Consider the following 72089-nt stretch of genomic DNA (forward strand, 5'->3'; position numbering starts at 1 on the left):
TAGAGTTGGAGGAGGGGAGAGGGAGGGAAGAGGACAGACAGAGAGTGAGAAGTGGCGAGAGAGAGGGAGTGACAAGGGAGAGATGGAGAGAGAGTGTGTATGCTTGGGGGTGAGATAATGACACAAAGAAGGAGAGATGGAGAGAAGGAGAGAGAGATGCATATAGTAATAGAGTTGGAGGTTGAAGAGAAAGAGATAGACAGAGAGAGGTGGGAGAGAAAGGGAGGGAGAGGAAGAAGAGAGAGAGGATGTGAGAGAGTGGAGAGAGGTAGGGAAATATATATGGAGATGGATGGGAAGAGAGATGGAGGTAAGAAGAAAGACACAGAGAGAGAAGGGTGGAGAGACAGAGAGGGGGAGTGATAAGGAAGATGGAGAGAGAGGGAGAAAGGAAAGCAGGAGGGAAGAGAGATATAATCGGGGGAGAGGGACAAAAGGGGAAGAGAGAGAGAGAGAGAGAGAGAGAGAGAGAGAGAGAGAGAGAGAGAAGGGAGTGATAGATAGATATAGTGACCTAGATTTAAACAAGAATGCAACAAATTACAGATAAACCATAAAATACAGTTGCAACAAAAATAACACTTCATTTCATTAATATCAAATACTGAAATATGCTTACAAACAGTATGGAAATAAGACTAGCTTGGGCGATGGTAGCTTATCTCTGAGAAGAGATGTGGTGGATACATGCCTATGAACTGAGTTACAATGAGGCTCAAGGGCCTTTTTATTATTGAACAATAAGAGAAAAACCTAAACATAAAAAACCCTAACCCGAGAAGATGTAACACCAAGAGTTTATGGGTCTCGTTGGGGTTAGTTGGGTAGCCAACTTCCCAGGGTCGTAACTTGGTCATATTATATCCGTTTAACGCGTATGATATCTCATTGGAAAGATATCTCAGAGGGCTAAAAATTTTGATGTCATTTCCAATGAAATCACTTGAGACATTTTTCCAAAAAAATGTCTTTTAGGGCCTCAAAACGGCTCCAGAAGTTCAGGACCCGAAAAACTGCCAATAATAGTAAATTGTGCTACAATTAAGGAAACTGAAAAACTCAAAGAGAAAGTGGTGGGATCCAAGTGGGATAGGCGGGTGGCCACCAACATCCACCCGGATCATTCCTCCCCCATTAGGAAGCAATGGTCCCCATTACATTGAGTGCCTCCATGAGATGGGGAAACTTCTACTGAACTTGGTCACTGGGTGCACCTCCGCCTCTTATCTCCATCGCTGACCCAACTATTGAATCGAATTCTGGATCTGCTTTATATTAGCAGCGGCCTCTTTGAATATCTTGGCGGTCTTTTTGACTCTCTCTATGCTCGATGCTACTATCAACTTATGAAACATGGCTATAACTGCTTCCTTTGCTCTAGGGCTACTGGTCTTTGCTCCCACCCGCACTTGACTGGCGACGCTTAGGCTGCTAGAGATATAACTGGAGCTTGCTTTAACCGGGAAAGTGGAAGTTGCACGATATCTAATCGTAGCTGGCATGTTAACTGGCAATGCTTAAGCTGTAATAAAGTAACCTGGGGTTTGTGTCCTGGCTAAGCTGCTGATGCGGTTGGAGAGAGACCTGTTGATGGCTTGTTCTCTTGCAGGCTTTCTGAACAATGAATTGATTTAGATGAAATGGCACTTTGACTATATCGATGACCCATATCTCATTGAGTGGGATAAACGGACCATACTTAGAAGTTGTCTTGACAGATTTACGCCTTTATAACTGGCTGGATTCTGTCTTGCTAGCTTGCTGGGTTGGGTCAAATGCTTGCTAAGTAAAGTACTAGTCTTTTTTGCTGGTATGGTTGGACGGGGTAGCAACGCCATCTTTCATTAGGGAATTTACCATATATCCTCACCCTTCTAAGGCAGGAAACAGAAGGGTAGTTCTTTAAGGTTATCCCACACTTCAGGTTATCCCAAACGCCACCCAACCAACCGGAAAAAGGGGTGCGCAGATTAAGGTTATCCCAAAAGTGATTGACCATTATCCCTAACTTGGCTGGATTTCAATGTCCCGAACGGCTTATCAGGGTGTCAACGCTCACTATTCATATAGTGATGGCATTCGCGTGCGTTCTATGGCCGCTTAAGCTCCCTTAAAGTAGCTGCGATTGGTCATTTGTAACGGAGTCGCTCTAAAGACCTAAGAAAGGCGAGGACAGACTCTAAAAATGACCAATTCAAAGCCCAGATTCATGCAGATCCGCAGACTAACCATAATATTTAAGGCAAAGGCAACAGAGGAAGCAGCAACATAGTGAGAAGACGTACCATTTGAACTGAAGCCTGTTGCCCGAGCAGATGACCTGAAACTAGTCAATCTATTTATATAAAACTACCTTTGTACGAGTTTTCGATCACCCCGGTTGAAGCACCGCCCGTAGCAGGGGGAACAGAGATGTACATACTACTGAGCTTTTTCCAATTTTTTGACTATTCCTAGCAAAGAGTATAGCCTGCACGTGGACATAGGCCTAGATGGCATAGGCATAGACAGCAACAGAGTCAATAGGGGCAAGGACAGTTTCACCCGCGGGAGTAAATACATCTAAGAAAGCAGCACAGACACTGGAAGGAGAGCCCACATACCTTAATGTCCCAGCTTCTCCACCACCGGCATCTCGCCTAGGATCCCTTCCATTTCGAAAGCTCTCACCTCGCCTGGCGTACGCACTTCTATATACATAAGTAGAGGTACTACCTGCAAAAGCATTAGTCACAGTTTCTCTTCTTGTTCCAGGGCCAGGTGAACCGGCGCAAATTTATGGACCAATGACAGAGTCGGTTGATGATGTCAATGATTTCGTTTACCTCGTAGCAGAGGAACCAGCACCACCCATAGCAAAGGCATAAGCACCCGTTTAAGCACCGAGCAGATAGAGATGGAGATTGAGTTCCACCCGTAGAAGCAAAGGCAAAGGTAGCAGAAGCAGAGATAGCAGCATAACAACCAACAATTTCAGTAGCAACAGAGAAAGCAGCACAACCGGCAGAGGCAGTTGTTTCATCCGTTGACCCTAGCACTAGAGGAAAAAGTGGGGAAATAAAAAAGGATAGCCAGACTTAATTAATAATCGTTCAAGTATTAATTAATCAAAAGGAAAGATAACCGAGTTGTGAGGCCTTCAGTAATGTTGGGAAGCATGGTCAAGGGCGATCCACATTGAACACTCGGTGCAAGCCAAGGAATGGGGAAATGATGTGTTCCAAATCATTGTTTCCCACAGCCTTGGTAATGGTGTAAGGACCATATTGGAGTGGTCTGAGCTTCCGATGGGCTCTTGTAAGCCATTCTTTTTGCAAATGAAACCAGAATTTGTTGCCCACCTCAAACTTCTGTGGCACCCGATGTTTATCATGTCGTTGCTTGTACTTGGCATTTTCCACAATGGAGTGGTAATATATCAACCATTGGGTAGAGGCGCTCCGGGAGTCAGATCGAATAGATGCTTGACCTGACAGTGCAACAGTACCCCTGTGGGTGAGGAGATGCCCCCGTATTCTTTCGTGACTGTATCCACCTGCTTCTGTTACGTGGAGGAACCTTCCCGGGTGCCATGGATGTGGCTATGATCTTCCCCTTACTTTGAGAGCGAACCAAAAAGAAAATAAATTTCCTAGTAAGGGAGATGATCTTGTTGCGTTTCTTAGTAGAGATGAAAGAGGTGGCGATACGTGGGGCTACTTCCAATATCCTGTCCAACATATTACCCAAAGAAATAATCACAAAGCGAGGTCTAGACTCATATACATCATGTCGCTTCCATAAGTATAATTGTCCTAATAGTACATCACAAATGTTGAGAGGCGAAACATCACACAATACCTCATCTGTTAAGGGCTTGATGCTATAGGGGAGGCGACAGTGATGACTGACTCAGAGATCTTGTCCTTGGTGAAGTAAACCAATGTTGTATGGCTTCGAGTGTGGTATGGTTAGTAGGCCCAACCGCTTCACGACCTTTGTTGAAATGAGGTTCTTTTGGTTGCCACTGTCGACAATGAATTGCAATGGTGAACCCTTCACCCACATTTGTGAGTGGAAAAGGTGCTCCCCCTCCTCCAGATCTTCAGGCTCATTCTTTTGGATCTTGGTGGTGGAAATAGTGGTGTTGGGCTTCGCATTGCTTCCCTTGGTCATTCTTCTTGTTAGGTTTTGGCTTATCGTCGGAACATGCATCTGATTCTGAAGCCTTCAACTCAGCCACAAGTGACTGCTTGGCCCGACACTCACTTGTGTTGTGAGTGGGGCTCTTATGGAACTCACAACACTTTCTTATGTCCTTCTTTGACTTCACGGTGGTGTTCCTTTCTTGCAACTTCGACGGGTTTTCTTGGGTCACCCTACCTTGGATTTTTCATTTTTTCTTTGGTTTCACAGATCCAAAGTCTCATTTCTTTTGCTTAAACTTATGCTTGATCTTGACAACGTATCAGTATGTCGTGCCAAGCGAGGAGATGTTCAGGAACTCCATCTCATCCTAGATGTACCTGTGTAGGTAGTTGCGGTATTTGAGTACCAATTGTAGCTCAGAATCCTTGATACCCAACTTTATGCTAAGGGTATGAAAAATAATGGTAAACTCTAGCACATCTTGGTCCCTTCCCTACCGCAACATGGTCTACTTTATGTATTTATCCTCATAGGTTTCAACTAGGTAGTACTGCTCCTTGATGGCATCCTGAAATGAATTCCAAGTGGGTGCGACTGAAAAAAATGAGGCTGCACTTTCATCCTTCTGCTCGCAGTATGTTTCCCACTACTCCTTGATGTGGGGGCCAGCTTTGAGAAGTGCAAAAGTGATCTTTTCCCGGTTCGAAAAATCATGAACAAAAAAATATCCTTGTGGAAAATTTAACCATTTATCTACAGCATTTGCATCTATCTGACCCTCAAATATGGGAATGTCAAAGTTAACTTGTACCTTAAAGGGTGTGGCGCTTCCAAAGTAGCTGTTGGAAGTAAATGCGTCGCCCCTAGGTAGCCATTGAAGGATCTGGGCAAAGTTGTCCATCATCACGTTCCTTTGTTGCTCGAGGACTTCTTCGAGCAAGATTTTGATAGGATCTCCTTCCCCCTCTTCTTTCTTTTCATCCACCATAGGAGGTCGTTGGGATTTGCGAGGCTGGTATTGCAAAGGTTCGACTAGTTCAAGCCCTAACTCCTTATATCCTGACCTTGTTGCGGACATGCAAAGAAAAATAGAGAAAGAGTAGACCGATCTGATACCACTAAACCAGATTTAAATAGGAACGCAACAAATTACATATATAACCATAAATACAGAGATGCAACAGAAATAACACTTCATTCCATTAATATCAAATACTGAAATATGCTTACAAACATAATGGAAATAAGATTGGCTCGGGCGATGGTAGCTTATCTTTGAGAAGAAATGTGGCGGTTACATGCCTCTAAACTGAGTTACAATGAGGCTCAAGGGCCTTTTTATTATTGAACAATAAGAGAAAACCCTAAACAGCCAAAACCCTAATTCGAGGAGATGTAATACCAAGAGTTTATGGGTTCCGTTGGGGTTAGTTGGGCAACCAAATTCTCGGGGTTGTAACTTGGTCATATTATCTTTGTTTGACGCGTATGATACTTCGTTGGAAAGATATCTCTGAGGAATACTACTGATGTGATTTCCATGGAAATTGCTAGAAGCATTTTTCCAAAAAAAACATCGTTTAGGGCCTCAAAACGGCTCCGAATGTTTAGGACTTGAAAAACTACCAAAAATAGTAAATTGTGATACAATTAAGGAAACTAGAAAACTAAAAGAGATAATGATGGGGATCCAAGTGGGATAGGAAAGTGGCCACCAACATCCACCTGGATCATAGATTGTAGAAAGAAAGTGTATGTTTTGGGGGTGACATAGAGAGACAGAGGGAGATAGAGATATAGATGGAAGGTGAAGAGAAGGAAGAAGAGAGAGATGGAGACAGGGAGGGAGGGATAGACAGATAGATAGATATGAAGTGAGAGAGCGTGTGAGTTTGGGGGGGTGAGAGAGAGAGAGACAAAGAGGGAGAGATGGAGGGAGATATAGATATAGATGGAGGGGGGAGAGAGGGAAGAAGATTTCTTGCACAAGATGCATTTATTTTAGTGTAGATGGTGATATCTAATCTTATTTGATTGCTTGCACTAGATGCATTGGATTTAGTGTAGATGTCTATTTCTAATGATATTTGATTACTTGCACTAGATGCATTAATTTCAATGTAGATGATTTATAATCCTATTTGAATTCTTGCACTAAATGCATTGATTTCACTATAGATGGTGATTTCTAATCCTATTTGATTGCTTGCACTAGATGAATTAATTTCAATGTAGATGTTGATTTTTAATTATAGTTGATTTCTTACACCAGATGCACTGATTTCAATGTAGATGATTTCTAATCCTATTTGATTCTTGCAATAAATGCATTGATAGTGTAGATAGTGATTTCTAATCCTATTTGATTGCTTTCATTAGATGCATTGCTTTTAGTGTAGATGTTGGTGTTGAAAAGTGTGCAACAAGAAATGTTAAATTTAGAAAGTGCTAAAAATAGAACTCCTAAAATAGCACTTCTAAAAATAGTAGTTTGGCCAATGAGCATTTTTGGCCACCTTGGGTGAGAGGTGAAACTGCTAAAAATAACATCTTCTGAAAATAGCATTTTTGGGTCCCTTCCTATTTATAGCAATCATTGTTCTATCTATAGGAAGTAAATTCGAATTTGGTCTTACCAGTTGATCCAGGTGGATGTTGGTGGCCACCCACCTATCCCATTTGGACCCCCACAACTGTCTCTTTCATTTTTTCTGTTTCCTTAATTATAACACAGTTTACTATTTTTAGCAGTTTTTCGGGTCCTAAACTTCCGGAGCCGTTTTGAAGCCCTAAATGACGGTTTTTGGGAAATGCACCGCCAAAGATTTTTTTGTTTAAAAATCGTCTTTTCCGTCGTATTCCTCGGAGAGATCTTTCCAACGGGCTATCATGCGCGTCAAACGGAGATAGTACGACCAATTCGCGACCCCGGGAAGTTGATGTACAAACTTACCCAAAAACGGGGCCCACAATTTGACGTTTCATCTTCTAGGGTTAGGTTTTGGAATGTGAAGGGTTTTCCATTGTTTCTCAACAACAAATAGGCCCTCGAGCCTCATTGTAACACAGTTTTTGGAAAACAATTCAGAGGCATGTAGCCGACACATCTCTTCTCAGAGATAAGCTACCATCGTCGTAGCTGGGTTATTTCCATTTCTATTTGTAAGCATATTTCAATATTTTACAGTAATGAAATGAAGTATTATTTCCACTGCATATTTGTCTTTATGGTTATCTCTGTATTTTATTGCGTTCCTATTTAAATCTGGATCAGTGGTATCAGAGCGGTCTGCTTTTTCTCTGTTTTTCTTTGCATGTCCCCAATGAGGTCGGGATATAAGGAGTTAGGTCTGGAACTGGTCGAACCTTTGCAAGACCGGCCTCGCAAATCTCGACGACCTCCCATGGCAGATGAGAAGAAAAACGAGGGGGCAGGAGATCCTATCAAAATCTTGCTCGAAGAAGCCCTCGAGCGACAAAGGAACGCGATGATGGACAACTTTGCCCAAATCCTTCAGCGGCTACCTAGAGGCGACGCATCGGCTTCCAAAAGCTACTCTGGAAATGCCACACCGTTTAAGGTACAAGTTAATTTTGAAATCCCCATCTTCGAGGGTCAAATAGATGCAGATGCCGTAGATAAATGGTTAAATCTGCTCGATGGGTATTTTTCTGTTCATGAATTTTCAAGTTGGGAAAATATTGTTTTCGCTCTTCTCAAAGAAGCCCCCCACGTCAAGGACTGGTGGGAAACCTACTGCGAACAGAAGGATGAAAGTAAAAGCTCACTGTTTTCAGTCGCACCCACTTGGAATGACTTCTGGGATGCCATCAAGGAGCAGTACTACCCTGTCAAAAGCTATGAGGACAAATACATCAAGTGGACCACACTGCGGCAGGGACGAGACCAAGATGTGCCAGAGTTCACAAATATTTTTCTTAGCCTTCGCACACAGTTGGGTATCAAAGATTCTGAGCTGCATCTGGTACTCAAATACCGCGGCTGCCTACACAGATACATCCAAGAAGAGATGGAGTTCTTGAACATCTCCTCACTCAGCATAGCATACCGATATGCTGTCAAAATCGAGCAAAAGTTAAACAGAAGAAGCGAGACTTTGGATCTGCAAATCTAAAGCCCAAAGGACAAAGCCAAGGCGGGGTGACCCAAGACAACCCGTCGAAGCCGCAAGAACAGAAGAACACCACAAAGCCAAAGAAGGACACAGGAAAGTGGTGTGAGTTCCACAAGAGTCCCACTCATAACACAAGTGAGTGTCAGACCAAGCAGTCGCTGGTGGCCGAGTTGAAGGCTTCTGAATCAGATGCATGTTCTGACTCTGAGTCAGAACCCGACAAGGGGAATGACAAAGGGAAGCAGATCATTGATGCGGATCCCAGCGCCATTGTTGCTACTGCCAAGATCCAGAAAAATGAGCTCGAAGATCCAGAGGAGGGGGAACGTCTTTTCCACTCACAGATGTAGGTGAAGGGTTCGTCGCTACAATTCATTGTCGACAGTGGCAGCCAAAAGAACATCATTTCAGCAGAGGTCGTGAAGCGATTGGGCCTACCAACTACACCACACCCATAGCCGTACAGTATCAGTTGGCTTCACGAAGGACGAGATCTCAAAGTTCACCAGCAGTGCCGCCTTCCCTACAGCATCAAGCCCTTCACGGACGAGGTATTGTGTGATGTTACACCTCTGGATGTTTGTGATGTACTATTAGGCCAGCCATAGTTGTGGAGGCGACATGTTGTGTATGAGTCAAGGCCTCGTGCTGTCATCATTTCTTTGGATAATTCATTATACAGGATACCGGAGGTAGCCCCACCTACCGCCACCTCTTTGATCACTGCTAAGAAAGGCAGCAAGCTCATCTCACAGACTAGGAAATTTATTTTCTGTCTGGTTCGCTCCCAAAGTAAGGGGAAGATCGTTGCTACATCCATGACCCCCGCGAAGGGTTCCTCCACACAGCAGCAGCAACAGAGGGATACAGTCGTGACAGAACATAGGAACAACTTCTCCTTACTCGGAGGGGTACCACACAAATTTCAGGTGGGCGACAAAGTTTGGTTACATTTGCAGAGGGAGCGCCTTACTAGAACCCATCAAAAACTCAGACCACTTCGACATGGTCCTTACACCAGTAACAAGGCTACGGGAAACAATGCTTTGAAGCATAGCATTCCTCCATTCCTTCGCTTGCACCGAGTGTTCAATGTGGACCATCGTCGACCATGCTCCCCACCATTTCTGGACACATCAGAGATTGCAGAATAGCTCACCAGAGACCCAGCTCAGCAGAAGCTTCCTCATCTCAGGGAGGAACTCAACGCAATGGGGACCATTGCTTCCTAAGGGGGGAGGAATGATCCAGGTGGATGTTGGTGGCCACCCACCTATCCCATTTGGACCCCCACAACTGTCTCTTTCAGTTTTTCTGTTTCCTTAATTATAACACAGTTTACTATTTTTAGCAGTTTTTCGGGTCCTAAACTTACGGAGCCGTTTTGAGGCCCTAAACGATGTTTTTTGGGAAATGCACCGCAACGCTTTTTCTGTTTAAAAATCGTCTTTTCCGTCATATTCCTCGAAGAGATCTTTCCAATAGGCTATCATGCGTGTCAAACAGAGATAGTACGACCAATTCGTGACCCCAGGAAGTTGATGTACCAATTTACCCAAAAACGGGGCCCACAATTTGACGTTTCATCTTCTAGGGTTAGGTTTTGGAATGTGAAGGGTTTTCCATTGTTTCTCAACAATAAATATGCCCTCGAGCCTCATTGTAACACAGTTTTTGGAGAACAGTTCAGAGGCATGTAGCCGACACATCTCTTCTCATAGATAAGCTACCATCGCCCTAGTTGGGTTATTTCCATTTCTATTTGTAAGCATATTTTAATATTTTACAGTAATGAAATGAAGTATTATTTCCGCTGCATATTTGTCTTTATGGTTATCTCTGTATTTTATTGCATTCCTATTTAAATCCGGATCACCAGTAGTTTGGAATATTAATTAATTAATTAATTCTACATGAGTTAATTAGTTAAGGAAAAGCAAACTTGAAGTCTTTGTGATAACATGCAATTATTTCTCCACTAATTGGGGAATGTGTCCTTGATTTGCTCCATTGATTGAGGAATTAAGGATGAGTTCTATATTGAGCGGATCAGTTGACTTAGTTTAACTTAGTCAAGTTCAGTTAGATTAATTTAACAAGTTGGTAAATTTATGAGATATAGTTTGTTGATGCTTGCATGCATGTGACAACTATTATTTTCAGATAACTATGTATTCACTCTTGGATAACTGATGCATGTTAGTTCTGTCAGAGACCCAATTGAGATCAGATGTGGGACAGTGTACTATCACTTGGATGAATATATTTCCTATAAAGGAAGCTCATCCATGATGAGGATTTATCTCCTTTAAGTTTGTGTAGTTAGATAAGAGGTTAGTGAGTGTGTGAAGAGGCCAATTCACATAGGTGGCAGCACTGGACCTCAAGGAAACTGCATAAGGATATAGGAGGCTTGGAGGGCATAGGAGAAGGTCTGTGAGAAGCCTTTGACTGTCTATGAGCAGCAGAGGGATTGTACTGAGAGATGGATAGCTTCCGAGCTAAGGCTTTGTGTAACTTGTATGATAATACAGAGATGGGATTTTAGGCTGGTGCTTTCCCCCAATTATATCTTCTGTGTTATGTGTGATTGATTCCTTCTTATCAGTTATATGTGTTCTTATTGATGTTGCTCATGGTTGATTAAGCTTTCGCTAAATTCTTTGTAGAAGTAGATCAAGTGTTTTGCTTTAGTACATTGCATTACCAGGTTGATCTACACGTGGGAAATTTCTACATGGTATCAGAGCTAGCTGATTTGTAGAAAAAGTTCTACATGGTATCAAATCTAGCTGATTTGTAGGAAAAATTCTATAAAATTTGGAAAGTGTGCCAGAAGAAATGCTAAATTTAGGAAGTGCTAAAAATAGAACTGCCAAAAATAACACTTCCAAAAATAGCAGTTTGGCCAATGAACATTTTGGTCACCTTGGGTGAGAGGTGAAATTGCTAAAAATAGCATCTTCTAAAAATAGCACTTCTGGGCCCCTTCATATTTATAGCAGTCCGTGGTCTATCTATATGAAGTAAATTCGAATTTTGTCTTACCAGCAGTTTGGAATATTAATTAATTAATTCTCCATGAGTTAATTAGTTAAGGAAAAGCAAACTTGAAGTATTTGTGAGAACATGCAATTATTTCTCCACTGATTAGGGAATGTGTCCTTGATTTGCTCCACTGATTGAGGAATTAAGGATGAGTTCTATATTGAGAGGATCAGTTGACTTAGTTTAACTTAGTCAAGTTCAGTTAGATTAATTTAACAAGTTGTTAAATTAATGAGATACAGTTTGTTGATGCTTGCATGCATGTGACAACTATTATTTTCAGATAACTGTGTATTCACTCATATATAACTAATGCATGTCAGTTCTGTTAGAGACCCAGTTGAGATAAGATGAGGGACAGTGTACTATCAGTTCGATGAATATTTTTCCTGTAAAGGAAGCTCATCCATGATGAGGATTTATCTCCTTCAGGTTTGTGCAGTTAGATTAGAGGTTAGTGAGTGTGTGAAGAGGCCAATTCACACAAGTGGCAACACTGGACCCCAAGGAAAATTGCACAAGGAAATAGGAGACTTGGAGGGTAGAGGAGAAGGCTTGTGAGAAGCCTTTGACTATCTATAAGAAGCATAGGGATTGCAGAGAGAGCATGATAGCTTGTGAGCTAATTCTTTTTGTAATACAGACTATATTTCCACTTGTATGATAATATAGAGATGGGGTTTTAGGCAGGTGCATTCCCCGAGTAAATTCTTTTGTGTTATGTGTGATTGATTCCTTATTATCAGTTATATGTGTTCTTATTGATGTTGCTCATGGTTGATTAAGCTTTTGCTAAATTGTTTATAGAAGTAGATCAACTATTTTTCTTTAGTACATTGCATTACCAGGTGATCTACGGGTGAGAAATTTCTACATGGTATTAGAGCTAGTTGATTTGTAGAAAAAATTATACATGGTATCAGGGCTAGCTGATTTGTAGAAAAATTCTACAAAATTCTACATGGTATTAGAGCACAGGTGATCAAGGAAGAACAATATACTAGAGGAGATTTCAAAGTTTTGAGTTTTGTGCCGAGAGTTTGCAGAGAAGATCTAAAAATTTCTATACAAAATTTTCAGAAAAAAAAAAAAAAAAAAATAATAATAATAATAATAATAAATAGCAGATTGGATTCCTTGCGGAAAAATACCCAAAATCAAAAATAAAATCGGCTGAATCGGAGTTCAGATGAGGGAGATATCGTTGATTTAAAATCAGCTCTTTTTCTAAACAATTTCGTGACAACGAGAAAGTGGAAATAGATTGGTGTGCTAGCTAAGAACCTGTATTCACTTGAGGTACAAGATGCATGCAAAGTCTTGAGGAGCAAGGCAAGGTTATATGCTTGGTGGTTGAGAGGGAGAGTAAATTACCTCTCAACATGCAGTGCCAGAAGAAGTCTCATATGATTGTGGAGGAGCCACGATTGGTGAAGCAGCTTCAGGAGGTTGTGGAGAAGCCACAATTAGAGAAGCTGAGAGGAGATCAGGTAGAGACATCTACTCATGCAGAGACCTCTAGTAGGGGGAAACTTCGAGCCAGGTGGGCAGAGGGATCACATGCATCCATACCTCCAGGTAAGAGGTGGGGCGATGTGGAGTGATTGTCCCAAGGAGGAAGGGCAGGATCCTTGAGGTACCCAACCTCTTAGATGACACCTTACTACGAGAGCCCCGATGTGGAGTAGCAGGAACTGACTAATTAGGTAGAGACAGGTGCAGATGGAGCGGTAGAGAGAGCTACAGTGTAGGGAATCCCAAGACAGTGCAGAGCATGCAGGCTGCAGCAATGCGAGAGGCACAAGTGTGTTGCATAGTGCAGGGTAGCACAGAGAAGGGTGCAATGGTGCGAGATGCATGGAGATGTTGTCGTAACGCAGAGTTCAGAGATGGAGCACTTGTCAGCAGCTGGTAGAGCTTTAGCATCAGAGTATGTTTCTAGCCCAACAGAGAGGTTAGTTGGGAGTTTTTTTGTTCTGAGTGTTGCTGGAGCAACCACACTTGGCAGATGTGTTGCATGCAGAACATTCCAGAGTTACAGGATCGGGTTTGAGAGGAAGCCTTTCTTGTTGAGAGGGAGTGTTGAAAAGTGTGCAACAAGAAATGCTAAATTTAGAAAGTGCTAAAAATAGAACTACTAAAAATGGCACTTCTAAAAATAGCAGTTTGGCCAATGAGCATTTTGGCCGCCTTGGGTGAGAGGTGAAACTGCTAAAAATAGCATTTATGGGTCCCTCCCTATTTATAGCAGTCCCTCGTCTATCTATAGGAAGTAAATTCGAGTTTTGTCTTACCAGCACTTTGGAATATTAAATAATTAATTCTCCATGAGTTAATTAGTTAAGGAAAATCAAACTTGAAGTCTTTGTGAGAACATGCAATTATTTGTCCATTGATTGGGGAATGTGTCCTTGATTTGCTCCACTAATTGAGAAATTAAGGATGAGTTCTATATTGAGAGGATCAGTTGAATTAGTTTAGCTTAGTCAAGTTCAGTTAGATTAATTTAACAAGTTGTTAAATTAATGAGATATAGTTTGTTGATGCTTGCATGCATGTGACAACTATTATTTTCAGATAATTATGTATTCACTCATAGATAACTGATGCATGTCAGTTCCATCAGAGACCCAGTTGAGATCAGATGAGGGACAGTGTACTTATCAGTTGGATGAATATTTTTCCTATAAAGGAAGCTCATCCATGATGAGGATTTATCTCCTTCATGTTTGTGCAGTTAGATCAGAACTTAGTGAGTGTGTGAAGAGGCCAATTCACACAGGTGGCAGCACTGGTCCCCAAGGAAAACTACACAAGGAAATAGGAGGCTTGGAGGGCAGAGAAGAAGGTTTGTGAGAAGCCTTTGGCTGTCTAGGAGCAGCAGAGGGATTGTAGAGAGCGCAAGATAGCTTGTGAGCTGATTCTTTTTGTAATATGGACTATATTTCCACTTGTATGATAATACAGAGATGGGGTTTTAGGCAAGTGCTTTCCCCAAGTAAATTCTTCTATGTTATGTGTGATTGATTCCTTCTTATAAGTTATATGTGTTCTTATTGATGTTGCTCATGATTGATTAAGCTTCCGCTAAATTGTTTGTAGAAGTAGATCAAGTGTTTTGCTTTAGTACATTGCATTACCAAGTGATATACAAGTGAGAAATTTCTACATGGTATTAGAGCTAGCTGATTTGTAGAAAAAGTTCTACATGGTATCAGATCTAGCTGATTTGTAGAAAAATTCTACAAAATTCTACATGTTATCAGAGCTAGCTGATTTGTAGAAAAATTCTACAAAATTCTACATGGTATCAAATATATCTGATTTCAATGTAGATGATTTCTAATCCTATTTGAATGCTTGCGCTAAATGCATTGATTTCAATGTAGATAGTGATTTATAATCCTATTTGATTGCTTGCATTAGATGCATTGATTTTAGTGTAGATGTTGGTTTCTAATCCCATTTGCTTACTTTATCTAGATGCATTTATTTAAGTGTAGATGTCGATTTCTAATCCTATTTGATTATTTGCATTAGATGCCTTGATTTCAGTGTAGATGTTGTTTTCTAATCTTATTTGATTGCTTGCATTAGATGCATTGCTTTTGTTGTAGATGTTGATTTCTGATTTAATGTAATTGGATGTATGATGGTACATTAATTTTAAAGTGATTGGATTAGCAGTGTGCATTGATTCCAGTTTAAGCACAAAAAATTATTGATAATGTAAATTGATTTTTGTGTTATAGTAATTCAACATATTAATATTAGAGAGCAAGAGAGACAATGTATGATGTTTACTACAGGGCCTGGAGTACACCATAAAAAATTTTCTGCTTGGCTAAGAGCTCGTCTTCCTCAAACATAAGGAAACAAGTTAACAACCCAAGGCCCAAAGGCATCTGGCAAGAGTGAAAGCCTGCCCCCTTATGAACCACTAGTGGGTTATTCTAGGTGGCGTGGTTTTTCTTGAATAATGGTGATGAGAAAGCATGCATTCATGGTTAGCAGCTAGAGATGGTTGTCCTCACTGTTGGTTTGACAACTGAGTTATGATAGGTTTTCCCACTTGTGACAAAATGATGTTTACTATAACAACTTGAGCTAAATATTTAAATGGTTTACAATTTCAATTGTCTTTTTCATATAATCGATATGAAAAGATGACAAAACTAATAAGGGTGACAATAAGAATGTTACAAGAAAATAGTTTGAGATTGATCACTATGTAGACTATTTGTAATTGACTACATTCTTATTATTCACATTTTCTATCATTCAACACTATTACATTGTCACTTTGCATTCAAAATTTTTATTTCATATTTTTTCATCATTAAATTTATTAACAATATTTATCATTTCAACAAACTAAGGTAACTAAGAAAATTTAAATTTAAAATGACGAGATAAATCTCTAACATATTTAGCATATCTAAAATGATTATTTTTATATTAAATATATTTAAATATTATTGATAAAATTAATCATATCTTCGATAGATTTTCCTTGGCCACACACGACTGGAACCAACCTAGATCCATCTTAACTTCGGATCTATCAAGGACCGAGAGAGATCAAATCTCTCAAGGTGCAAACCTTTCCTCAAGTTTATTTAAAATAAAAAATAAATATTTATTATTATTATTATTATTATTTTATTAAATTTATAATAATGTAATTTTGTCTATGAGTCTTGGACAAACTCTTATGAGGTGTGTTGTTAAAGCACTCCTAGATGTTAAAGTTGCTAGTTCAATTCCATGCTCTATTTAGGTGTTATTCTTGGACATAACTATAATGTAGGGTCACCAATGTTGAACTTAAAAAAAACATAAGAAATAAAACTTTAATTGATTGTCTCATCCCAACGATATCAAAAGAATTATGAATGTTCAAGGTGATTTTTTTTTAATTAGAAAAAAATATTTTTGAATTAAAAATTAAAAATGTTGATATATATAGTTTACTGCGGATAGTTCAATTCACAAGTGTTGTGAAAAAGAAGTATTATGTATCAAGAGATTTTTGGTTTAAATTACAACTCTGTGTGATACAAAAGTACGAAATCTCTTATACAATATAAGAAATGAATAGGACTAGGTGCTTTGTTAAGATACTTCATGGTGAAAAAATCACTAGTTTGAAATTCCATGGGCAAAAATCCAGTCATACTAAAGGTTGGTGTGACCTAGACTAGGTGTGATTTTGACGACTTAGATGCCCCTAAGTTATGGTTTTTCAAGTCACAAGTTAGACGTGCAAATGATGCAGGAGCATTTAGAACTAGTCAGCAATGTGATGGTATGATCACATGTTGTGACTAACAAAGCGTTGGAAGACAAGAGATTAGTTAATTTTATTAATTTAAATGTATGAGAGTGTTTTAATTTGTTGTCAAATATGAGAAAAGGGTATAGTGGCTGATTGATCCTCCCTGTGTGGAGATTAGACCAAGTAGTTAGATTATTTGGTTTGAATAGGATATGAGGGATTTGAAAGCTTAAATTAGCATTTGGTTGAGAAAAGAGTGGAGTAAAGAGATTCTTTAGGAGAGTGAGAGATTTCTGGATCTGAACTAAGTTTGGTTCATGAATCCATTCTTGTATAAAGTATGATCTTTTTGCATAATTAGAGAGGTTAGTTAGAAGTTAGTCGTGAGTTAGATTCAGATGGAAAGATAGGATGAATGAGCGAGAGGGGGACTGAAACATTTGAGTGTGATTGTTTCCTTGTAAATATTATAATACTAAATAGTGTGGATTGTGTATATTATGGGTGAGAATTTGTATATGTATGGGTTTTAATAACCTGATGGTGCATTAACTGTGAAAATGAGAAATAGTGCAGAATCCTGTGTTGAAAGAAACATGAATGTCTGATGGGGTTTCCTTTATCGAATCCGTATTTAAATTGTTTAATAAACCCCGTGTAAAGGCATGTAGAGATTAGGAATTCATGTTGAATTGACGGAAGGACCAGCAGAAGCAAACATAGTTAAGTTTGGCTTAAAACTCAGAGTTCTATTGTTTTGTGTGATTGCATTTAATCTTTCTTTGCGTGTATTAACAACTATGGGGTTTGAAAGTGTCTGGATTCCTTAATCAGGTTGAAGTGCCACACTCGTTGTTAACCATTGATTCATAATCAACGCATTGCGCCCAGTCAAACAGCGGGGGTTGGCTTGTTATTAACCCTTGTGTTAATCTCAAGTTCGGACCTGAACTGTTATAAATTGAGGTTTATAATCCTATTGGCTCTGTGAAGTGGTAATGTTGTGTCAATGGGGCTTCATTAGGGGAGAAATACCATACCACGTGGGTTCATATTGGGGGACATTTATTAAGGTAAAAATGACATAATATATTGGGGGATATATAGGGGGTAGGGGGTTTTTATATTAGAAGGTATAAAAAATGGAGGCCAAAGTTAATGAAAAAATATAAAGGGGTATAAAAAACGTTAATGAAAAAAATGGATACTTACAATATCTAGTGAAAGTAGGGGTATTTAAATTGGGAAGGTGTATTGGGTTCGTATTGGTAGGGGGTTAAATACTTTGATTTTTAGAGGTATTTTCCAATATGTAGTCAAATTAAGGATATTGTTTAATATGCCATGAACGCACGTGATACATCAAAGGTTCATTGCTTTAAGCCCCCATGCATTTCGCAGGCCTTTGTGCAATACCATAATGACCGTCAGATCACTGTTGAACGCTGACCGTTGGATGGATCTCGCATCGCATTGATTGTAAGTGAAGGGACCCTGACCTGGCGGAATTGTGAAATGCGACTTGCAATATGAAGCGTGCCGATAGATATCGCATCGCAATGTTAACAAGTAAAGAAATTATGCTTGATGATTTTGCGATATGTGATGAGTCGAGAATGTGATGAAGTGTCAACCGTCGGATTGACAATGGCGATCAACGATGGAGATTTAAGTCCATTGCAATATCAGTGATCGCGCAAACATGTATTTGTCATCGTATTCCTTTCACATGTGATATGCGATAAAGATTGGGCCTGAAGCGGACCCAATAAGTTTATAGATGTGATTTGGATTTCCTTTGAAATCCGGTCTTCACATCCATCAGTGGGTTGTGGTGTATTTCTTTTGTTTGCCTGTCTGCGGGGGTGTAAAGGTGAAGACCGCCTATAGAGAGTGCTTTCGGTGTAAGTGTGGGCATAATTCACTGGCCACATGCAAAGGTTAGTAAAATTGCAATTTTGCTGCATCATTTTTGGTATCAGAGCTAGACTAACGTTCTGTGGAAATTGGTTGAGAAATTGAATTTTAATCTCAGCATATGTATAATTTGCACTGAAGTGAATACGATATAGATGGAGATCAGAGCACAAATGACACTGAGATCAGAATGGGGAAACAACGAATCTTCTGATGAAGGTATGGTAAGAATATTTATTTTGATGATTTTGCGAGATTTGTTTTGAATGTCTGAAGAACAACAAGGGATTGAAATTTCAAAGGAGAAGATGTTTTCCTTTGAGGAAAATGAAATTTCCATCTAAGTTGATTGAATGATTGGTTTGATTAAAAGGAAAATTGCATTAGAAGGTTTGCAATTTAAAGTTAAATAGAAGAGTGGTTTGTTATGACACTGAAGTCATTTAAATGATTTGAAGAATTTTGTGAAAACTGAGAATGATTAAGGATTTCTTAAAGTATTGTTGAAGATAATGATATCGATAGATGAAGGAACAGTTAGACTAAAGGTTGGATTCAATAGATCTTAAAAGAGAGCCATTACAAGGAATGAATTTTGGAATTTGTAGAAGCAAGACAGGATTTGCTTACAAACAGGTTATTAGAAGGAATTTGTAGTGTATGTCATGAATTGGTAAATATAATTGAAATTCAGATCTAATCTTAATTGATCTTGACAACTGAATAGTCCATTATGAAAAGTAATATGAAAAATAGTTGCTAACTGTATGAAGGCTTTTGAATGGAAAAGTTTAAATGAAATAGTGAACAGATGAATCATTTGGCAAAGATTTAACTGATGGAATGCGAATTATTTTTAAGACATCTTTGAAGAAAAATTTTAGGTTTAAAAAGGTACTTTGATGTATCTTGAGATAATATTGTGCAAGTCAATGGAAGCAGTGGAATTGCTGAAAGGTGGAATGAGTTGCATCAGCATCATAGCATATGAGCTATGTTAAAGAAGATAGGGTAGGAAGTACTCATAGATGAATGAAAGGTGATAATACCCAACAGTAAATGAAATTATTGAATGAAAGAAGGAAGTGAGGAATTGAAGATGCAGAGCCTAGAGCAAGGAGTGTTCAAGAGAAGCTGAGAACAACTTCCAAGTGTGGTTGGATAGAACTTGATGAGGCAGCTCCACAATTGTGATTGTGGGTAGAGTTGTCTTAAAGATAACAATTCCAACAAGAGGAGTGTTGGGTAAAATTGTTAGTCAGTCGATGGTTTGAGGAAAGAACCAATAGATGCCAAAAGGTTGAACTTAAAAAAGTTTGGTGAGGCATCAAGGAGACTTGTTACAGATGAAATAAAGGGCTAGTTGCAGCTCACCAGTGAACAAGAAAAGGTCACCGGAGGAAGAAATGGAATTGACTATTGATAATCATAATAGGGGTACATAAGAAAGTCACAGATAGAGATAAAAGAGTGGCAAAGTAGTTGGACTCAAAAGTATGAGTAAGGAAGAAATTGACATAAAGGTAGCTAAGATAAACACAGAACTCAGTCATTTGAAGAAGCTGGTACTGAAAAGGATCAGAGAAGAATGGAAACAAGGATTTTATGTGGGAAAGAGAGTTAAGTGGCCTGTCAGAGAATTGTTTGCTGAGAAATTAATACTCCGAATAGTTGAGGATGAAGGAGTAGAATACATTTGTGAATCAGAGAAAGGATCTCTCCTTGGGGAAGGAGACAGTGATGAAGAATTGATCTATGCAGATCAAGAATGTGAGGAAGGTGCTGATAGCATCTTCACAGACAAAAGAGTCTCATATTTTTGGGATTAATTATTTACGTGAATGTAAAATTATAGGTATGCCACCTAATAAATGTGAACCTGTACATGAAAAGGTGAAAGAGGTAGAGGCAAGAAAACCACAAAAGGAGATGTATAAATACTTTCAAGACTTCAATTGGTGGAGAAAATTAAAAGGTATGAGTAAATGGTTGTGTCTTATCTTAGTGAAAACTTATTGGATCATGTTAGAAGGAATTTTAACATGGATAGAAGACTAATGTGAAATGGAAAAAGGAAAGGAAATAAATGCATTGCAGATTTGTGAAGTGAAGAGAAGAAAATCTGACACATAGAACTTAGCTGAAGAAGTTAAGTCAAGGAAAACCTTGAAGGATCAAAGTCTTATCATAGAAGAGGAGGAGACATTGTTGTCTTATTTGAATAAACTGAGTGCTGGAGAAAATTGTGTAAGGAAGAAAGGAATTCTACAAACCTATGATGAATTTGCCAAGCATAGCCAAGAAGCTATAGTCCAAGAAGTATTCTTTAATGAGAAAGAAATCAGAGATGTTGAGGAAGAATTTCTCAATAACGTAGTGAACTATCAGAATAGTTCATAGAAGCATGAAGATCTGATCACTGAGGCTTCAAATGAAGAGTCTTGTATTTTTGAAACTGACATGTTTTGTATGTTTTTAGGTTTGACAGGTGTCGATGAACAACAATTGGATAGTGTGCTTATGCATGTTGATGAAGAAGTGAGATTATTGGAAGAGATGGTTGAAACAAAAAGATATTTTGAGCATGTATTTAACAATTTTGAGAATGATGGTATTGACAGGGAAATTGCCATGATTAAGGAAGCTGAAGATAAGCAAATGAAAGTTTGTGATGATAACCAGAATGAAGTATATTCAGTAGAGAATCAAAATGAAAGCATTATGGAAATTGTGAAGGAATATATGATGATGTTGACAGATACAGAAGTTCAAGAATTCTATGATTTTAAAGTGGATTATTTTTATGAATCCGTAAACCATGAAGAAGCTTTAGAAAACCAGAATTTTGTTTCTATTGTAGGTGAAGATGAAACAACATCATTTTGTTGCAATGGTATAAGTATAGAAGATGAAAGGATACTTCATAATGATGTGCTCCGAGAAATTATAGCTATTGAATTGTTGAATGATAGTCTTGTGTCAGAACAAGAAACACTGTGTAACGCAGAGGAAAGTATTGAAATGAAAATTGATGACAGTTTCATAACTTTTGTAGAAGGACAATATAAAGATTTGATGGAAGAATTACCTGTGAAGATTGAAAACCATAGTTATTTTGAATCTAACAATTGTGATGGAAATTATGTTTTATACAGGAAGGAGGAGTCATATGCAAATGGCATGCTTATTGAATATGAAGGAAATTGTATTTTTCTAGAAAAGTTATTAAGTGAACCTGATAAGATAAAGAGAAAGATTATCTTTAATGATAGTGAAGGGGGAGATGAAAAATGCAACCAACAGGTTGTAAATGAAAGGAATGAAGTGGAATTAGATAGAAATTTCATAATTTCTATGGTAAGGGAGAATGTACAGCAGGCATATGTCAGTGGAGTTCAACTGAGAAAAAATTGTAAAGAGGAAGTTGAGAAAGTGTGGAAAATTAAGTCAGCTAAGAAGAGGGACAACAAGAAAGAGAAATTAACAAACGAAATTTGTATCAACAAGGAAAGTGGACAACAACAACATAAGGATTGGAATCCTCGAAGAATAGAAGTGATAATGGCAGAAGAATTGAATCAGCAGCATGATGAAAGTGATGACCAGTTACAAAGTAAAGTTTGGGATACTGGATGATCAGTAGAAGAAACACATGACTAGGAGGTCATGAAAACTTTCAACTTTTGGAGTCTGATGCCGGAGCATTTAGACCTAGTCAGCAATGTGATGATATGATCACATGTTGTGACTAGCAAAGGGTTGGAAGACAAAAGATTAGTTAATTTTATTAATTTAAATGTATGAGAGTGTTTTAATTTGTTGTCAAATATGAGAAAATTGTATAGTGGCTGATTGATCCTCCTTGTGTGGAGATCAGGCAAATCAGTTAGATTATTTGGTTTGAATAGGATATGAGGGATTTGAAAGCTTAAATTAGCATTTTCTTGAGAAAAGAGTGGAGTAAAGAGATTCTTTAGGAGAGAGTGAGAGATTTCTGGATCTGAACTAAGTTTGGTTCATGAATCCATTCCTATATAAATTATGATCTTTTTGCATAATTAGAGAGGTTAGTTAGAAGTTAGTCATGAGTTAGATTCAGATGGAAAGATAGGATGAATGAGCGAGAGGAGGACTGAAACAGTCGAGTGCGACTGTTTCCTTGTAAATATTATAATACTAAATAGTGTGGATTATGTATCTTATGGGTGAGAATTTGTATCTGTATGGGTTTTAATAACCTTATGGTGCATTAACTGTGAAAACGAGAAATAATGTGGAATCCTGTGTTGAATGAAGCATGAATGTCTGATGGGGTTTCCTTTATGGAATCTATATTTAAATTGTTTAATAAACCCTGTGTAAAGGCATGTAGATATCGGGAATTCATGTTGAATTAACGGAAGGACTAGTAGAAGCAAACATAGTTAAGTTTGGCTTAAAACTCAGACTTCTATTGTTATGTGCGATTGCATTTAATCTTTCTTTGCGTGTATTAACAACTGCGGGGTTTGAAAGTGTATGGATTCCTTAATAAGGTTGAAGTGCCACACTCGCTGTTAACCATTGATTCATAATCAATGCATTGCACCCAGTCAAATAGCAGGGGTTGGCCTGTTATTAACCCTTGTGTTAATATCGAGTCGAGACCTGAACTAGTATAAATTGAGGTATATAATCCTATCGGCTTCGTGAAGCGGTAACATCGCGTAGGCCTTTGTGCGATACCATAATGATTGTCGGATCACTGATGAATGTTGATCGTTGGATGGATCTCGCATCGCATCGGTCGTAAGTGAAGGGACCCTGACCTGGCGGAACTACGAAATGCAACTTGCGATACGAAGTGTGCCGATAGATATCGCATCGCAACGTTAACAAGTAAAGAAATCCTGCCCTATGAGTTTGAGATATGCGATGAGACGAGAATGCGATGAAGTGTCAACTGTGGAATTGACAATGGTGATCAACGGTGGAGATTGAAGTCCATTGCAATATCAGCGATTGCGCAAACAAGGATTTGTCATCGTATTTCTTTCGCATGCGATATGCGATAAAGCTTGGGCCTGAAGTGGACCCGAGAAGTTTATAGACGTGAGTTGGATTTCCTTTGAAATCTGGTCTTTGCGTCCATCGGTGGGTTGTGGTGTATTTCTTTTGTTTGCCTGTCTGCAAGGGTATAAAGGAGAAGACCGCCTATAGAGAGCGCTTCCGGTGTAAGTGTGGGCCTAATTCATTGGCCACATGTAGAGATTAGTAAAATCGCAGTTTTGTTGCGTCAGCAAATCATATCAAGACTCACATTACCTAAGAATATATATATGTGTGTGTGTGTGTGTGTTCTTTTATTTTTTTTGTTGTCTGTGATTCTAAGCTGACTCGATTTTTTAGCAAGTCTCCTCCCCCTAGTATAGGGCACAACCACCCCCGTGAAGTTTGATCTTAAATTGCCTTGCTAAGGAGACCCATCCTCAACAGATTATGCCTTGTGAAATTTGATCTTGAGATGTCTTGCTAAAGAGAGCCATTCTCAACCAATTGTACTACTAAAACGTGAGAATTAAAAATTCTTTTATTAAAAATAGTAAAATAATTTATTTTTAAATAAAATTATTATCTTTATAATTAGAAATGAAATTTTTAATATTAATTCTTTATATACATACAAATTAATGTTTTAATATTAACCTTTTCCAATAATATATGAACAAATTTTTACTATTAATTTTTTGTATCTTAAATCTAATTGTTATTAATTTTTTTACCTGGTTTAATTTGGGAATAGTATTCATGTATAAGTTTTAAATCAGGGATTTTCACATATACAATACCTTAACATTATACAGGGTCATCGTTGTTTCTATATCTAGTGAACGTACATCATCTTATTATAAACTTATTTTTTCACATCTCAGTGATAAAGTTATAAAATCAAATAAAATAGGAGTAGTTTACAGAGGTGGGTGGAAATAGATTTAGCAAGTTCAAGAATTTTTACTTGAATTTACAAATATTGTAAAAAATTAAAGTAAGTGTGAAGTTATATTGTGAAGGTGGAAAAGAAGTTTGAAAGAGTTAAGATGAGTGAATGATATGATATACAGTTAGGAGGTGTGTCAGTGTGGTGGTGATGGTAAAGACGTGAACAAGTATGAAAAGGAAAGAGGTTAGAGGTACAGTTTGCAATGATTTCTTTTGGATTGTGACGCGCATGTGCACCGTCCAATCCAATCCAATCTAATTCTAATTCTAATTGTTCACAATGGTAAGTGCGTGCAGAATCTAAAGAGACGTGACGTACTGGGTGCATTCATCAATCAATCATTCATTCTACGCACTGCACTTATGAGTAGAGTACAAACATTTGTGTGTGGGTTCTTGTGTGTTGACGTGGCAGGAGGCGATTAGAGGATTGACATGGAGGCCCTGGCATTAGAGTCTGGAATGGATAAAGGGATTAGGTAATTAGAGGGCAGATCAGATTTAGAGAAACAAAATATACAATTTCTGTGGCTACGTCTTGTACGGGTGTAAGGATGTTAACACATATAATTTAATAGACGAGGGAAATGCAATGAAGAAAAGAAAAGATTGAATAGATGGGGGAGGGAGAATTTAGTCCATATGGGCGTGCTCGTGCTCAATTATTTGGATGCTAACTACTACTACTTCTTCACATGTTAACATGGAATGGAATCGGATCGGTTCGGTTCGCTTGTTGTGTACGTCAAAGCATCTATGAATGAATATGCTCCTTCCTTTCTTTGTTTTGTGTTGTGATCCACTCATCACTCATATAGTTATATATATATATCTATTCAATCACCGTCTCCTACTGATAAATGTATTTCCAATTCTGATGTAACCTACGTGGCACTGCAACTCTCAACGTACCTCTATATAATGATCAGTGTAGTGCCCATTTTTTCGTCGATGTTATAATTCCTTTCGGTACCGACCACCCAAAGTCTTTCGTGGTGGGAATTATTGATTTAGGAGAATCATAAATGGGGAGCCCACCCATCTCCCCTCCCAACACCTTTGAATATCACTGCACTTGTCCATGTATTTCTATCATTGAAATGACCGTTTAAATCTCATTTCTGTGAATACTCGTTCATTATCATAAGAAAATAAGATAGGACGCAAAATGAAAATAGATCAAAATATAAAAAAATCACCCATTCTCATGGACAAGAAAATAAAATATAAAGTGAAATGAGTGAAAAATGGAATATAAAACATAAAGTTAAAAAAACATCGTGCAAGGACCACAACGGAAAAAGCCATCCATCATTTTCCAATGAGATGAGTGAAAAAAAAGAATAAAAATAAATATTTTAAAGGAGTCATATCTTTTTCAAAAATGGAAAATTAATTATATTAAACATAAAAATAAAAAATTAAATATAAAAATATTAATTTAATTTAACTAAATTATAATAAAACAAATTTTCTTAAAAATAAATAAAAAAAATAATAATAATAATAATAATTTATATATATTTTTTATCACAAAATACAAAACATTGTCACAATCAAAATTACAAACCAAATTTTAAAACTTATTAATAAAATTTAAATTTATAAAATTAAATTCATCATTTTTACTAAAATATTAAAATAAATATTTATAATTTTTTTAATTATAATCATAAATTATAAATTTATTTGATTTTAAATTATTTAAATATTTAAAAAAATAAAAATTATCAGTGTTGATATGTTTTTATATTAATTTTTTATTTTTTTATAAATTTATTTTATTTTATATTATTTTAATTTCATGAAAGTTACATAGTAAGTTATATATACAATATGGGTTAAACTATATATCAATATAGATCCATATTAACTCCAAATCTATCCTAGGGGGATCATGTAACATACTCTTGGTAATTTTTTTTATTTTATACTAACATGGTTTATTTTACTATACATGTAGTGGAAATTACATCAAAACTATATTAATATGGAGCAATGTTATTAAAACACAAACATACACACACATATATAACAAGATTGTTATATATCCATCTATATTTTTTTTTATGGTTTTTACTTAATGTTGAGAGAGAGGCCAATGATATTTTACCAAATATCTACCATAAATTAATGTGAAAGTATTTCAAACGTTATGGAGACTACCTCATGGTCAGCCATTTCGCCCTTGGGATTGATGGTCAATCAAGGGCTGTGACGATGTGTATTTCTTGTTGGAGGTTAGAGGCAACTGTCCTCCCCTCCTTGGCACCAAGAAAACCCTCATTCCTCTCCATCGCTCCAACCTATGACCTAAAATTGTTATACGACTAGGGTTTGAGGTTTTCTAAGATCTTGGCTAACATTTCCTACCTAGTTGAAGGCATAACCTATTTTGGTGATTTACTTCAATTTTTCAGTTAAGGATTGCTCTTCGACGGGTTCATTGGTTCAACAACCATAACCCTCCTCCCTTATTCCAAGTAACCATAATTTTCTCTTGGTTCTCACTAACTATCCTAGCTCTTGTAAGGGTTCATCTTGGATTAATTTCTTATGATTGTTGTATAGGGTTTACAATGAATAGAGTTTTGATTTCGAGCAATCTCTAGTCTCAAGTTCCCTATATATGAGGGTCTTTCTACAAGCCTCGTTCTCATCATTTTTTTTGTTTTTCTTTTTCGGCTAAGATAAGCTGCTAATAGGTTGTATGTTAGGGCTTGTGTTGGAAATTTCTCGATCAACACTTCTCATGTAAGCAGTCATGAACTTCTCAGTTGTATGCTTCCATTAATTAACTTTTGACTATACACTTTTTTCCCCAAAAAAACCACAAATTTATTCAAAATGAAGTGAACAAAATTGCATGTTGTAGATGCTCGAAGCATATGCATAATCACTGATCTTGTTGCCCAAGATCAATAATAACTCATAAGAGAGTTACCCTATTCTACTCTTTCCTACCTTTCTTTTTTTCCACTTTTCGCTAACCACTAGTGTTGGGTGTGGATGTTACAATAATCCCTTGATATTCATTTATGGTTAATGAGATTACTTTGTTAGAGTCTGAGCCATCTACTATATGAGAGCATTTCATACCAATTACTTCTTTTTCGAAGGTAGTCATCACAATTTGTTGTTGTTGTTGAGAAGGAACTTCTCCCTATATACTGTAACCCTAACTGGTGTTGTTTCTCTGCAGGTATTCTACATATAGATGGAGGTCATTTATTTTCTGGGTCACTATTCACTTTTAGAATTATCCTAATTTTCAGTCTTACCCTCTTACCATAGTTTCCAAGTGTGGTTAAACAATCACTAGGTTCTCTCTGAAGTCGTTCTGGGAAAGAATTAATATGTATGTTAGAAATTGTAATTACTCCTGCATGTGGAGTTGGCTAAACATAGAGATTCAGTGAACTGAGTGATTGAGTATTTGAGCGTTGAGTCAAGTCAATTTAAGTGATAGACGACTTTTATTCTATTGTTGCATGTGGTTGCATGTCAAGTCTAGTTGCTATTCGAAAATGTTAAATACCCTTAATCAGATGCATTGCAAGAATCATGTTTTGTGTGATCAATAGAAAAGAAATAGCTCGTATTTTATGTGTGAATAATTTATGTTTTGTCTCTTCTTTTCTAACAAAGTGATATCAGACGAAAGTTACAAGATAAAAAACAAAAAGATTAACCACGGTTCTATGCTATACTCCATAAAAGCGAAGATTTATATGGTGAAAATATTTTTCCCAAAATTCGTTGAGGGTTTCAAAACCCATCTGATTTGGAGAAGCAGCCGCAGCTGTGAACTAAGCAGGGGCGTTAAATCATTAACGGGCTCTCCGTTATCGTGGAAGGTACGCAGCGTTAAAAAAATCAAAAGAGTTTGCAGAGCCACTGTCACGGCCGAAAGTCAAAAGTAGTTTCTGCCGCTGTGCGTGAATGAGAACTAGCCTCTAGAACCGCCCGAAGAAGTTGCCGTGGAGAGAGCCGAGGCATAGCTCAAAGAAAACTGGCATCCTGTGTCGGTCATAACTCCTCTTTCCCTAGCCCGTGAGGGAAAGGGGAGTTATGACATCCCACCATAGAAAGGAAAAGTCAAGTGGGAAAGGTGTGTGGGCCCGAGAAAGTCAAGACATCCCACCAGAGAAGTGAAAAGTCAAGTGGGCAAGGTCATTTTAAACGGTGCGACTTGATTGAGCACCAAGTCATTCAAAAGGTTTGGTTTGAAACTAAACGGTGCGATTTGATTGAGCACCAAGTCATTCAAAAGGTTTGGTTTGAAACTTACATGTCAATCATATTAGAAAAGTTTTTATTGTAGGGCTATTAAATAAAAGTAAAGGGCTTACATAATTTTTTAAAAAGATTTTGACAAACGTCATTCAAAAGGTTATGTTGAAAAGGTTTTTCATTAAAGTTTTCAAAAGGGGGTTTTTGGAAAGCGTTTTGGAAAATTATTGTTTTCAATTTTTTTTTAATAAAAAAAAAATATAAAAATTGAGATCAAGAATTTTTTACAAAGTTAATTTTAGCGAGAGAATTTAGGGCTTCGTACAGTCCATCAATGTTTGGTGTTTTGTCAAGCATGAATATTTTTGAGTGAATATTGTTGCCTTAAGGGGCGTATATTGAAAATTATATTTTTTTCGGGGTGATATGGAAGACAACCTCATGCAATCAGCAAAACAACTATAAGAAAATGAATGACAACAGTCATGGGTCGCAAAGCACGATTGAAGAAGACTAAGAAAAACAATCGAAAAGAAGAGGCAAAGATTGTTGCCATGGTTGGAGAGGTTCAGGCTGCAGCCGAGGAACTGAGAAGTCTAGCAGAAGACAAAGATGAAATCAAGAGCGATTGGTGTAGCTTTGATTTGCTACCACCTCCTATGTTTACAGGTGAATATTTTGATCATTGGGTTATCAATATGTTAGCTTTTCTTCGAGCTAGAGAGTTAATTAAGTACGAATGTAATAACCCATATGATGCAGTATGTGATGTTTTAGCATTGAATTTTATAAAACAATCATTGGATGAGAAGTGTTTGTGTGAGGTAGAAAAAGCTACAACTTTTAAGGAAGCATGGAAATTCCTGGAAGCATAGTTTGGTGCAAGGGGGAGTGACATGCAACATCAGGTTATGTCACAAGAAAAGAAGTCAGCCACAGATCTGTAGGTTTTAACCCCATACAGAAATTACTTGCATACGAATTCTAAAACACAAAAAAAATAAACAATGCGAGAGAATAACACATAAAACACATATACACAGAGATTTTCCCACTGGATCCCAAAACCAGGACTACGAGCTTGATTTTTCATTATGTTCCTTTCAATGTTACAATACATATTTATACATGCCAAAGCATCCAATACCATGGATCGAAAACCATCACGGCCAAAACCATGGACCGAAAACCATAGGTAGGTTTGCCCAACCTAATATAGGGTCCACATTTTTTTTCTTGGGGTGCTGCCCCGGACCCCGTGGAGGGGGGCTACCCGCCCCCCTCAAACCCCCTGAATAGGGGGGGCTTCTGACCCCCATGTGACCCCCCCGCTGCCCGATCGACACAACGAAGGGGGGGCTCCGCCCTCCCTCTAACTCCCCGGTTCACTATGTAGACTAGTCGTGGAAAGAATATAACACAACCCAACAAGATCTAAGAGTAGATGAGCAAGACTCTGAGAGGAAAACATAACTTGGATAATACCACTCAAAAGTGGATGATGGTTGTCAAAACCATAAAATTAAAATCCGTATTGTAAGCATGCATATGGATGAAGAAGATGCAACAAAGATTGCAGAGAGAGAAGTTGAAGCCTTTGTGTGTGAAACAGAGCAAGATAAAATATATGCTTAAGGAATCCACTGTAATATGGATGATACAAATGATTGTGAATCCCACTGTGATGAGACACATGTGGATGATGACTACAAAGTGAGATGTGAATTAGTGAATCCAGTCGCAGCTGATGGATTTGGTGAGGTTGAAATTGTTAATGAAATTGACAATGAGCACATGCATGCTCAGATATCCCACCATAGTGTGGATGAACATTATGTTGATGATATGTGTGGTTTCTTTTTTGAAACAAAGATTGATTGTGGCAATATGGTAAGCACAATGTTTGATGAAACATTGAAGGTTGAAGTTGTCACTGTAGCAGCAAGATATGAAGCAGTTGGAATTGCTCATGAAGCAGTATGTCATCTAGCAACAATTGATGATCAAGAACAAGATAAAGTGATTATAATAGTGGAAGACAACCTCCATGTAGTTGAAAAGAAGGTAGATTTAGAGCAGGAAGCTCTCACTAAAGAGAGTCATATGAAAGATGTTTTTAATATTGTTTTTGAATATTCAAGTGTTCAAATTAGCATGGGAGCAGAAGTTGAAAGCAAGGTGGTTAATAAATTTGATGCATATTTGAAACTCATTGAAGAATGGATTCAAAAACCAATAGAAAAAATTGATCCGAGTCCTAAAGAAGCAACTGGAATAAAAGAATTGATCGAAATGGTGAATATTGATCTTCAGTGTGCAGATTATAGGAAAAAAGCAACCGTACCTGATGATGAAAGTGAAAAGAATGATATGAAAGATAAAGATGAATGCATTGAAACCATTTTTGAAGATGCAATGTTATGGCAACAGTCCATGGTTGAACGAATTTTTTAAGAAGAAGATCTAGTAGACAAGATCAAATTGTGTTCCAACACAAATTCATGAAAAGTCAAAGAAAAATTGCAGCAACAACAAGTAAATAAAGCCTATAGCAAGAAAGTTCAACAGAGAAATAAGCAATTTCGAGGATATAAAATTTGGAAGAAGAGAAAAATAAAATGCAAAATTGTGAAAGTCTTCAATCATTGTAAGCCTGGGTGAGACATAGACTAGCAAGCATGTTTGAGTGATAATCAAGTCAAGTTATGTTGAGTCACATGGTCGTAATTAAGGGGGAGTGTTAGAAATTGTAATTACTCCTGCATGTGGAGTTGGCTAAACATAAAGACTCAGTTAACTAAGTGATTGAGTATTTGAGTGTTGAGTCAAGTCAAGTCAAGTGATAGATGAGTTTTAGTGTGTGGTTGCATTTCAAGGCTAGTTTCTAGTCGAAAAGATTAAATACCTTTGACCGGGTTCATTGTAAGAATCATGTTTTGTGTGATCAATAGAAGAGAAACAACTCATGTTTTATGTGTGAATAATTTATGTTTTGTCTCCTCTGCCTTTCCAACAATGTATACATGTTTCTCTTTTTATTATTATTGAGAGAGAGGGTTTAAGAACCCCCGCGTCGCAAAACTAGCTATGACATAATTTGTAATCCATTTGACAATTATACCATCTACAATTATTATTTTTCCCCTCACATCTGAGCGTATGTATATATTATTTTTCCTTGTTTTAAAAACCAACTTTTATTTACTTGTCATGGGTATAATTTTGTTTATGCTTCTTGCAAGATAATGACATGTTCTATTTTAATACATTACAAACCCTGTGGTTCAAATTTCGTCTACCAGTTTTTTTAAAGTATATGCTACATATTTGTAGTTTCAGTGAATGATCACAAGGGTTTCGATGATTGAACATCTGTGTTTATACATATATATTGTTTTTATTTCTTTGGTCCAATGTTTTTCGTTGACTAAACATAAAAGTACATGCATAATAGTATAAGGAATTTGAATGTGAATAGCGAATAACCATTTCTCTTCTTTCGATCAGATAGTAAAAGAAAATATTTATTCTATTGTTCTTTGTATGAATGCGTAATTTTTTACAGTTAAACTTGCTTATCTCCCTAATCTTCAAGTCATGTAATGGGTGAATTCTTAATCTGCTCCCTTGAATTTACAATTTTAATCATTATTGTTATTCAGTTAAAAGGGACATGGGACTGTCCCTAGGCTGCTAGTTGCCCGGTTCAGCTGAGTGACTAACCCAAGTTCCAAACTTACATCTTAAAAATTTACCCAAACCCTTGTTATTGCTAATTTCGTTGCAAGTCTAAAAAAGATATTGCGCTCAAGCACGATTTGTTCTATTTTACATAAAATTGGAAGACTATTCCATGCACAGTTCAGAGATATTTCACATTTTATGTTTCCAATACAACATTACTTTCTTTTAAGAAATAAATCACAAAATGTCAATTACAGTAATACTTATTTTCTTCCTCACACATCCATCTACAAATCCACGCAGGGAAAGAAATGTACCTCCCACCCAATGAGAACTAGTGACACTATTGTTCTAACCCTCGAGCCAATTTCATATTCAGCATACTCTCAGATTTTAAAACCTTAACAGGTTTGCCCCAAGACCACCTAGTACCAACCAACTTCAATTAAGGGTATTTAGATAAGTTCCACTTATCAACCAACTCAGGAACTCTAGCTTTGGAAGAATCCCATCTCCCTTTGTAGCGTCCTATCAGAGGTTCAATGAATCTCAGTTTCATCTTTTTTCCTCTCTAGTTGCCTAAAGTTCCCCATACCCTATTGGCATTCTTTTCATCCTGAGAGATTTTGTCTCAAAGGGGAGAGGTTGGGTAGGAAACCACCTCCAACCCATAACTCCCTTTAATTGTATTTGAATATGAAATTCACTTTTACACTACTTTCCCTGTAATTTGTAGCTAACCCCTCTTTTAAAAAGAAAAGAAAAATACTATGCAATTAAATTTAAACATTTACATGCACAATCATAATACATTTAGTTAAGTCTTCTTTAATCCAAATTCAGATTAAAACACCGTAATTTTAAATTTAATGTATCTACTGAGGGGTATTACATCTCTCGCCCCTTTAGTGAAACACCATCCTCGGTGTTTTCTAGCCTCTGGAACAAGATGGGATACGCCTCCCGCATGAATTTCTCATCCTCTCAAGTAGCCTCTTCTGTGCTAAAGTGACTCCATTGTACTTTAACCTGGGTGATAACTCATTTCCACAACACTGTTTCGCTCTGATTGAGAATATGTAGGGGTTTTTCCAGGAACTCTCTGTCCAGTTCGACCTACATTCACAAATCAATATATATATATATATATATATATATATATATATATATATATACCATGCTACATGCACATCTTTCCAATGTATAATGTGTCTAGGGTCATGTATATATATATTTTTAACAGAGATATGTGAAACACGTTGTGCACACAAATATGACTGGGTAAGACCAACTGATAAGCCACTGGACCAATTCGAGCAAATGGGTCGCAAAACCAAGGGGATAACTTGGTGCAACCACTCCACCTTAGGGTACTTCTTTTGGGTTTGACTTTCACATAAACATGCTCTCTTACTCTGAATTCCCGATAAGATCAGCACTAGTTAGCATAACATTTTTGTTGATCCTAGACAACTTTTAAGTTTAATCAAACTTTTTTCATTGTACTTTCCATTTCCTTAACCATATGAGGTCCTAGAATCAGTTTATATTCATGATTGCTCCAATTGATAGTTGTTTTAAATTTCCGTCCATATAACACCTCGGATTCATTTTCACAGAAGCATGATAACCGTTGTTCTACGCAAACTCCACTAAGTGGAGATACTCTTCCCACTTCATAGGCTACTACATCACATACATTCTAAGCATATCCTCCAACATGTGGTTTACCCATTTGGTTTTCCTGTCTCTCTGAGGATGGTAAGCAGTGTTGAACTGCACCTGAGTACCCAAATTAGTGAAGAGAGTTATTGAGAAAGTGGAGTAATATTTACATCTCTATCTGAAATTACTATTTTGGGTATTTTTTGTAGCCTAACAATCTCTTTCATTAATATATCATCATTTTGTACAACTTTATATGTTGATTGCTTAGAGATGAAATGGGGAATCTTACTTAATTTTTTCACCACAATCATTATAGAATCATTTTGTTTCTTCAAAATTGGTAAGCCTATAAAAAAATATAATGTTACTATTTCCCATTTCCATTTCCATTCATGGATAGGAAGTGGGTGTAGCAGGCCTGTTGGGTTTTGGTGTTATTCTTTTACTTGTTGGATTTCTAGGCATTGTACTAGATACTGGGCCACCTCTTTCTTCATTCTTAGCCAAAAGTAGTCCTTATGTAGGGATGTAATCGATTTCTGGTAACCAGGGTGCACAACATCTGGGTTCCTGCGATATTCATGAAGGATAAATTCCTTCACTTCTTGTTGATTAGGCACATAGATTCAATTTTTATAACTCATCAAATTCTCATTATTGATGTCATACCCCTATATCCTTACAATAATGTTTTTTTGCTTAGCTTACTTCCATAGGAAATGATATTTAGGATCCTTTAACGCAACTTCTCTAATCTAATTAGAAAAAATAAATTTAAATTGACTAAAAGTAATCTCATAAGTACAATTCAACCTCCTACTTAGACAATCTGCCACCCAGTTCTCTTCACCATCTAGATGCTTAATATCAAAGTCAAACTCACTCAAAAAGTTGTACATCGTGTTTGGCAAGCGTTTAAGTTCCATTTTTTAAAGAGGTTGGTCAAACTACTATGATAAGTCATTAAGAAAAATATCTTTCCCAACAAATAATGTCGTCATACCTTCAGGGCATGGACCACTTCCGTTAGCTCCAAGTAATAAGAAAAATAACATTTCTCATGTTCCTTCAACTTTCGTGATTTGTAGGTCACCACTCAGCCTTCGAAAATGCCACCCACCCCAGCCTAGCACACATCAACACATACCATAAACACTTGGTATGGCCCTGTTATTCTTAAAATGGGTGTTGTGGTCAGTAGATGTTTTAGCTGGTGTTGGCTTGATGGGCTCTGAACCAGGTTCAAAGTTAGTCATGCTAACCAGGAAAACCCTAAACTACTGGCCCTTTCGGCAACAACCCGCATTGCGCAGGCTGCAGTCTTACCCGAAGCAGTATTGGGAGATGATATAACTAGGTTTCTGCATCGAGAGGCTTGTGTGATGGGTTCCTGCAACTTCTAGGGTGTAGCTCTATCTCCGCAAACTCTAACCCTTCCGAAACAGTAAATTACAGTAATTCACCTAAACAACATCTATATCTTCATGAAGGTCTTTAAACAATCATAACATTAACAAAACTTACTAATCTACCACTTTTGTGCATAAGATAAGCATTCATTCGTATAATTTGCAATACAGATAAAAAATACATAAAAATGTAGAAGTAAAAATAGACACACAAATGCACAATTAATTGATCAAAATTATCTTTATTAGATGTATTATTTTAACTACATACTCTTTTTCCATGCGCACTCAGATGCAGGGGCCAACGCACTCAGCATGTGGACTTACCAAGGTCTCCACGCACTTAGTTGCAAGCGCTTTCCCGTTTGCCTAAGTACAGGAAACAAACTTTCTTGCCTTAGCTTACTTTCCCAAAATAAACAATGATCTTCTAGTTATGACTTATCTCCTAGACTCGCTATGAACCTTCTATATATATTCTTTGATTTTACAGTAGCATGGTCCGCGGTCTCAAAACTTCTTATCTCCTAACAACCTAAGGGACTAAAGCCCCTTTGACTCTTATTATCTTCATGCTCTGCTTCCTCAAATCGTGGAGACTTTACATTTGTACAAAAAGTAAGTACCAAAACTTGACCCCAGGGAACCCTATCCAAACAAGCCCCCAACACAATTTCATGACTTGTCCTTGAATCACACAGCTAGCGCTTCGATCTTCACTTGGAGTTCATGGAACTCCAACTTGAAAACCCATAGATCAGTTGTTTCCTATGTAGCAGCCTGTTGCACTTCCTTAACCAATTTTTTGGTAGTTGGGCCATCCACCGCGAGGCCCATGTTCCTCTTAGTCTGCTGCATGCTCTTAAGTTTATTCTGTACTAAGACAGTTAGCTGTCTGGCCTCCTCAGTCCAAGGCTTTGTTCAGGTGGCAGAAATTTCTTCCTTGTCACGTAGCTCATCAATTTCAGTTTGCATCAGCTTTCCTTCTTACAACCTCATGAACCATTGTACTGGCACTAGTGTTCACGCAGTCGATGGGATCTCATCGAACTGCCCTTGTTTTTCCTTGATTTCCATGCCAATATTCTGCAAATTCGGGTCCTCCTGTAGTGAAGTCCATAACTCCATGGCCTCCTCAAATAGCTCGGTGCAACCCTTGACTACGTTTTCTAAATTTGCCATGCCCTCTTTGATAGCAGGTTCACGCTACTCCTGGACCTCTAGAGGAGTTGTAGGCTGTAGCTTCAATTTCAACTCAGATATCTATAACTGTAATTCAAAACGGACTCGTCTGATTTTGTCCTTCGACTCTTTTAATGCCACAACCAGCTTTTGGATCTTCTTCGTGGAAGCTGCTTCAACCGAAATGTCAAGTTCTGGAAGCTCATTGCAAGCTTGTGTAATGGCTACCTCTAATTACTGATTTCACATGGTGATTTCCTCCTCCTTGAGTGCATGCGCCTCTTCTGCAAATATTTGTTGGTTGTTTGTTTTCACTTCACTGATAACCAACATTGCACGTTGATCCCTAATCCGCAACTCATCAGAGACCCCCTGGTGAAGCTCATGCAAGGTCTATATAGGGAGTGCCACGAGTTTTAAGCCCATATTCTTAACCTGTAGTAGTTGAGTCATTGCTTTTCCGTCTCAGCACGTACGGCTCCATCTGGTATCTAAACTATACAGAGATCCAAAATATTTTCTGTATCCAGAACTGATGCACTTGCTTGATGTAGGCTCGCTTGTTCCCCCCTTGCTTGTCCCATGCTCGCCTGTACTCGACCTGTTTGAACCTGCAACTCATGCAGGTCTTGTTGAACCTTTCCCAACACCTACTGGCACTATTCCTTGAAGTGGCCCCAAAGTTCTGAGGTCATGTCGCGAACCACATCACTGATTTCATCTAAGTCCCCCCGAGTGAGGACTAACGAGGTCACCTCGACTGATCGGTCAGACTTCAGATTCTTCCGCGACCACATGGATGTCTACCGCTATCGCTTATTTACCACGAAGGGGGTTCCTTGCTCTATGCCTGCTCCTTCTTCCTCTTCTGTTTCTTTTCGATCCGGTGTTCTCTGTGTATTGGGCTCTTCAACATCGATGGTGGTTTGTGATGTTGTCATTGTGCGGATTGCTCGTGCTTTGTTTTACACTTCCTTTTCTCTAGCAACAACCTCTTTCAACTACGCAACTTTCTCTTGGGCGACAACCTTTTGGGCTTCCTTCTATTTCTCTACTGCTTCCATCTGTGCAGTGGTATCCTGCGCATCCTTGCTTGTACTTGCACTCGCATCTGATGGGTTTAGCCATTCACGTGGCCATTTGGCCATGATCTCTGCGACATATTCCTTAGCCACCAAGTATGGCATCTTATGCCATGTATTCTCGGAATACCTCCTTGCGCGAACATGCAAGTTGTGGAAATCCGCTTTGAAATCAGCGAGGGGCTTGTATTAGGCGTATAGTGTGGGTGACAACTTTGGCCTCTAGCTAATCACCATCCGCATATCCATTTCAAATAGGACCCAAAAGATTTTTTCCTTTGTGACTCGCGCAGGGTCCTTGGTAGCCCAAAGCGAAGCGAACTTCATTGCCTCCAGAAGATCCATATCCTGCCGAGGAAATTGACTATCCCTCGGTGTCCGCCATGCCACCAAAGCAATTAGCAATAGTAACCAGGCGTAATGAAATTCCTTGCCCTCCTCCTGGGCCTCCTGATAGTTCTCTAAGAATTCATTGCACAAGTACTTAACCCAATTATACTGGACTCCCTTGGGGCACTGCGCAGCCAAAGAGATCATTGGTGTCGAAACTTCGCCTACGTGGCACTTACGCATGATCTTGCATGCCAAGATCTATGTGGAAAAATGTACCGTGGGATTCATGATAGAGCAGATTGAATATCTACACAACTTCTTTAGTAGCCCGAACTCCCTTTTAATATGGTCTACAAGTTTCTTCTCCCGCGTCTTTTCTCCGAACACTTCCACTGGATCCACACCTTGATATGGCAGCAAGGTGATTCGGTGGATCAACATGTCGGTAATTGGCATGGGTTTTCCCAACTAAAGACACCCAACATGCACTAATGTGAGAAATTTTCACACTCACACGGTGTTTATGCTGGTGCAACTGAAATGTGGCACCCAGAGCATATGCAAGAGCCCCGCGGCCCCAACACCAGCGACCCACTTCATCGGATCCAACCTCGCAACCTCTGACGCTTCATAATATACCTTGGACGGGTATTTGGTTGGCACCAACTGATGGAACTTCTTGTGATCCCCTAAGTGTTAGTCCTCCATTTTTAGGGTCGGTATGCGGGCCAACAACGCGCCCTCAAATACCACTTTCTCCAGCAAGAGTGGTGTAGTCACCATGCATTTTGTGTAGTCCTCGGTGTTTTCTAGCCTCTGGAACAAGATGGGATACGCCTCCCACATGAATTTCTCATCCTCTCAAGTAGCCTCTTCTGTGCTAAAGTGACTCCATTGTACTTTAACCTGGGTGATAACTCATTTCCACAACACTGTTTCGCTCTGATTGAGAATATGTAGGGGTTTTTTGCAGGAACTCTCTGTCCAGTTCGACCTACATTCACACATCAATATATATATATATATATATATATATATATACCATGCTACATGCACATCTTTCCAATGTATAATGTGTCTAGGGTCATGTATATATATATTTTTAACAGAGATATGTGAAACACGTTGTGCACACAAATATGACTGGGTAAGACCAACTGATAAGCCACTGGACCAATTCGAGCAAATGGGTCGCAAAACCAAGGGGATAACTTGGTGCAACCACTCCACCTTAGGGTACTTCTTTTGGGTTTGACTTTCACATAAACATGCTCTCTTACTCTGAATTCCCGATAAGATCAGCACTAGTTAGCATAACATTTTTGTTGATCCTAGACAACTTTTAAGTTTAATCAAACTTTTTTCATTGTACTTTCCATTTCCTTAACCATATGAGGTCCTAGAATCAGTTTATATTCATGATTGCTCCAATTGATAGTTGTTTTAAATTTCCGTCCATATAACACCTCGAATGGATTCATTTTCACAGAAGCATGATAACCGTTGTTCTACGCAAACTCCACTAAGTGGAGATACTCTTCCCACTTCATAGGCTACTACATCACATACATTCTAAGCATATCCTCCAACATGTGGTTTACCCATTTGGTTTTCCTGTCTCTCTGAGGATGGTAAGCAGTGTTGAACTGCACCTGAGTACCCAAATTAGTGAAGAGAGTTATTGAGAAAGTGGAGTAATATTTACATCTCTATTTGAAATTACTATTTTGGGTATTTTTTGTAGCCTAACAATCTCTTTCATTAATATATCATCATTTTGTACAACTTTATATGTTGATTGCTTAGAGATGAAATGGGGAATCTTACTTAATTTTTTCACCACAATCATTATAGAATCGTTTTGTTTCTTCAAAATTGGTAAGCCTATAAAAAAATATAATGTTACTATTTCCCATTTCCATTTCCATTCATGGATAGGAAGTGGGTGTAGCAGGCCTGTTGGGTTTTGGTGTTATTCTTTTACTTGTTGGATTTCTAGGCATTGTGCTAGATACTGGGCCACCTCTTTCTTCATTCTTAGCCAAAAGTAGTCCTTATGTAGGGATGTAATCGATTTCTGGTAACCAGGGTGCACAACATATGGGTTCCTGCGATATTCATGAAGGATAAATTCCTTCACTTCTTGTTGATTAGGCACATAGATTCAATTTTTATAACTCATCAAATTCTCATTATTGATGTCATACCCCTATATCCTTACAATAATGTTTTTTTGCTTAGCTTACTTCCATAGGAAATGATATTTAGGATCCTTTAACGCAACTTCTCTAATCTAATTAGAAAAAATAAATTTAAATTGACTAAAAGTAATCTCATAAGTACAATTCAACCTCCTACTTAGACAATCTGCCACCCAGTTCTCTTCACCATCTAGATGCTTAATATCAAAGTCAAACTCACTCAAAAAGTTGTACATCGTGTTTGGCAAGCGTTTAAGTTCCATTTTTTAAAGAGGTTGGTCAAACTACTATGATAAGTCATTAAGAAAAATATCTTTCCCAACAAATAATGTCGTCATACCTTCAGGGCATGGACCACTTCCGTTAGCTCCAAGTAATAAGAAAAATAACATTTCTCATGTTCCTTCAACTTTCGTGATTTGTAGGTCACCACTTAGCCTTCGAAAATGCCACCCACCCCAGCCTAGCACACATCAACACATACCATAAACACTTGGTATGGCCCTGTTATTCTTAAAATGGGTGTTGTGGTCAGTAGATGTTTTAGCTGGTGTTGGCTTGATGGGCTCTGAACCAGGTTCAAAGTTAGTCATGCCAACCAGGAAAACCCTAAACTACTGGCCCTTTCGGCAACAACCCGCATTGCGCAGGCTGCAGTCTTACCCGAAGCAGTATTGGGAGATGATATAACTAGGTTTCTGCATCGAGAGGCTTGTGTGATGGGTTCCTGCAACTTCTAGGGTGTAGCTCTATCTCCGCAAATTCTAACCCTTCCGAAACAGTAAATTACAGTAATTCACCTAAACAACATCTATATCTTCATGAAGGTCTTTAAACAATCATAACATTAACAAAACTTACTAATCTACCACTTTTGTGCATAAGATAAGCATTCATTCGTATAATTTGCAATACAGATAAAAAATACATAAAAATGTAGAAGTAAAAATAGACACACAAATGCACAATTAATTGATCAAAATTGTCTTTATTAGATGTATTATTTTAACTACATACTCTTTTTCCATGCGCACTCAGATGCAGGGGCCAACGCACTCAGCATGTGGACTTACCAAGGTCTCCACGCACTTAGTTGCAAGCACTTTCCCGTTTGCCTAAGTACAGGAAACAAACTTTCTTGCCTTAGCTTACTTTCCCAAAATAAACAATGATCTTCTAGTTATGACTTATCTCCTAGACTCGCTATGAACCTTCTATATATATTCTTTGATTTTACAGTAGCATGGTCCGCGGTCTCAAAACTTCTTATCTCCTAACAACCTAAGGGACTAAAGCCCCTTTGACTCTTATTATCTTCATGCTCTGCTTCCTCAAATCGTGGAGACTTTACATTTGTACAAAAAGTAAGTACCAAAACTTGACCCCAGGGAACCCTATCCAAACAAGCCCCCAACACAATTTCATGACTTGTCCTTGAATCACACAGCTAGCGCTTCGATCTTCACTTGGAGTTCATGGAACTCCAACTTGAAAACCCATAGATCAGTTGTTTCCTATGTAGCAGCCTGTTGCACTTCCTTAACCAATTTTTTGGTAGTTGGGCCATCCACCGTGAGGCCCATGTTCCTCTTAGTCTGCTGCATGCTCTTAAGTTTATTCTGTACTAAGACAGTTAGTTGTCTGGCCTCCTCAGTCCAAGGCTTTGTTCAGGTGGCAGAAATTTCTTCATTGTCACGTAGCTCATCAATTTCAGTTTGCATCAGCTTTCCTTCTTACAACCTCGTGAACCATTGTACTGGCACTAGTGTTCACGCAGTCGATGGGATCTCATCGAACTGCCCTTGTTTTTCCTTGATTTCCATGCCAATATTCTGCAAATTCGGGTCCTCCTGTAGTGAAGTCCATAACTCCATGGCCTCCTCAAATAGCTCGGTGCAACCCTTGACTACGTTTTCTAAATTTGCCATGCCCTCTTTGATAGCAGGTTCACGCTACTCCTGGACCTCTAGAGGAGTCGTAGGCTGTAGCTTCAATTTCAACTCAGATATCTATAACTGTAATTCAAAACGGACTCGTCTGATTTTGTCCTTCGACTCTTTTAATGCCACAACCAGCTTTTGGATCTTCTTCGTGGAAGCTGCTTCAACCGAAATGTCAAGTTCTGGAAGCTCATTGCAAGCCTGTGTAATGGCTACCTCTAATTACTGATTTCACATGGTGATTTCCTCCTCCTTGAGTGCATGCGCCTCTTCTGCAAATATTTGTTGGTTGTTTGTTTTCACTTCACTGATAACCAACATTGCACGTTGATCCCTAATCCGCAACTCATCAGAGACCCCCTGGTGAAGCTCATGCAAGGTCTATATAGGGAGTGCCACGAGTTTTAAGCCCATATTCTTAACCTGTAGTAGTTGAGTCATTGCTTTTCTGTCTCAGCACGTACGGCTCCATCTGGTATCTAAACTATACAGAGATCCAAAATATTTTCTGTATCCAGAACTGATGCACTTGCTTGATGTAGGCTCGCTTGTTCCCCCCTTGCTTGTCCCATGCTCGCCTGTACTCGACCTGTTTGAACTTGCAACTCGTGCAGGTCTTGTTGAACCTTTCCCAACACCTACTGGCACTATTCCTTGAAGTGGCCCCAAAGTTCTGAGGTCATGTTGCGAACCACATCACTGATTTCATCTAAGTCCCCCCGAGTGAGGACTAACGAGGTCACCTCGACTGATCGGTCAGACTTCAGATTCTTCCGCGACCACATGGATGTCTACCGCTATCGCTTATTTACCATGAAGGGGGTTCCTTGCTCTATGCCTACTCCTTCTTCCTCTTCTGTTTCTTTTCGGTCCGGTGTTCTCTGTGTATTGGGCTCTTCAACATCGATGGTGGTTTGTGATGTTGTCATTGTGCGGATTGCTCGTGCTTTGTTTTACACTTCCTCATCTCTAGCAACAACCTCTTTCAACTGCGCAACTTTCTCTTGGGCGACAACCTTTTGGGCTTCCTTCTATTTCTCTACTGCTTCCATCTGTGCAGTGGTATCCTGCGCATCCTTGTTTGTACTTGCACTCGCATCTGATGGGTTTAGCCATTCACGTGGCCATTTGGCCATGATCTTTGCGACATATTCCTTAGCCACCAAGTATGGCATCTTATGCCATGTATTCTCGAAATACCTCCTTGCGCGAACATGCAAGTTGTGGAAATCCGCTTTGAAATCAGCGAGGGGCTTGTATTAGGCGTATAGTGTGGGTGACAACTTTGGCCTCTAGCTAATCACCATCCGTATATCCATTTCAAATAGGACCCAAAAGATTTTTTCCTTTGTGACTCGCGCAGGGTCCTTGGTAGCCCAAAGCGAAGCGAACTTCATTGCCTCTAGAAGATCCATATCCTGCCGAGGAAATTGACTATCCCTCGGTGTCCGCCATGCCACCAAAGCAATTAGCAATAGTAACCAGGCGTAATGAAATTCCTTGCCCTCCTCCTGGGCCTCCTGATAGTTCTCTAAGAATTCATTGCACAAGTACTTAACCCAATTATACTGGACTCCCTTGGGGCACTGCGCAGCCAAAGAGATCATTGGTGTCGAAACTTCGCCTACGTGGCACTTACGCATGATCTTGCATGCCAAGATCTATGTGGAAAAATGTACCGTGGGATTCATGATAGAGCAGATTGAATATCTACACAACTTCTTTAGTAGCCCGAACTCGCTTTTAATATGGTCTACAAGTTTCTTCTCCCGCGTCTTTTCTCCGAACACTTCCACTGGATCCACACCTTGATATGGCAGCAAGGTGATTCGGTGGATCAACATGTCGGTAATTGGCATGGGTTTTCCCAACCAAAGACACCCAACATGCACTAATGTGAGAAATTTTCACACTCACACGGTGTTTATGCTGGTGCAACTGAAATGTGGCACCCAGAGCATATGCAAGAGCCCCGCGGCCCCAACACCAGCAACCCACTTCATCGGATCCAACCTCGCAACCTCTGACACTTCATAATATACCTTGGACGGGTATTTGGTTGGCACCAACTGATGGAACTTCTTGTGATCCCCTAAGTGTTAGTCCTCCATTTTTAGGGTCGGTATGCGGGCCAACAACGCGCCCTCAAATACCACTTTCTCCAGCAAGAGTGGTGTAGTCACCATGCATTTTGTGTTGTCGGGGTCTTTAGGCACTTTAGCTGTGGCCTTATGTGGTGGGACATACTTTGGTAGGCGAGTCATTGGATCACCCTCCTCAGCATCAATCTCCTCGATGCCTTCGCACAGTTCTTCTTCACTCAAATCCCTCGGCTCGGTCGGTTGTTGTGACCGATCCATCATCCCTTGTTGGTGGACTTTCGTGGGGTTTTTTTGCTATGACTGCCTCACCAGGACCTGCTAAGGTTTCTTCTACTTATTATTGGTCTCCTTGGATGTAGAAGGTCGTGATACAAAAGGCTTAGGTCGTGGAGACCTAGACACTGTAGTCGGAAATCCTACGGGGACAAATGGCGATGCTTCCGCCTCAGGGGGAGTTGCAGCCATTCTGGCCATTAAATGTTCTTGAAGAAAGTCAAGTATGTTAGCCAACCCTTGTCATGAAAAGAGCTCATCACAATCTGGCTTGGACATACAGTTCAAATCTTCACACAAAAAACGTGAAACGACTCAATATCAACTCTCAGGAAGCAAAGTGTTTGAATGATGGGCATCATGCCATATTTATAGATTATTTTGAATTGGAATCCAACCATTCCCTCCAATTTTCAATCATTAATGCATATTTTGCGGCAGATTTCAAAAGATATGCAGGATAATGATTCTTTCCCGCTCCTTTCAACGGAAATTTTTCCATCCAATCATGTAAAGTGCTTCCAATGGTCATTTTTCGGCTAGGCTGTGCGGAACCCATCCTCATGGTGTAGCTTCTTTGGCGCAGCTCCCCTCTACGCCTTACTTCCATCAAACATGCATTCCTTTTGCTTTGTCTTTCCCACTTTTGTAGTTTATAGTCCCATACTTCCTTGTAGCTTCCTCGAGTACTAATACTATCCCGCCACCATATAGTCATTTCATAGGGGTGGGATCACCCCTGTACAACTTCAATCAACTGCCATTGACATTTCCTGGAAACAATTCCCTGTCCAGCATCATGAGTTGAACTACGAAACCATTTGTAATGTCTTTGATGACATAAGGTCCTAGCCAATGCATTTGAAACTTCCCCGGGATTTTTGTAAATTTTCTGTCATATAGCAATACCAGATCATTAACTTGGAAGGTGTGTTTCTTTATATGGTGATCATGCCATGCCTTTTTGCTATCCTTTTGCACTTTTTGATGAAATCCTATTAGAAAATGGTCTTCTTCCAATTATACTAGCTACGTGATATGCTCCTCCATAGTATCGTGATCAGCCATATCTGTCAATGTTGCAATCCGAAGACTTGGCATAATGTATTCAATGGGCATTAAAACCTCCAACCCATATACCAGTTGGAAATGGGTTTGGGCTGTCAAATTTTTACAAGTGGTCCTATACACCCAAAGGACTGCTCGTATGTGCATATCCCAGTCATTCCACTTTGTGTTGAAAATGTTGGTCAAGGCGCTTTCCAAGATTTTGTTGAAGGCTTCTACCATACCGTTAGCTTGAGGGTGATATGACATACTCTTTTGATGATATACTAGTAATTCCTTAAGCATCACAACGGTTGTTTCGTTTAGGAAGTGCGTGCCCCTATTACTCATCAATATTTTAGGGCAGCCAAACCTAGATAAAATAAACTCAAAGATGAACTTCGCAATAGTAGATTCACTACAGTATTTTAACGGTTGTGCCTTTGCCCATTGTGTCAATTATTTAGTTGTTGTAATAATGTATCGTGCTCCAGCCTTTTTCTATGGTGGCTGAATTGGACCCACAAAGTTGATCATCCATTTATCAAATACCTGCAAGGTTATTTGTGGATTTAATGGCAACTTGTCCCTTCGCGATGGTCTCCCCGTCCTCTGACAAGCATCGCACGCCCTACAATACACCTTTGAGTCCTTATGTATTGTTGGCCACCAAAGTCCTGCATGCGAGATCTTCTGCGCAGTCACTCTGCCTGCATAATCTCCTCCAACTACTCCTGCATGTGCTTCTACAAGGATGCTTGGCCGTTTGTAATCTGGGACATACATGCGCAATATCTCATCAGAGCCCATTTTGTATAAGTTTCCAGTGATCAAAGAGAAGTCATATGCGTGGACCACCTATTTCTTCTTCTGCTGTGTCGAACATCCTTCCAGGGTTGTTATTGTAGACAAAAATTGAATTATATCATCAAAGTGATTGTTTGCGACATGAACAACAAAGAGCTTCATGTTAGGTAACCCTTCTTCCAAACTTGTAGGCTCATCACCAGTCTCAATTCTAGATAGGTGATCAAGACCAACATTGAAGCATCTGTGCTTCATGATCACCTCAAAATCATACTCCCAGAATATCAACAACCATCTACAAATATTCTCCCCCAACACATGCTTATTGACCAAGTATTTTAGAGTAGAGTGGTATGTATACATTTTGAAGTGTGTGCCTAACAGATAGTGCTAAAATTTATGTAGCGCATACACCATTGCTATTCTTGCGTGCTCTATGGTCGAGTAGTTATTCCTCGCTTTTGAAAATTTTCTACTCCAAATGCTATAGGATCATAAATATCTCATTCACCTAGTTGGGTCAGAACCACACCTAGCACAATATAGAATGCATCCACATGAACATGAAACTCATTTTTCCAATCTGGGAACACCAGAATGGGTGCGATGATCATATTTTTTCTTCAAAATGTCTAAACTGGTTTGGCAATCTTCGCCCCAACAGAATATTACGTCCTTTGTCAACAACCTGTCCATTGGCGTAGTTGTTTGCGTGTATTCCTTGATATACTTCCTATAATACCTTGTATGGCCCGATGTTGCGTGTAACTGTTTTACGCTTTCGACGCTTCGAAATGAACAATGACAACTAGCCCTGCTTGCAAACCAGCTCGCAAAAGGATAGAAAAGATAGATCCATGACTTAAAAATCAATCTCTTCGAGGGGGAAACCTCCTTTACATTACACAAATGAATAATTCTTGGATGATACAAATGACAAGGCCTCCTTTATATATATAGGAGTCTAAGGGGTCCCAATACAATCAGAGCCTACATAACAATAATATTGTAGGGGTACAACAATAACAATAGTGGGCTTCTATGGGGCATAATAATAACAACATGGGGACTATATGGGCACAATAATACAATAAGGGGGTTACACTAATAAAAATAAGGGGTTACACTGATAAAAATAAGGGGTTACACTAGTATTATAGGGACCTAACATGCCCCTCTCCTTCAAAAAGTGTTGTCCTCAACGCTTGAGTAGTTCTGGATGCTTCTGTATAAAATTCTCATCCTCCCATGTGGAATCTCAACAGGTAAGTTCTTCCACTTGATGAGATAATCTAAAATTGATCGATTTCATAGTTGTCAATTTCTTGTTTTTGTGACTTCTTCCAGTTCTAATATGAATTTTCTTTCCTCGTTAAGTCCTGGCAATACTGGGATCTTCTCACCTATAACCTTCTTTAAGCATGAAACATGGAAAATTAGGTGGACTTGGGAAGATGCAGGAAGCTCCAATTTGTATGCCATAGTACCAATCTTTTGTAACACCTTGTATGGACCATAATACCTTGGTGATAATTTATTATCCTTATTAACTTGCTTGAGGGACATTTTCTTGTATGGTTATAGTTGTAGAAATACCTAGTCACCTACATCAAAACTTCTTTTGCTGCGATGTTGATATGCTTGTTGTTTCATTCTATTCTGCACCAAAGTGAGGTTATCCTTTAAGAGTTTGAGAGCTTGTTGTTGATGCTCGGTGTGATCTTCCACTGCTTGAACCTTGAAATTTTCTTTTAAATATGATGTGATGGATGGTGGATGATATCCATAAATTTCCATAAATGGGGTCATTTATGCTGCAGTATGGAAGGAAGTTTTATACCACCATTCAGCCAGAGGCAACCACTTGACCCATTGTGTTTGTTTATTAGATACAAAGAAACAAAGATATCCTTCCAAACATTTGTTCACTATATCAGTTTTCCCATAAGATTGAGGATGATAAGATGAGCTATGAGCTAACTGAGTACCCAAATATTCCACCTCTTGTACTCCAAAGAAACATTTGGAGATTTTTTCATATAATTGTCTCTCCTCCAATAGTTTGAGCACCCTGTCAACATGTTGAACATGACCATTCAAAGACTTGATGTATATTAGTATATCATCAAAAAATACTAACACAAATTTTCTAAGGAAAGGTTTGAAAATGGAATTCATCAAACCTTGATATGTATAAGGTGCATTGGTAAGGCCAAAAGACATGACCAAAAATTCAAAATGATCCTCATGAGTTCTAAATTTTGTTTTTTGAATGCCTTCAGTCTTCATTCTGATTTGATGATATCCTGAATGAAGATCCAACTTGGTGAAGTAAATTGCTACATGTAAATATTCATCCAATAAATCATTAATGACAGGAATGGGAAATTTATCTTTAATAGTAAGCTTTTTGAGCTCCCTATAATCTAGACACATGCGCCATGATCCATCCTTCTTGTGTACCAACAAAATTGGAGTAGAGAAAGAGCTTTGACTAGGTTGAATTAAACCAATCTCTAACATTTCTACAACCATACATTCAATTTCACTCTTTTGGGAATATGGATATTTATAAGGCCTGATGTTTTGGGGAACACTTCCTGGAATCAAATGAATAGCATGATCATGATCATGAATAGGTGGGAGGCCTTTGGGAGTTTCAAATACCTTGGAATGATTATCCAATTTTTTGGGGAGATCTGGAGAAATAGATGATTTCGATGTGGGAACCTCTAATGAACATAATTGTACAGTTACACCCTATTTTTCTTTCTTTAGAAGATTTGTCATGCTGTTAGAGCTTCTTATCTTTCCTGGTTTCCCTTTGATACCCCTTAATTCAACTTCCTTTCCTTCCCAAAAAAAATCAAGAAAAGTTCTTGAAAATTAAAAGCTATTGTACCCAAAAGTTGTAGCCACTGGACTCCTAATAGAACATCTGCACCACCCATTAGAATGGAAAGCATTGGACTATTCAATATATTCTCCCATGGATAGCTTGATATTATGGCAATTTCCAGAGAAATTTATGGTTCCTCCATTTTCAACCATTACTTGACACTCCGGTGTTGGATATAGGAAGAAATTAAATTTCCTTGGATATCTTACAATGAATAAAATTATGGGTACTACCCGAATCAATCAAAATATTACCTTTTTCTTCTTGATATTCCCTTCTATCTTGAGAGTTTGAGGATTGGTAATTCCTATCAATGCATTACAAGATATAGTCAGATTCATTTCTTCTTTCTCTGGGATTGGTTCCTCATGTATATCCTCTTCTTTTGATGTTTCTTGTTCATTTTATTTCTCTTATTCCACATCTATGTAAATTAATTTATTCTCAACACACTTATGACCTTGAGTGTATTTTCTATCATAATTGTAACAAAGCCCTTTTGCTATTTTTTCTTCCAATTGTTGTGGTGTCAACCTTGTAGGTGGGGAATGGTTATGAGAAACAACACTTCCATCTATATAGTTGTGAGTGATAGGCTTCCGTGTTGCCATAATTTTTCTTTCCATTTTTCTTGCCAACCTAAGTGTCTTCTCAAATGAATCAAGTTCCCAAAGGCGAACCTCATGTTGGATGTTATTCTTTAAATTCTCTATGAACACATCAATCCAATGCTCATCAGGAATATATTTTACCCTTATATTCAATTTTTGGAAGTCCTCAATGTGCTCCATCATTGAACCATTTTGTTTGAGATTTATCAATTGGCTAAAAAATATGTTTCTTTTTGTATCCTCATAATGTGCTATCATTTCTTCCATAAAAATTTCCCAAGTGACAAATTGTTTATGACAGCAAAGCCATCGATACCATACAAACAGTTTTGGTTCCAAATATAAAGTTGCAATGCATACCTTTTGTGTGTTTTGCACATTATAGAGATCGAAATATTGCTCCATCTGTAGTATCCATGTTACAGGATCCTTGTCATCAAAATTCATCATATCGATCTTTGGAACATGGTGGGTCTTCAATCCAATGTTAGAGTCTATGAAATCATGATTAACATTTCTTTTGTTCTCATCATGAGTTTACTTTACTACCCATTCGCCATTAGTAGGCATTTATTGTAGCAACTTTATCAAAATTGTCTTCAAATATTCCATGTTTCCTTTAAGTTTTTCTTCTATACCATCCATCTTAGCTTCCATGCCCTTTGAATTCCTTCAAACTAATTTTTCAACCAAACTTACGCAAAACTTAAAAAACATTACACACCTTTTTTTAATTTATAGGAGCTCAATATTGAATCTATTGTATCTCTATAATTTCAGATCTCCAAGGCCTGAAATTATGTCCTGTGGTATCCCTCTGGGTCCTCTTTCCAACCCCGCAAGTCTAATAAATATTGAACTCTCCAAAGAAGAGTTATGGTAAATCCCCTACGATCACTAGATTATAGACTGGTTCAGTAGGGAGAACTTGTATGAAGTGCCACGTGTCACTATTTTGACCTTAGGACCTGAATATGATATATAGAAAACTACAGGCCGTCCTCTTTCAGTAACGTTTTATGAAATTTCAATTTGATGCTCAGAGAGAAATTTATGACGAGTTTCCCCAGGTCACCTGTTTGGGATGTAATTTGGGAGCCTACAAAGATCCTAAATGTCTTCGACCATATCTCTAAAAATATGGTGAAAGAAGATCTGAAATTTGGGTCCAAGCTTCATCTAGATTTTGTCTCAAAGGGGTTTTAATTTAAAAGTCTGCACCTTTGTAGAAAACAAATTATAGTGAAAATTCCACGATGGTCTGTTTGAGATGGAATTATGGAGCTTGAACAAACCCTAACTTCCTCAGATCATATCTTCGAAAATATAGCAAGAACAAATCTGAAATTCGGACTGGAAGTTTAGAATGATCTCATCTCAAATGAGTTTTTTTTAACTTCTGAAAGTTCATAGAGAAAACGTTATATAAAAAATTCCAAAATGGCTTATTTGGAGTAGCAAAACCCTAGAATCCAAAGCTCTGATACCAAATGTTATGAAACCAGCTCACAAAACGATAGAAAAGATAGATACACGACTTAAAAATCAGGTTCTTCAATGGGAAAACCTCCTTTACATTACACATGTTGTATCTCTGAGACAATAATGGTTAGCTATTATGCTAGAGCATCTAAGATTATTGTTTTGGGAGGGGTTTTGTTTTAATTTGGAGGACCAATGGATGAAACAAATATAGAACTGATATGCCTAACCTTTTGGATAATATTAATATCTCAGTAGAGGGCTGCTATAAATATTTACATAGTGATATAGCTTCTATGATGGTGAGAAGCAAAAGAAAGACAATATGATTATCACAATTTCCAAATTGAAAAATTAAATAACCACAAGTATGAAAACCTTTAAACTATGTTTAAAGGTTTAAGAAGATATTCTTAATCTTACAAAAGATGCTGATGATTCATTAATTTAGAGGGAATTAATTAAACAAACAGTCCATTAATTCATTCTCTTCATATATTATCGCTTCAGAAGTTTATAGGAATAGATTGAAATCCAATTATTCCTACCTAATTATCTTTGTAAGACATAAGTATATGAAGAAAATCATAATGAACAACACTGGAAAAACTTACAGGAAACGAAATTGTATAAAACAGAATTCAGTGTCCTTTGCTTTGCATTAATCATCCAAGAAAATTAAGTACATCAGATGTCTAGAAATGCTTCCTCAAGGGTGCAACCCTTGATAACTTGAGAAGAGAGTTATTTATACAATAGTGGAACAAGAAAATATCTTGAACTACTTTTACAAAAATAGATTATTACAAAATCAAAAATAAAAACTGCTTGTTGATCTGGCACTATTTTGGTACTGAGATGTTGATGACTATGCTGAAAAAGTTGAAATGGTTAAAGCTGGCTAACTGTCCCTTCAGAAGCTGAATTTTGTTTGATTATTCCTTAATCCAGTAAATATGTCAATTCTTCCCACCGTTTCTTATCTGGGATAGAAATCTTGGTTACCCTCCTCTAGATTTCATCCATCTCTGTATATTTAGTAAAAGTAGGTTTTACTAAAAAATATGTTTAATTTCATCCAGGATGACAAAAGTACCCCTGAGTGCATTTGCTGTAGTGGCAGGGGCCTGTAACATTTTCTCAATGGAATCATAATTAATGGGACAAAGGATTTCTCCTGTGGGTGAGATGATCTCTCTCTGGCTGGGATCATAAGACTCATGGAATTTTCTTACAAATTCTGGTGTTCTGTGTATTTGTGGAAAAATGTAATGAGGTAATTGAGATTCCCAGAGCCCAATTTCATCAGTCTGGTCTATTAATTGATCTTCCCACCAGCAATAGATTTCAAATAAATAGAATTGAGAAGAAGTATAAATGATTTTACTTTCTTTGTCGACCAATGGAACATGATGAAAGTCGAACTATGGGTGAATTAAAGGATTTGGGACCTTTGCAATTGCTTTTCCCTTGGGAGGCATTTTGTCAAACAAAATTTAGACTGTAAATGACAAGAATGGTGTGAAAAGAGTTACCACATGAAAACAGATAACTGACGAGTGAACCTGGATGACGTGTTTGCGAACAGGATGAATAGTTACTTTGATGTCAGACAGTGGCTGAGTTGTTGAGCAGGTAAGCTTGGAATATTAATTTGGTCGCAGAGGTTTACTATGTAACCTTTTTGATGAATAATACAGTGTTTATGAACAAAAATGTGGAGCGGGGGTGGCGCTAAATGTTTGAATTCTCATTAATTATCCAACGGATTAATTAACGGATACATGAGTTATAAATGCACGAGAGCGACAATGAATGGGCAATAGATAGGTGGCAGTTTATTGGACGGGAGATGTGAGATGGAACGTGACGTGAAATGAAACGTGGGGCATGACGTGGGTGGCGGTAAACAATTATGTGACATACCGCGTTCAAGGGCAAGATGGAGCGGTAAGTAGTTTCGGGATTTTAAGTCCCGAAACACTAAAAGGTGCAAAAATATGTTTTGGTGGGTGGTATTGAAAACTGTCCATTTTTCTCCCCACGCCCCCGCCCCCCCCCGACCGATAAACTTCAGACAGTGAATGAGGGTTGAGGAGGACCGCAGGCCATCATATTGTGGAAGAGTATGTGGGATGAGAGGTGAGATGGGTGGCTTTTAACATGTGAGTGGGAATGATGGTGGGGTCACAATATCGTAGGCGGATGTGACGGTTGTGGGTCTGGGTTTTTAATAAATGAACGATGATATATATGAAATAATGTTGGCTTATGAAAACTTTGGTTATTTGAAGTCCGTTGCCAAAATGTTTTTCCCAATGTTTTGAACTTTAGGAAATAATGATCTGATATTCCAAATTTTCACATTTCTACCTACCCTTTTACTCCTAACATTTTCACTTATCCTTTCAGGGTGCATTTGAGCTAGCGACCCAATTTTCTTTTTATAAACAATCTAATCCTATACCTTATTTCTCCATTGGCTGAGATTAAATTGTTGAGCCAATTTTATTTTCTACCTATGACAAACCAATTCAAAACAAATCCAATTATGATTTAATAGTCTAATTGGATTAAATAAACTAGTGTGGCATTTAAACAAAGTGCACACAGCTATTATTTTCAAATTGAATTGAAGTAAAAGTAGTGGCATTTAAATTTGCAACACTTTCAGAGTTTATTTCATTTTCTTTTCTCTCTAATCCTAACATTTTATTTTTGCCTTTATTTTTTAGGGCATCTATCCTAACATTTTCTTTGATATGGACGTATAAATAAAAATACTTCCTAACATTTTTTATTCAATATTCTTTTTGTCCATATCCTAACTTTACATTTTGTAAAATATATTTTCATTTCACTTTCCTTATTTATTTATTTTATTTTTTGGTCTAATTGTTTTCTAACTTACCAAAACAAAAAAATGCTACAACATTGGCTCCATCTCGGGGCTACTTTCTCCTGTAGAATACAGAGACCTTGTAGATCCACGTGCCTTCTCCTTGGGCTATGGAGTCTTTTGTTGTAAAAAATCACACAAACGGTTTGAAAAGTAAAAGAAACTGGAGTTTTTACAATGGTAATAATGAAATCTATTCCAGCTTCTCAGTACTGGATGTAATGTTTGAGAACCTTCCATTTACAGGATAAGTGGAATATAGTCCCTCAAGATTTTGTAGCACAAAAGTATTGTTGCCCTTTACTTCAACAGTTGCTAAAGGACCAAACCATAGGTTGTGAAACTTGCCATGCTTTCCCTTTTCTTCTCTCCTGGAATCCCACCTTAGAACTAGATCACCTTCCTTAAAGTCCCTTTTCCTAACTCTTCTATTAAATAGGCTCTTCATCTTATTATGATATTTCTTCAATTTGTATTGAACTTCATCTTTGTTTTCATTTAGTTCAATAATCTGATTTATTCTTCTTGAAAAATCATCAGGTTCATCTGTTGAATCCTGCAAGAATTTTAACAGTGGGAAAGCCAAATTGGTAGGGAAAATTGCATCCTTCCCATAAACTAACTAAAAAGGAGATTTTTCAATAGATCTTTTTGGAGTAATTCTATTTGCCCATACTCATAAATTAAATGAGAATCCCAACTCTTTTTATGATCTGCTAGAGTCCTTTTTACTACATTTACCAGATTTTTATTTGAGGATTCTGCAAGGCCATTACCTTGAGGGTAATATGGAGTTGAATGATGTATCAGAATCTAATATTTCTAGCCAAAATCAATCATTTTAACACTAGAAAAGGCTTCTGCATTATTTGTGACAATTTGAGTTGGGCAACCAAACCTAGATAAGATATTTTCTTCAATGAATTTGATTACTACTGGATCAATAACATTTCTTACTGGAATTGCTTCCACCCATTTAGTGAAGTAGTCTGTTGATGTGAGGATCCATCTATTCTGATTACTTGAAGTGGGATGGATCTCTCCAATAAAATCTAATCCCCATTGAATAAAAGGTGTTGAGATTATTGATGGAACTAGTGGAAGAGCTGCTATTTTTTTCTTACTATCAAACATTTGGCAAGGAATACAACCTCAGTCCTTTGCCCCTACTTGTAAGAACAATGTTGGCCAATAAAATCTTCCTCTTAAAATCTTATATGCTATTTCTCTCCAAGCATACTGTCCTCCAAAAAATCCTATATGAAACTAATCAATGATTCCTTCAGTCTCTGATTCTGTTAAAAATAATAACAAAATATTAAGTGGATCTTTCCAGTACAAATTTGCATTTATGATGCAGTACTTGACCGCTTTCAATTTAAGAGTTTTACACTGGGCTTTGGAGAAGGATGTTGGACATTCAAAATGTATCAAGAAATTTACAATGTCTTGATACCAATTTGACAACAAAATTTTTTCATCAATGTGTAAAGGGCTGATCTGATCTGAAGGCAAAGGTTCTTGTGGATTCTTTTCTCTAGGTTGAAGAGAATGTTCTTGTGGATTCTTTTCTCTAGGTTGAAGAGAAGGTTCTTGTGTATTCTTTCTCCAGGTTGAAGAGAAGGTTCTTGTGTATTCTTTTCTCTAGGTTGAAGAGAAGGTTCTTGTGTATTATTCCCTTGTATTTCTAAAACAGAATTGATTCCAAGCACTTTACAGTTGGATTCAGCTAGAATCTTAGCTAACCCTTGAACTTTTACTAGCTTTGTAGTTTTGATAGTTAGATCAAACTACAGTATTTGAGTGATCTATCTACCTCTCTCCCCATCAGTGTATGGTTGGGTTAAAATGATTTTCACAACAATGTTAGGAACATAAGTAGTAATATGTGAATGTGGGACATACATTCTGAATGATTTCAGGGCTTGAATGAGGGCATAGGCTTGCTTCTTGATTATGTCATATTTAAGCTCGACATCTCTCATAACCTTACTAAAAAAGGTTATGGGTTTGTCATGGGAATCTTCATTTTTTTGTAATAGGATAGCAGTAAGGGTAGTTTTTGAAGCAAAAGAAAAGATATTGAATGGTTTAGTATAATCAGGGCTAGCTAATGTGGGAGCTTCAGAGACAACTTTCTTGATCTAATCAAATGAATTCCTGGAAGAGGCAATCCATTTAACTTCATGATCCTTTCGGAGCATGTCAGTTATATCCTTTACAATCTCTGCATAATTTGGGATGAATTTGCTTAAAAAATTAATCTTTCCTAGAAAGGCTTAAATCTCTTTCTTGTTTCTAGGTAAGGTCAATGTTTTAGTGGTAGACACACGCTTGAGGTCAATCACTACTCCTTGCTTTGAAATTATACGGGCCAACAATTTTCCTTCTTTGATAGCAAACAAGGACTTTTTAGGATTCAATGATATCCCGTATTTTCTATACTTGTCAAAAAATTTCATCAAATGCTTTAGATGTTTTTGATCAGATTTAGAAAAAATAGTAATGTCATCAAGATAAATAACCACAAATTTATTTACCTGACCCACAAAAGCTACATCCATAGCTCTGTGAAATTTTTCTCCAGCATTGGATAAGCCAAATGGTATTCTAGCATACATGAATGTACCCCAGGGTATAGTAAAGGCTGTCTTTTCGCTATCTACTGGATCAACATTTACCTGATTATAACCTAAAAAGCCATCAAGCATTGAAAGTCTTTGTGCTCCTGAAACCATTTGCAGTAACTAGTCCATTTTGGGCAAAGGATAATTACCATTTAATGATGCTTTGTTCAAATTTCTAAAGTCCACACAAAGTCTGGTTTCTCCATTCTTTTTCCTAACAAGAACTAGATTTGCAACCGAATTAGAATATCTAAGAGGGAGAATGATCTGGGCATCTAGAATTTTCTTAATTTCCTTTTCTACAGTTGGTAGAAGAGCTGAATTAATCCTCCTAAGTTTTTATTGATAAGGTATTGCTTCTGGCTTCAAAGGAATCTTATGTTGTATTAATGAAGTGTCATAGGTTTTTAGATCAGCATAGGTCCATGCAAAAACATCCTTATAGTTTTGAAGTAACTTAAGATATTGAGCTTTAGTCTCAGAATCTAAAGATGCACAAATTTTAATGTCTTTAACATCATCTTTTGTTCCAATATTAATTTCTTCTATGTCATCTTCTAAAGAAATGGATTGAGGGTTTCGATGAACATCATTTTGATCAAACAATGTTTCTAAAGGAATTAAGCCTTTGGGAATAAAATTGTTAGACAATTGTATAATATAATGATCAATAATTTTTGAAATGAAATCTGAAGTATCATTTCCACTTGAATTTTCATTTATTTCGGTTCTATCTTCATCGATTTGTAGAACAAAAAATTGATGTACAACCTACAAAAAAGATTTCAAATGTTCATCATCTTCAAATATCTGCCAATGTTTTATATTGTCTGGGATGGATGGCCTATATTTGACTTGTATTTGATAGAGTACATCAGTTTGATAAGGAATTTTAGATGAACTAGCAGAAACAACTTAGGCGTCTGCATGAATATTCTGATCTCTTGGAATATAATTCAAATTAAAAGCATCAAAGAAATTTTCAACTGAATCCAAAACTTCATTTTGGTAAGACCTGAGTCTAGGATGTTTAGTCTGACATATGTTTCTTACTTTCTTGACAATAAGTTCTGAATCAGTAAAAACGCTTAAGTTTTGAACCTTTAAGCTTTTGGCCAATTGCAGTCCTAATAGGAAAGCTTCATATTCAACCACATTATTTGTAACTTCGAAGTCGAGTTTGCATGATTTGGTAATATTTTCTTTTTCTAGTGAAATTAAAACTACCCCAGCTCCTGCTCCATCTTTTGTACAAGAACCATCAAAGAATAGTTTCCATATATCAATTTGATTTGCTACAGGACTTTAAATTACATCTTCAAATTTAACTTGAGATTCATGTACTTGGTTTGAAGAGAGTTGAAAGCAACCAAAATCTTGATCAATTGCATAAATGGAATGGTTCCTTGGCTGGTCTATCTTGCAAACAGTGTGCACAAATCTTACCTCTCTATATAATATTAGTTGTTCTCCCCCATAAACTGGAATAGTAGCATAAAGAATATCCATCTAAAGAGTTCCACCTAATTTGGCATAGAAAGACCTAGAAAGGAGCATTCCAAATTTGGGAGGGATATCTGTGACGACTATATCAAGTACTACACTTTTCACTAGTATTTGTGCAAGGGTTACTATTAAATCCTTAATCCATCCTAAGCAAGGCACCCTTTTGGAATCAAAGGTGTACAAGTCGTGGTAGGATATAGTTATGTCAAGTTTCAAATGGTCCATGATAGTTTTTGGCATGAGGTTATGTGATGCTCCAGAATCAAGCATATAATTATATAAAATGGAATCATTTGTCTTAAGAGTTACATAGAAAGGAGGCAATATTTCATCTATCATATTTGAGGTAGGGCCAAAGACAATTGCTGGTTTTTTCATCTTGCAGACTAGTGATATCACTTTCAGCATCAACTAAGGTGTTTTGTATCCATTTGGAGACTTGATTTTTATACCCAAGGTTTTTAGAAAGTTCTGAAAGTGGAATTGGGATCTTAACTCTTTCTAATTCTTTTTCAACATTAAATGTAGTCAAAGCGTTTTTATCATTTTGAGCAGTATTAGTTGACTGATTTAATTGTCGAATAATAGTTCTTTGAGTTTCAGTAGTTTTAGCATGAGGTTCAATTACTGGAGTTTCCTTAGGAGGTCTTCCAGGGCTAGGTCTAGGCCTAAGATCATATCTCTTGTTCAACTCTGCAATTAAGAATTCAGAGAAGGCATGGTCTTTATAAACCTATGAAGATTATTGATCTTCCTGAAACTGATTTTGTTGCGAGAGAGGAATAACAAGTGTTTGAATAGAAGAAATATCCATACTATTGATATCTTCAGTAAGAGTCATAGTATTATCATCAGGTTGCTAGTCATCTATCAATAAAGGAGTGGGAACCTGTTGATCATTACTAGGCCTCTAAAGAATTTGTAATGGTGGATTTATTTTATATTGACCTTGATTTTGATTTTGGGGTCTAGTAACTGTTTGTTGAAATGTCCTAGGTTCAGTCTTAATCTTGGAAATTCTATTAGATATATTTCTAAGAAGAGAAGTTATTTTATGAGAGATTCTTCAACGTAAATCACATCAAATTTCGTTCGTAAGTCCCTCAGATCTGTGAAGGATCCTATCGACCCTAAGGACATGAAAGGGGTTTATATTATTCTGTGTTCTTGTGGGACCCCCTATATTGGTGAGACTGGACGCTCCATTAATCAAAGGATTAGCGAACATGCTGCTGACCTCAAACATAGGAGGACCAAGTCTTCCTCTTTAGCAGAGCATGCGGAAAATACCAAACATCATGTTTGTATTGAGGAGGCCAGTGTTATTGCTAAAGTTTCGCAGTTCCATCACCACAAATTCAGGGGATCCCTTGAGATTGAAAAAAGACTGAACAATCTCAATAGAGAGGACTGATGGAAGATCCGTAGTTGCTGGATTCCAGCCCTCTCTTCCTAGTCATTTTCTTCCCTTCCTCCCCTCCCCTTTTTTAGCTTGTTCTTGGTTTAGTTTCCCCTTGTTATCCCGTATCCTTATATTCTAATAATTTTAACTTATTTGATAAAAACAAAATTTATCACTTTTGAAATCGTCCTAAGTTAATATTTTTATTATTCTATAATTAAAATAATCAAACAATCTATCAATTAATTAGACAACTAAATAAATCTATGAATTTAGTATATTATAGTTTTATTCTATATAATACTTAAATTATTAAAGTTAAATATATAATAGATAATACCCCTGATGTATAACTAACTATTAATTTAATTTAATTTAATATTTATATATTTGTTTATATATTTATAATAATAAATTATTAAAACTTTGATGTAAATTCATGCGTCCCTTTAATTGACCTATTTTAATTTTTAATTTAATACCCCGGGTCCTGTCTAACTAGTCGTTTCCCAGTCAAAGTTAGTCGTTAGTCAATATAGCCGTTAGTCAATAAATCTATGAATTTAATATATTATAGTTTTATTATATATAGTACTTAAATTATTTTATTTTAATATTTATAGGAATAAAAATTAAAAATAAATATAAAATTGTTAATACCTCTTATGTATGACTAACTATCAATCATTCATTTAATTTAATAATTATATATTTATACATACATTTATAATAAAAATTAAATTAATTATAAAATTATTAAAATTTTTATGTAAATTCATACGTCCCTTGAATTGACTTATTTTAATTTTTAATTTAATATAATTATACCCCGGGTCCTGTCTAACTAGCCATTTCCCAGTCAAAGTTAGTCGTTGCCTAATCAGAGATTATAGCCGTTGGATGTTCTGCTTTGAGTATTTAATATGCAGACTGGATCTGATCTTCAACTTGTCCTGACAATGAACCACACTGGTGGGTTCGAAACGCGTCGACAAATGAAATTTCATGTGATTTACACTGAAGAATCTCTCATAAAATTGATATGGATCACAAAAGCCTCAATTCAACAAGTGAAGTTATTTCATCTATTTTAGAATCTTCTGTTTTAGTCTTAGAGGAACTAGAGGCCTCTTGAATAAATTTGAGTTTTCTTTGAGCCCTTTCCTCTTTATCTTTCAAAGAAGTTGAGGCATCCCTATTTACTTCTACCTCTATCGCATTTGTTTGCATATCTTCTAGAGTTATTGAATTTCTCCCTCCTAGCATTACAAAAAAATCATCGTCAAAGGCTTTAGAAAACCTAGACTTAGCTGCTCCTACAGGGGGTTTACAATCAGGGGGAATTTTATGATAAAGTTTATTTAATCTTTTGATAAAATCTGATACAAGTTCACCAAAATTTATTTTAAGTTCATCAAACTTAGTCAGAAAGTAAAGAGGATCTCTCTTCACACCCCACTAATTTTTAAATATGTTTGTAAGTTCTTCCCAATTTCCAATGGAATTTGCATGTAACTGTCTAAACCAACTTCTCACATTTCCTTCAAGTGACTGTACAAACAATATCATATAGACATTTTCCTGTTCGATATTCATGTTGTCTGAAAAGTCAAGGAAGGCTTGAAGATGGTCCTCAGTTGAGGGACCAGTTTCTCCATTATATCTGGGAAAGTATTTCAAGTATCCAGTTGGAAATGCATCGATGTTAGGAGGTAAGACTAAAGTTGCATATCTAGCCTGTACAATAGGTTAGAAAGCCATAATGGGAGGTGGTGTATGAGGTGCTTTTGTGGACGAAGAAGCTGAAGAAGATGAAGAAGAAGTTGAAGAAGGTGATTGAGGGGGTGAAGAACTAATTGGAGGTGAAGGAGGAGGGGGGGATTTCCTGAATGATTTTAAAGGAGTTTTAAGAACTAATGTTTGGACCTGTGGATGAATACCCTCTTTTGTTTCAAAAAGAGGATTTGAATAAACATCGAAGGTATCTTCAGGTTGTTCACAAGTAGAAGCTTCAGGTCGTTCAGAAGTGGAAGGAAATGAATAAGTGGTAGGGGATATGAAATCTATGGGTTTATATTCAGGTAAATTAACACCCAAATTAGACTCAATTTTAGGTGATCCTGGTGGTAGTGAGGGTTCTGGATGAGATTCAAATGAATGAATAAGGAAAGCTGATTTAAAATCAACTCCCCTATCTAAAAGTTCAGAAACCATAGGTGATAAGTGGGAGTAATCTAGATGGGATGGAATATTACTATAAGGATCAAATGATACTAAATCTTCAGACTGTAAGACTGAAGAGGAAGAAGAAGATGGTTGATGTCCCCTTTGAGAACTGGCTTTTCTCAGAATTTTTTCAGGATCCGACAGAGGATTAACTAAGTCAGCCTCTGAACGAGATCTGGTGTGCTTAAAAGGTGCCAGTTTGGGAGAGTGGAGTCATCAGGTGAAAGATTTTACATTTCTAGACCTTTAATCACCTTAAAGGAATAGAATGAATATAGTTGTTTCAGGAAAACTTAATGAAATTTGAATCCCCGGCAATGGCGCCAGTTTGATGTTGTATCGCTAAGGTAATAATGGTCAGATATTATGCCAGAGCATCTAAGATTATTATTTTGGGAGGGGTTTGTTTTAATTTGGAGGTCCAATGGATGAAATAGATATAGAACTAATATGCCTAACCTTTTGGATAATATTGATATCTCAGCAGAGCGCTGCTATAAATATTTACACAGTGATATAGCTTGTATGATGGTGAGAAGGAAAAGAAAGACAATATGATTATCACAATTTTGAAATTGAAAATTAAATAACCACAAGTATGAAAACCTTTAAACTATGTTTAAAGGTTTAAGAAAATATGCTTAAGCTTACAAAATATGTCGATGATTTATTAATTTAGAGGGAATTAATTAAACAAATAGTCCATTAATTCATTCCCTTTATAGATTATCACTCAAAAGTTTATAGGAATAGATTGAAATCCAATTATTCCAATCTAATTATCTCTGTAATACATAATTATATGAATAAAAACATAATGAACAACACTGGAAAAACTTACAGGAAACAAAAACTGTATAAAACAGAATTTAGAATCCTTTGCTTTGCATTAATGATCCAATAAAATTAAGTACATCAGATCTCTAGAAATGCTTATTTAAGGGTGAAACCCTTAATAACTTGAGAAGAGAGTTATTTATACAACAGTGGAACAAGAAAATATCCTGAATTGCTTTTACAAAAATAGATTATTACAAAATAAAAAATAAAAACTACTTGTTGATTTGGCACTATTTTGGTGCTAGGTTGTTGATGACTATTGCTGAAAAAGTTGAAATGGTTAAAGCTGGCTAACTGTCTCTTCAAAATATTAATGTTGTTCGATTATTCCTTAGTCCATAAAATCTATTAATTCTTCCCAGAGTCTCTTATCTGGGATATAAATCTTGGTTACCCTTGTGTAGATTTCATCCATCTCTGTATATTTAGTAAAAGTAGGTTTTACTAAAAGTATATGTTTAATTTCATCCAGGATGAAAAAATAATCCCTAAGTGCATTTGTGGTAGTGGCAGGGGCCTGCAACATTTTCTCAATGGAATCAGAATTAATGGGACAGAGGATTTCTCCTTTGGATGAGATGATAACTCTCTGGCTGGGATCATAAGACTCGTGGCATTTTCTTACAAATTCTGGTGCTCTGTGTATTTGTGGAAAAATGTAATGAGGTAATTGAGATTCCCAAAGCCCAATTTCATCATTCTGGTCTATTAACTGATCCTCCCACCAACAATAGATTTCAAATAAATTGAATTGAGAAGAAGTCTCAATGATTTTACATTCTTTGTCGACTAATGGAGCATGATGAAAGTCAAATTGTGGGTGAATTAAAGGATTTAGGACCTCTGCAATTGCTTTTCCCTTCGGAGGCATTTTGTCAAACAAAATTTAGACTGTAAATGACAAGAGTGGTGTGAAAAGAGTTACCACAGTGAAAATAGATAAATGATGAGTGAACCTGGATGATGTGTTTGTGAATAGGATGAATAGTTGCTTTGATGTTGGACAATGGTTGAGTTGTTGAGTAGGTAAGCTTGAAAGATTAATCTGGTCATAGAGGTTGACTGTGTAACCTTTCTGATGAATAATAAAGTGTTTATGAACAAAAATGTGGAGCATGGGTGGTGCTAAATGTTTGAATTTCCATTAATTACCCAACGGATTAATTAACTGGTGTTGTTGAGCCCCAGAACTACCTCTCTTTTACACATTTCCCTAAACCTTTTCTCTTCTATTTTCCAATATCAATGCCTCATAACCTATCAAAAGTTGTTACATGTTGACTTCAGGAGTGCATTTGAGTGATTTTCAAATTATATCATTGTGTGTGCTATTTGATTTAGGTTTTGTTTATCAGCTACAGAATGTAGCCACTTTCCATAGCAAACTCACAATTCCGCAACTGTTTCCATTTTTCTATAGGTTACAGGTGTCGGCAGGAGAAACAAGACACATGGGTAGTTCAAAAATGATCCACACATCGACGAGGTCCTATCTACTTAGCTGAATTCATGAAGAAAGGTACCAGTCAAAGGGTGGTCAACAGAGAGTCCTGCATCAACTAGGACTCTATTCCAGCACGTAAGGAAGCCCGAAATCGTTCCTGAATTCATGGATCCGTTTTTGCCACCTGCAGGCCATCTCCATAACGCAATCCAACATCCACCTTGCATAGATTTACTGTTCATGGCAACCGAGAAACTGAACTTCCGGATTCTGACCCGTTCACGTGGCCATTGCTGAAGAATTTTCTCCAAAATACAGTTATCTATTTCCTCTATAAATATAAGCATTTGCAACGTAGATAGTTAGTCTTGATACTGTTGTTTTAGTGTTATTTTGCTGTTGTAACCGAGAGACATATCCTCTATTTCATAATAGAAAAAACTCTGTTTTTCACATGACTGTTTAAGCGTGGTTTGAAGTGACAGCATGTTAATCCAAAGCTGTGTAGAGGGCCCCTGCGTCGCTGAGGTTCTTCTTTTGTTTTGTATACTTTTTTCATGTATATTTCCTATTATTTAAGTTGTACATTTCTCATGTTTTTTTTATGGTTTTAACCGTTCTAATCCTGTACATGATTTTGCAGCTTGTTATGTTTTCCACTAACACTGATAAGTGCATTTTAGAATAGATTATGCTCGAGCTTTTTCTTAGTAGTTTTTGCATCAAGTGGTGATCTGAGACTTTCTTCCTCTACTGAAATTTAGTTTTCAATTCCAATTGTTATGCTTTTATTTAGTGAGATTTGCTTACTGCTTTTAGATAGTTTAGATTATCTCCGGAGCCTTTAGCTTAACTCCGTTTTAGAAGTTAATTGGCGGGCTATTGTGATTATAGGTGAAGTAATTGATTTTTCTTTCATTAGTTTGCAAGTAGATAGTTTAAATGTCATTCTTTCATGCCATATGATGATATTTCCGGAGTCTTTAGCTTAACCCCATTTTAGAAGTTAATTGACGAAATATTGTGATTATGGGTGAAATCAATGACTAGTTTCCAGCTTCTTTACTTTTTGGTTTTGAGTGCAGTAGTTGATTAGACTTCAATTCTGTAATTAGGATGGACAATAGAGATAGTAACCTCATTTTCAATATTTCATCTTTAGCTTGATTTATGTAGCTGCATGTTTACACTTTTGTTCAAGTTTTGATGTTGTAAACAACATGTTTTGAGATCTTTGAAGTTCTCAGTTTGGAAACTACCATAAGAGGCATAAACCTTGTCTTCAATTCTACATACATACTTGATCTTTAAAAGTATTCTTAAAACTTCAGACTAGGATTTCCATTTTCATTAAACACTTTAGGAAACCAACAAAAACAAAACCCCAAAACAAGATGAAAACTGAAAACATTGAGGTAAGAAAAAGGTTGTCTTGCACATACAGTGCACTACACTTCATCAGTTCATGACTCCCGGATTGATAACTTATGTAGCAATTTAGGACAAACTAAATTGACTAAAAATTTTGGCGCCATTGCCAGGGAAGTGTAACTAGGTAGCCTATTTCTTACATTCAAAAAAAAAAGAGGAAAAATTTGATAATTTCTTGAAGTATGCTCTCCTCTTGCACCTAGTGTGATCTGGAGGATTAGAAAAGAGAATTATTAGTTCAATAATTTCTTGAGTATGTTCTCTTATTGAACCTAGTGTGATCTGGAAGATCAGAAAAAGGATTATTAGCCCAATTAAAAAATCATTAAAAAAATAATAAAAAAAATGACATGCATAGAGAAAGAGATTCTAGGGGAAGGTTTATAGCTAGGGGAAAAAGTTCAATTTTTTCAACTCCAACTACTTCAAGGAATAGACAAGATACACCTCCATCCTAGACTCATACTCTCAGCCTTAGGATTCCTGGAATTCAAGGGGCAACAATTGAATGAGAAGATTCTCCCACACCATCTACTAAATCTGACCTAGGAGAAGAACCCTTCTTTACCTCTATAGGGGAACCTATTGCAGTAAAAGAAGTAGAATCACCTCGAGAAGAAGAAGAGGTAGAGACTCTCTCATCAACCATTAATAGAAGAACCACAAGATTCTGAGGAAACTATCATGGCATAAGAGGTACAAGATGGAGAATTTTCACTATTTGGAGGAGGGGGTAGAGGTAATAATAGGGGAAAAGGAAATAACTCATTTGGATTCCCTATAGTCAATGAGGAAACCCATACAACAATGAAAAACATTTCACCATATGTCCTCCCAAACTTTTATGGATTGCGAAGTGAGGATCTTGAGACATTTTTATTTGAGTTTGAAGTCTTATGCCGAACCTATGACTATCTATAAGACTCTCAAAAACTTAAACTGTTCCCTTCAACATTGAAAAGGGTTGCTCTGAAGTGGTTTATGGGATTAGTCACTCAATCTATTAGGACTTGGAATGATATGAGGCATGCATTTTTGGATAGATATCTGCATTATTGTATGCATACTAATCATAAGGATAAGGTATTCAAAATGATGCAAAAAGAAGATGAGAACTTGGAGGATTTGCTTGAAAGGTTTCAATACAACTTAAAGAGAGCAAAAATGACCAATTTAGATGAGGAAACCTTGAAAGCCCTTTTATTGAAAGCCATTAGAGATGAATGGATAGATATTTTAAACATGATGGGGAAGGGAGATATCTCTCAACTTCCACTAAGTGACATAGCAGAACTGTGTGTCCATCTCTCAAGGGGAAAATCTAAAACTGGAAAAGGTCCTAGAGATCCTTCTCTTATTAGAGCAAACAAATCTGCAACTGGAACAATAAGTAGGGCAGAGATTGGAAATATGCTTGATGAATTCAAAACTGACATTGTAGGGAGCCTTAGTGAATAGCTAGACACCCTCAAAATCCAAAACAAGCAGAAAACAGAAGCTGATGCCTTAGCCATCTTTTTCCCAAAATGTAGAAAGAAACATGCTCTAAGGGAGTGTCCTTTGGATGCAAAAGTTGTAGAAACATGTATGATTTTCTCAGAAAGTCATGAGACCAAGGATTGTCCTTCAATCCCCGGACTCAAAGCTGTCTTTCAGGAAGACCCAAATTCAATAGAATCTCTTTTTTTTGTTTCAAGAATACCTTGGCAAGGGCAAGAAAATCAGGGATTTAACAATCCTATGAATTTTCAGCCCCCACCAAATTGGAATTCTTGGCAACAACCTTGACCCCAACCTCAAAATCAGTATCAATATCAATCGTGTGCACAAGGGGTACAAAATCCTTATGGGAGATTTGCTCAATACTATCAATATCCTCCATCTTATCAGGGCTATCCTCTCCCACAAGAACAACAAAAAAATCCACAACTTCCAAATCAAAGCCCACAACTTTCCTTACCATTTCCACAATAACAACCTCCTCAACAAAATCAAAATCCTCAACTCTTGCTTCCATTTCAACAGAAGCCAAACCAAATACCAACCCAACCATTACCAAATCCCAACAAAAAAATCCCTTAGAATGCTTACATGGTAGAAGGACAACAATTTCCTACCTATATGATTGTTCCTCTAGATCTTAATGATGTTCAACTTAGATCTGGTAGGATTTTAGAAAAGGAAAAGCCTTCTATAGATGTGCAAGAGCAAGATGCTTCTGAGGAGGATTCTTTGAAAGTCAATAAAAGTTTTGAGGAAGCATCCCTTCAAAACCCAACCATTCAAAAAGAAAAACAAAAAGAGTCAACCCCCACAACTCCTATAGTTGAGAAACCTGTATCTACATCCACACCTCCTTTTCCTGAAAGACTACAATTTGACAAGGGGGTGGAAAAACAAATCTTGTTGCCTGACTATAATTTCCTAGATGAATTAAAGAATGTTTGTATCAAGATTCCCTTGCTACAAGCCATTAGAGAGATTCCTATTCTAGCAAAAACAATAAAGGAGTTGAGTATCAAAAGACCAGGTAGGAAACCAAGAGACACAAAAAGAATCCACCTGGTAGGAAAGATAGCCGATATCATGATGGGAAATATTACCATGCAGAAATATGTGGATTCATGTAGTCCAATTGTCAAGACACACTTAAATGGGATAGAAATTCCAAATACATTGATTGACTTAAGGGCTGCTATAAACATTATGAGTAGACAGACTATGGAACAACTTAAACTTCCTAATCTTCTTTTTACACCTACTTTACTACAACTTGCAGATAGATCAATAATCAAACTAGATGGTGTACTAGAAGATATTTCGGTCTCCTTAGATTCTTGGGAATATCCAGTCGATTTCATGATTTTGACTCCCAAGAATAATTTAGGAGGACACCCACTCATTTTAGGAAGACCTTGGCTAGCCACAACTAATGCTTTTATTAGTTGTAGATCTTGTGGCATGTACATTTCTGATGGTAGTTCAACAAAGAAATTCACTTTGTATCCTCCAGCAAAAGCAATTACAGAAGTAGGAGACAATGAATGGGTCGATGATGAAGATACTATACAACTTGTATTTACTCTCTCTGAAGTTAGTGAAGATAGTCAAATTTTGAGACATCTTCAAAATATGATCACACACAATTTTAGTTAGATTCTGATATTGAATACTTGTCATCAAGGCAAATGTCTCTCTACTCTATGGAAGAGTTTGGCCGTTCTGCAGTTGAAATTTTTCCAGGTAAAACATTGAATATCAACAAAAATTTGGAAAAGTTACAACAGGAAGAGCTAACCAAAATCTTACAAAACATTTTGTTGCATTTGCATGGGAGTATACTGATATGAAAGTTATTGACCCTAAGACTTGCATCCATCATATCTATATTGAGGAAAATAGTAGACCAATCAGACAACTTTAGAGAAGGATGAATCCAAATCTTAGGGAGATTGTGAAATAAGAGCTCCAAAAATTACTCAATGTGAACTTCATTTACCTAATCTCAGATAGCCGATGGGTTTCTCCCTTGGTGATAGTACCCAAAAAGAATGGTAAATGGAGGGTGTGCATTGATTACAGGGAATTGAATAAAGAAACTTTGAAGGATCACTTTCCTTTTCCCTTTATCGATTAAGTATTAGATACATTAGCAAGCAAAAATTACTTTTCTTTTTTGGATGGTTTTAGTGGTTATAATCAAATTTAGGTAGCACCTAAAGATCAAGATAAAACCACATTTACTTGTCCATGGGGAACTTTTGCCTACCAAGTGCTTCCTTTTGGAATATGCAATGCATCAGCAACATTCCAAAGAGCAGTACTAGGAATTTTTTCTGATCTAATCCATGATTATGTAGAGGTATATATGGATGATTTTACAGTCTATGGTAATACATTTGAAGAAGCCTTGGAAAATTTGGAAAAAGTCCTTATAAGATGTAAAGAAACAAACCTTTCATTAAGCCATGAAAACGATTTTATGATGTTTACTGAAGGTATTGTTTTGGGACATCATATTTCAGGGGATGGGATTAAGGTAGATAAATCAAAAGTTGAATTCATATCCAAGTTACCTATTTCAAATTGTCAAAAATATGTTAGAAGTTTTCTAGGATTTATTGGATATTATAGAAGATTTATAGAAAACTTTAACAAAATAGCATCTCCACTCTTCAAACGGCTTACAAAAGACTGTGAATTCAAATGGGGTCCTGATTGCCAATCAGCATTTGAAGCTTTGAAAACAAGAATATCTGAAGCACCTATCTTGAGAGGACCAAATTGGAAACTTCCTTTCCATATTTCTATAGATACTTTAGATACAGGTTTAGGAGCTATATTGGGACAAAAATACTTGGTTCCTTATGCCATTTACTATACCAGTAAAAATTTGATTACCACTGAGTTGAATTATACTATGACTGAAAAAGAGTTCTTAGCTGTTGTTCATGCAATTAGTAAGTTCAGAGATTGTATAACAGGCTATGAAACTTTTATTCATATTGATCATTCTTCAATTAGATATCTAATGAACAAACCTGTTCCTAATGGCAGAGTTACAAGGTGGCTTCTACTTTTATAGGAATTCAATATTACTATGTTAGATAAACCAGAGAAACAAAACATAGTTGCTGATTTCTTGTTTAGGATTCAGAATATCAAAGAAGATTCTCCTGTAGAGGATAAGTTTCCTGATGAATACTTATTTGTAGTAACTACTTAAAATCCTTGGTTTGTAGATATGGCTAACTATTTGGTTACAAGGAAACTACATCCACATTTATTTCCTAGTGAAAGAAGAAATATTATTCAGGAAAATTCAAGATATTTATGGATTTCTAACGAATTGTTTAAAACAGGGCTAGACTTTGTGATCAGAAGATGTGTCAGGGAAGATGAAATTCCTGATATTCTCAAAGCATGTCATGATGAACCATGTGGTGGACACTTTGCTGGCAAGAGGATAGCCTATACAATCCTTTCTTTAGGATATTATTGGTCGTCCCTCTTCAAAGATGCAAAACAATATGTCAAAAGGTGTGATAGTTGCCAAAGGGTAGGGAAGCCTACCCCCTCAAATGAGATGCCATTACAACCTCAGGTACTCATCGAACCCTTTGAAAAATGGGCTTTAGACTTTATTGGGCCTATTAATCCTCCATCTAAACAGAAAAAGCATATATTGGTATGTACTAATTATGTCACTAAATGGGTAGAAGCCAAAGCATTATTTTCTGCTACTGAAAATTTAGCAGTTAACTTTCTTTATGAGGATATTTTTACTCACTTTGGTGCTACAAGAGAAATTGTGATAGATCAGGGAAGTCAATTCACATCTAGAATGATGGAGAAGATGATGGAAGAGTACAAGGTCAAGCATAGGAAATCCACTCCTTATCATCTGCAAGCAGATGGTCAAGTGGAGTCCACAAACAAAGTAATTGAAGGCATCATTACCAAAACTGTGCATCTACACATAAGAGATTGGGCATAAAGACTTCGTGAAGCCTTATGGGCCTACAAAACTACATGGAGGAACACAACAAGACACACTCCATATGAATTTGTTTATGGGAAGGAAGTTCTGCTCCCCATTGAATTCCAAGTTAAGACCCTCAAAATGGCAGCTCAATTGGGAATGGATCTATCAGAAGCCCAAAAGCATAGACTAGAGTAGTTGAATGAACTAGATGAGATCGAACAAGAAGCAATTAAAAGAACTGATTTAGTTCAACATCAAAGAGCTAAGTGGCATGACAAAGACATCAAGGACAAAAAGTTTCAAGAAGGAGATTGGGAATTGCTATTTGATTCTATGTTCAAAGATTTCCAAGGTAAATTTCAGACTCATTGGCTTGGGCCATATGAGATTGAAAAAGTTTTTAGCAATGGAGCAGTAAGAATCAAAACAATTGATGAGCATCAAACTCCTCTCATTGTGAATGGTCACAAATTGACGATATATCATAAGCCACTCTCAAAGGAAGAGTTTATCAAAATCTTTCAAGATAATTCTGCAATGAGGCCGGTGAAGAAGAATCATTCTTCTCCACCAGCCTAGTCTTTGTCGTTTTCCTCATCATCATCTAAAATAAATAAATAAATATATATATAATATATATATATATATATATATATATATATATATATATATATATATATATATATATATAGCCTGAAAACAAATCACAGATTGGCAGTCTTATACAGAAAATACAGGGTGAAAATCAGAAGCTTCTGACGCCCTATATTTTCCAAAAAAATTCTTTCAT

Source organism: Pinus tabuliformis, chromosome 1_2 (assembly GCF_031772625.1).
Source record: "Pinus tabuliformis cultivar Carrire ecotype Pingquan chromosome 1_2, CPIR1, whole genome shotgun sequence".
Lineage (NCBI taxonomy): Eukaryota > Viridiplantae > Streptophyta > Pinopsida > Pinales > Pinaceae > Pinus > Pinus tabuliformis.